This window comes from Nicotiana tabacum, chromosome 1 (assembly GCF_000715075.1).
Source record: "Nicotiana tabacum cultivar K326 chromosome 1, ASM71507v2, whole genome shotgun sequence".
In the NCBI taxonomy this organism is placed as follows: domain Eukaryota; kingdom Viridiplantae; phylum Streptophyta; class Magnoliopsida; order Solanales; family Solanaceae; genus Nicotiana; species Nicotiana tabacum.
Window position 1 is genome coordinate 193,908,651 of NC_134080.1, and position 72,089 is coordinate 193,980,739.

Below are 72,089 nucleotides of genomic sequence, written 5' to 3' on the forward strand. Positions count from 1 at the left end.
ATAAATAATGCCTCCAAATATTCAGCACGTGAACAGTGGATGCTAGCTCCAAATCATGAACTGGATAATTCTTCTCGTGAATCTTCAACTGCCATGAAGCATATGCAATAACCTTTCTATTCTGCATCAACACCGCACCAAGTCCAATATGAGATGCATCACAATATACTGTATATTGCCCTGAACCTGTGGGCAAAACCAACACCGGCGCCGTAGTTAAAGCTGTCTTGAGCTTCTGAAAACTCGCCTTACACTCGTCCGACAACCTTAACTGGGCACCCTTCTGGGTCAACCTAGTTATCGGGGCTGTAATAGACAAAAACCCCTCCACAGACCGACGGTAATAACCCACCAAACCTAAGAAACTCCAAATCTCTATAGCTGATATGGGTCTAGGCAAGTCCTTGACTGCCTTTATCTTCTTCGGATCTACCTGAATACCCTCTACTGATATAACGTGACCCAAGAATGCAACTGAACTCAACCAGAACTCACATTTCGAAAACTTAGCATATAACTGACTATCCCTCAGAGTCTGAAGAACGACTCGAAGATGTTGCTCGTGCTACTCCCAGCTGCGAGAATAGATCAAAATATCATCAATGAAGATAATCACGAAGGCATCCAAATAAGGCTTGAACACTCAGTTCATCGAATCCATGAAAGTTGCTGGGGCATTTGTCATCCCGAATGACATCACTAAGAACTCATAATGCCTGTACCGAGTGCGAAAGCCATCTTAGGGACATCGGATGCCCTAATCTTCAACTGATGGTATCCAGATCAAGTCAATCTTCGAAAATACCTTGGCACTCTGAAGCTGATCAAACAAATCATCAATCCTCGGTGATGGATACTTGTTCTTGATTGTAACCTTGTCCAACTGCCGATAATCTATGCACATCCTCATCGACCCATCCTTCTTCTTAACAAACAACATCGGCGCACCCCAAGGCGAGACACTCGGTCTAATAAAGCCTTTATCCAGCAAGTCCTGCAACTATTCTTTTAATTCTTTCAACTATGGAGGGGCCATACGATATGGCAGGATAGAAATGGGTTGAGTGCCCAGAGCCAAATCAATGCAAAATTCAATGTCCCTGTCGGGTGGCATCCCCGACATGTCTGAAGGAAATACCTCTGGAAACTCACGACAATGGGCACTGAATCCATAGAAGGAACCTCAGCACTAGAATGATGAACATACGCCAAATAGACCAAACATCCCTTATCAACCATATGCCGAGCCTTCATATATGAGATAACCCTACTAGTAGAATGACCAGGAATCCCTCTCCACTCCAAACGAGGCAACCCCAGTAGTTCTAAGGTCACAATCTTGGCATGACAATCCAATATAGCATGATAAAAGGATAACCAATCCATCCCCAGAATGACATCGAAAGCCATCATATCGAGAAGTAGGAGATCTACATGGGTCTCAAAACCCCCAATAACGACCACACAAGCACGATAAACACGATCTACCACAATAGAATCACCCACCGGTGTAGACACATATACAAGAGCACACAAAATCACAAGGCACAACTAGATAAGGGGCAAAATAAGATTATACATAAGAATATGTGGACCCTGTATCAAATAGAATGGAGGCATCTCTACTGCACACTGAAACTGTACCTGTGAGAACTTCATTAGAGGCCTCAACCTCATGTCTGCTTAGCATAGCATAACATCGGGGTTGGGCCCCACCACTCTGAACTACATCCCTAAGACGGCCTCTTATTGGCTGGCCTCCACCTCTAGCTGCCTGGCCTCAACCTTCTGCGGCCTGACCACCTCTAACACTGCTACCCCTACCTCTAGCTGGCTGAGCGGGCGGTGGAACACCCGGTGCTGGAACCATATCATGAGAACCCTTGTGCTGAGAACTGCTCGAGGGTCGAGGGCAAAACCTGGCAATATGACTCGTATCGCCGCAAGTATAGCAAGACTTTGGTTGTTGGGACTGCTAACCCTGAAACTAACCCTGATGGCCTGGATAACCAACCTGAAAACTCTGGAGTAAAGGTGCACTGATTGGAGCTGGTGGTGCATTGTAGGGCAACTGATCAGTATACTGCATATGAGAACCACGACCACCTGGAGCACCATGAGAAACCTGAAGTGCAGACTGAAATAGCCTAGGAGGATGTCCTCTACCAAAAGAATCCCTGCCTCCAGAAAAGGCACCACTGAATCTACTAGAATGACGAGGCCTCTTATCATACCCCTGACCACTCCTCTGAGCCAAAACCATCTCAACCCGCCTGGCCATATTGGCCGCATTCTGGAAAGAAATCTCGCTACCCGTCTCCTTAGCCATCTACAGTCTAATAGGCTGAGCGAGTCCCTCAATAAACCTCCTCACCCTCTTTCTCTCTCTCGGTGGGGAGTATCAGGAGAGCATGATGAGCAAAATCAATAAACCTCGTCTCGCACTGGGTGACAGTCATAGAACCCTACTAGAAACGCTCGGACCGCCTGCGATACTCCTCTCTCTGAGTGATGGGAAGAAACTTCTCGAGAATGCTGCGAGAATTGGTCCCAAGTGAGAGCTGGTAATCCAGCTGGTCTAGCCAAACAATAATCTCTCCACCATTTCTTGGTGGAACCTGACAGACGGAAAACAGCAAAGTCAACCCCATTGGTCTCCATTATCCCCATGTTCCAAAGAACCTCATGATAGCTATCTAAATAATCCCGAGGATCCTCTGAAGATGTACCTCCATAAGTAGTAGTGAACAGCTTGGTGAACCTGTCCAACATCCACAAAGCATCGGTAGGCATAGCTGCTCCATCACCGGTTTGAGCTACTACACCCAGCTAAAATGCTTCAACTAGCTAAGCTACTGGAGCCTGAAACTAGGGAGCCATCTGCTCCAGAGTGCAGGTAGCGGGAGTCTATGCACCTCCCTCAGCCTGATAGACGGCTGGTGCTACAGGAAATAAGCCTGCCTGGGTGACACTCTCCATAAGGCTTACTAGGCAGACCAGAGCATCCTAGAGTACTAGGGTAGCAATAAACCCTCTGGTGCCTGAGCTGGGCCCACCAGAACTGTCTGGGCCAGAACCTCATCATCAAACTCTACCTAAGGTTCCGCCACTGGTTTTGCTGCTCTAGGCTGAGCTCTGCCCCTACCTCGGCCCCTAGCACGGCCTCGGCCTATACCCCTCGTGGGAGCTGCTACTGGGGGCTCGGGCTGTTGGTCAGTGTATGAAGAAGCACATGTTCTCGCCATCTGCGAAAGAACAGAGTAAAAGTTAAATTAACATTGAGAAACCAAAGTGCATTACAGAGAAGAATAGAAGTGAAACTGTTCCTAACTCTGTAGCCTCTAGGGGATAAGCACAGACGTCTCCATAACGATCCCTTAGATTCTACCAAGCTTGTCGGTGAATTGTGAGACCTAAGCAACCTAGAGCTCTGATACCAACTTGTCACGACCCGAATTTCCCACCCTCGGGAGTCGTGATGGCGCCTACTAGTGAAAGCTAGGCAAGCCAACTATTCCGATTAATTTACCTTTTTATTTTTAATCTTTTAACAATTTCAAGTTAATATATGATAAACATCGGAAATAATAATAATGCGGAAGAATGAAATTTAACAATTTAGCTAATACCAATACGAATCCATAAACATAAACCACCCAGAACTGGTGTCACAATCTCACAAACTATCTAAGAATGCTACAAATAGGGTCTGAACAAAATAAATACATGTCTATCTCTAAAATAGGAAGGGGACGCCAAGGCATACGGACACCTGCAGGCAACCTCGGGTCTCCAATAGACTGAAGGCAGCAACCCCTAGCAAAGGTTCGTATGCTCCAGTACCGGGATCTGTACAAAAGAGTGCAGAGTATAGTATTAGCACAACTGACCTCATGTGTTGGTAAGTGTCGATTCTAACCTCGATGAAGTAGTGACGAGGCTAGGACACAACAATTAACATAACCTGTAATTAAACATTATCTAGCAGAATAACAGTAATAGAAGCAATTCAAAAGTAACAAGGAGGGGTAACATGCTGTGGGAAATACCAACATAAAGCATCATAGTAATAACGGAATGAAACAATTAAGACACTTGAACTGATAACAATAAGAATTCATAATAAACTGGAAATAAGTACACGACATCACTCTTCATGTTTTTACTCTCAATCCTCACCAATGCGATCAAATAATGAAAATCTGCATGGCATCACCCTTCATGCTTTATCTCTCTTCCTCACCATATAAGTATTTGAAATGTGCACGGTATCACCCTTCATGCTTTATCTTTCCTCCTCACCATATGCATCAATATCAATGTAAAGGTACACGGCATCACCCTTCGTGCTTTATCACTCTTTCCTCACCCAAACAATAGCAACAACAACATCCTGACAAGGGAATCAACAACAAGAATAAATACGTCCCGGCAAGGGAATCAACAATAAAAATTAAATACGTCCCGGCAAGGGAATCGGCTATAACCAAACATGTGCCAACAATTAACTTCACAAATGAACCTCAACTAGAGCCAATGCTCCACAATAAACAAATACCAAGAAGATAATCATAAATCTTGCTCAACATTGATAATCAACAATTTAGACAGTTGTAGTACTTATTAAGAATAACAACAAAGACTCACGGGCATGCTTGACACCAACATATAGATACTCGTCACCATATTTATACGTCATACACTACACTAGCACATAGTAAATAAGGCACAATACCTATTCCCTCAAACTAAGGTTAGACCAAACACTTACCTCGAACTCCCACGGCCAACTCAAGCCTCAAACACTGCTTTTCCCTTTGAATTCGCCTCCAATTTACTTGTATTTAACCCAAATTAATATAACAACATCAATAAATGCTAAAGAATTTATACCCAATGCTTAATTATAGGTTTTCTACCATTTTTCTTAAAAAGTCAAAAATCGACCTCAGGCCCGCTTGGTCAAAACTAGAGGTTCATACCAAAACTCGATCACCCATTCACCCACGAGCCCGAATATGTAATTAGTTTCGAAATCCGACCCCAAAATGACGCCTAAATTTCAATTATTCAAAAAGCCCTAACTCTATCCAAATTTCCAATTTCTACCATAAAAAACCCTAGACTTTTGGATGAAGATTGTTGAAATGCAAAGGGAAATCGAAAGAAAAAGGTTTAGAATCGTATACCAATACTTTGGGGAAGAACTTGCTTCTTGAAAATCACCTTAATGCTCTCTAGTTTTGAAAATATGAAAATGTGGGCTAATTCCCAATTTTGCTATTGTTTTAAGTGTTGGGCGACAGTGTTCGTCGCGTTCGCATAAGCACTGTCGCGTTCGCGAAGTGCTGCCAGTTAAGGACTTACGCGATTGCGGGAGATGCTTCGCGTTCGCGAAGGCTTAGCCCAGCCCTGCCTTCGTGATAAAGGGGTCGCGTTCGCGTAGTTCTCCCTAGGTTACCTGACCGGCCCATCCTAAAGCTAAGCGTTCGCGATTGACCAGTCGCGTTCGTGTAAAGCAAACCCCTCAATGCTCCGCGTTCGCGACATGGGTCTCGCGTTTGCATAGGGTAAAATCCTCCCCAGCCCTGTTTCCCTTTCGCAATCGCGAGAGTGACTACGCGATCATGAAGCATGGTGGATCAGACACCAGATACAACAAAACCTACAAATTTTCTAAGTGTAAAAACATTTCGTGGCCTATCCGAAACTCACTCGAGCCCTCGAGGCTCCAAACCAAACATGCACACAACCCTAAAAACATCATACGGACTTACTCGTATGATCCAATTGCCAAAATAATGCCTTGAACTACGAGTTTAGCATCAAAATCAAAGAAAAATATCAATAACTCTTAAGTTCAAATTTTCACAACCGTGGGTCCGATTCACGTCATATGAAGTTCGTTTCTTACAAAATTTTACAGGCTCAACTTAAATACCATATAAAACCTGTACCGGACTCCAAAACCAAAATATGAGCCCGATACCATCGAATTCAAATATTTTTAAATTTTCAGAAACTCTTATAATTTCAATTAAAAGAATTTCTTCAAAAATTCATTTCTCGGGCTTGGGACCTCGGAATTCAGTTCCGGGCATACGCCCAAGTCCCATATTTTCCTACGGATCTTTTAGGATAGTCAAATCACGGGTCCGAATCTATTTACCCAAACTATTGATCGAAGTCAATTTAAATTCAATTTTAAAGGCAAAATTAGCATTTTTATCAAATTTTCACATAAAAGCATTCCGGATATACGCTCTGACCATGCACGCAAATTGAGGTAAGATAAAAGGAGGGTTTTATTTCCTCGAAACATAAAATTGACTTTTAAATCAAGTGATGACCCTCCAAAGGGTCATCACAGAAGCTGATCAAATAAGTCGTCAATCCTTGGCAATGGATACTTGTTCTTGATGGTGACTTTGTTCAACTGCCGATAATCTATACACATCCTCATCGACCCATCCTTCTTCTTCACAAACAACAGGGGTGCACCCCAGGGCGAGACACTAGGTCTATTGAAGCCCTTATCAAGCAAATCTTGCAACTGCTCTTTTAATTCCCTCAACTCTGGCGGGGCCATACAGTATGGCGGAATGGAAATGGGCTGAGTGACCGAAGCCAAATCAATACAGAAGTCAGTATCTCTATCGGGTGGCATCCCCGGTAGGTCTACGGGTAACACCTCTGGAAACTCACGAACGACTGGTACTGAATCCATGTAAGGAACCTCCACACTAGAATCGCGGACATAAACCAAATAAGCTAAACATCCCTTCTCGACCATATGCCGAGCATTCACATAAGGGATAACCCTACTAGTAAATTGGCCTGGAGTCCCTTTCCACTCCAATCGAGGCAACCCCGGTAAGGCTAAAGTCACGTCTTTGCATGACAATCCAGTATAGCATGATAAGGTGACATTCAATCCATCTCCAAAATGACATCAAAATCTACCATATCGACACGTAAGAGATCTACACGAGTCTCAAGACTCCCAATGGTAACCATACACAAACAATAAACACGATTTACAACAATAGCATCTCTCATAGGGATGGACACATACACAGGGGCACTCAAAGAATCACGAGGTACAACCAAATATGAAGCAAAATAGGATGACACATAGAAATAAGTAGAACCCGGATCAAATAGAACTAAGGCATCTATACTAAAAACTGAAACCATACTTGTCATAACCGCATCAGATGACTCAGCCTCAGGCCTAGCTGGAAAATCATAGTATCAGGGCTGGGCCCCACCACTTTGAACTATATTTCAAGGACGGGCCCTGTCTAGCTGGCCTCCACCTCTAGTGGCCTGCCCTCCACCTCTAATGCCCCTACCTCCACCTCTAGCTGCCTGACACTTACATCTAGCTAGCTGAGCGGGCGGTGATGTACCTGGTGCCGGAACCATGGCAGGAGAACCCTGATGCTGAGAACTGCTTGATGCCTGAGGGCAAAACCTAGCAATGTGCCTCGGATCACCAAAAGTATAACAAGACCTCTGTTGTTGTGACTGCTGACCTTGAAACTGACCCTGTCAGCCTGAGTAACCACCCTGAAAACTCTCGAGCGGAGGTGCACTTATAGGAGCTAGTGGTGCACTGTAGGCTAGCTGATCAGAATAACACATATGAGGGCCGTAACCACCTAAAGCACCGTGAGAAACCTGGAGTGCTAAATGAAACGGCCTGGGAGGATGGCCTCTACCAAAAGTACCCCTGCCTCTAGATGAGGCACCACTGAATCCACCGAAGTAATGAGGCTTCTTGTCAGACACCTGACCACTCCCCTGAGCTAGAACCATCTCGACTCGCATGGCAACATTAGTAGTCGTTTGAAAAGAAATCTCACTCCCAATCTCCTTAGCCATCTGCAATCTGATAGGCTGAGCAAGTCCTTCAATAAACCTCCTCACCCCCCTCTCTCTCGGTAGGGAGCAGAAGAATAACATGACGGGCCAAATCCACAAATCGGGTCTCGTACTGAGTGACGGTCATAGAGCCTTGCTGAAAAAGCTCAAAATGCCTCCGATAGTCCTCTCTAAATGTTACATGAAGGAATTTTTCGAGAAATAACTGGTCTCAAGTGAGAGCCGACGAACCAGCTGGCCTGGTCAGCATATAATCCCTCCACTATTTTTGGCGGAACACGACAACTAGAATGCATCAAAATTGACCCCATGGGTCTCCACTATGCCCATGTTCCGTAACACCTCATGATAACTATCCAGATAGTCCTGGGGATCCTTCAAAGATGCACTGCTAAAGTGAACTGGGAAAAGCTTGGTAAACCTATCCAATCTCCATAAAGCCTTAGAATACATAGTTGATTCATCACCGGTCTATGCTGCAACACCTGGCTGAACTACGCCAACGGGCTGCATTGCTGGAGTCTGAAATTGGGGTGCCATCTGGTCCGGAGTGTGAGTAGCGGGAGTATGTGCTCCTCCCCCAGCCTGAGAAATGGCTGGTACTACAGGAAATGTATCGGTCTGTGCCACACTCTCCATGAGGCCCATTAAACAGATCAAAGCATCCTGAAGTACCAGGGTGGCGATGAATCCCTCTGGGACCTAAGCTGGTCCTACTGGAATGGTCTGGGCTGGAGCCTCCTCATCAAACTCCACTTGACGCTCTACCGCTAGTGCTGCTGCTCGAGCTCTGGGCTGAGCTCTGCCTCATCCTCTGCCCCTTATAGGAGCTGCCACCGGGGGCTCTTGGCTGTTGCTCAGCTAAAGATGTGGTACGTGTTCTCGCCATCTGCGAAATATCAAGAATATAAGAGTTCGATTAGCACTAAGAGAACAAAATCGCATGACAGAGAAGAATAAAAGTGATAGTGTTCCTAAACTCTGTAGCCTCCGAGAGATAAGCACATAAGTCTTCGTACCGATCTCCCAGACTCTACTAAGCCTGCTCGTAAATTGTGAGACCTAGGCAACCTAGTGCTCTGATACCAACTTGTCGCAACCTGAAGTTTCCACCGTCGGGACTGTGATGACGCCTAACATTTCACTTGCTAGGCAAGCCAACGTTAGAGATCATTAAATCAATTCTTAAATCTTTCAGTGATTAACAACAATTAAACCATAACAAATTAAAAAGAGTGCGGAAATCCATAACAATCCTAATTTATAAAGCTACCCAGAATCTGGAGTCACAATCCACAGACTTCTAAGATTTAACTACAAGTAGATGTCTGAAGGAAATACAACTGTTTTCGATACAAATGAAATAATAAAGAGAATGTATAGAAGGGGACACCAGGGCCTACGGACGCCACCAGGACTACCTTGGGTCTCCGATCAGATGAAACCAGCAGCTAAACGCGGGATCAACTTGGTCCTGTACCAAAATCTGCACAGAAAGTACAGAGTGTAGTATTAGTACAACTGACCTCATGTACTGGTAAGTGTCGCGTCTAACCTCGGCGAAGTAGTGACAGGCTAAGACAAGACACCCACAAAACCAACTTGTGCAATATAACAGTGTTTGCGTGTATGTGTGTGTGTATATATATATATATATACTAATAACAGCAATAAATGAAACAAGACAAGAAATATTGGGTGGGGGATATGCTGAGGGGATCACAAGATAAGGAATCAAAGCAGTGATACAAAACTTGATCAACCAATATGCTTTAAACAGATAGAAGAAAGTAAACACAGTAAGGGAAACTGTACGGCATCACCCTTCGTGCTTTTACTCCCATCCTCACCATATGAATCAAATAGAAATGGCACGACATCACCCTTCGTATTTTTACTCTCATTCTCACCATATGAATCAAATAAAAACGGCACAACATCACCCTTCGTGCATTTACTCTCTCATAACATGGCACGACATCACCATTCGTGCATCACTCACAATATGGCATAGCATCACCCTTCGTGCATTATCACTCATAAAACATAGTACAATATCACCCTTCGTGCATTAACACTCTCTCTCACCAAAATAAGGAACAATAATAACAGGGAGATAGAAATGACAATAACAAGTCTTACTTCAACATTTGATTCCACAATATCAACCTCAACTTTGAGTCAATACTCAATCAATACCAAGGTCCGTAAACGTGATGAGATTGCTTAACATAACAAATAGCTAGTCTAATCATGGATAATATGATCAAGGAAGCAACAATTACAAGAATATGATCCACTCGCATGTTATAACTCGACAACAATGCATAGGTACTCGTCACCTCACCTATACATTGTACTCAACATTCAAACACGTAGCAAATAGGCAAATAAGACATAATCCCTCAAGTCAAGGTTAACCATGATACTTACCTCACTCCAACGGCCAAACTCAAAGCTCAACCACAGCTTTTCCCTTCACACAAGCCTCCGGACCAATAGAATCTAGTAAATTACCAACCAAACAATTCAATTTAAGTCTTAAGAACTACCCACGATTGCAAAGAATCTAATTTAGGTCATTTTTAAAAAAGTCAAAAAAGTCAATACCTAGGCTCGATTGGTCCAAACCCGAAATTCGGACCGAAATCCAATTATCCATTCACCCCCGAGCCCGGATATACAATTATTTTTTAATCCAACCTCAATTTGAGGTCTAAATCCCCAAATTTCGAAATCTATAGTTTCTTCCCAAAAAATCCCCAATTCCGCCATGAAAACCTTAGATTTTAAGTTGAAATCTTGTAAAATGAAGTGAAAGATTGAAAGAAATGAGTTAGAATCATTTACCAATATTTTAGGAAAGAAATGGTCTTTGAAAAATTGCCTCTTGTGTTTTAGGTCTTGAAAATTTGAAGAATGGGAGAAAAATCCCGTTTAAGTTAAGTTTTGTTCAGCTGCAAATGTCGCATTTGCGACCTGAGCTTCACAAATGCGAGGGGACTATCGCAAATGTGAAGTCCTTCGCACTTCAGTTGCCTTCGCAAATGCGAAGGTTTGTTCGCAAATGCTAACATCCGACTTCGCAATTGCGACAGAAATGATCGCATTTGCGATCATGCCCTCCCCAGAATCACTTCGCAAATGCGAAGTTTTTCTCGCAATTGCGAGGACTGCCTGGCCCAACTACTCTTCGCATTTGCAATGAGTAGCTCGCAAATGCGAACTCTGATCTCGCAAATGCGATATCAGAGGCCAACACCAGAACTGGAACACCAACAACATCTCTAAGTCCAAATTTCACTCCGTAGTCTATCCGAAATTCACCGAGCCCTCGGGGCTCCAAACCAAACATGCACACAAGCCTTAAAATATCATACGAACTTGATCGCGCGAACAAATTGCCAAAATAACACTTAGAACTACAAATTTAGCACCAAATCAAATGAAATTCTCAAGAACACTTTAAAAATTTTATTTTCTCAACCGGACATCCGAATCACGTCAAACCAACTCCGTTTTTTACAAAATTTCACAGATGAGTCATAAATAAAGTATTGGATCTATACCGGATTTCAGGACCAAAATACGGACCCGGTATCCAAAAAGTCAAACCTTGGACAAACATCTTCATTTCATTAAGTCTTTAACTTTTAAATTTTGACAAAGTCCGTTATCTCAGGCTAGGGACTACTGATTTTGATTCCGAACATATGTCCAAGTCTCAAATCACGATACGGATCCGCCGGGACAATCAAAATACGAATCCAGGTCTGTTTACCCAGAATGTTGACCGAAGTCAACTCAAATGAAGTTTTTAGGCAAAATTTCTTATTTTTATCAACTTTTAACATAAAACTTTCCAAAAATACGTCTGAAGTGCGCACGCAAATCGAGAAGAATAAAATGAGATTTTTAAGGCTTAAAAATACAGAATTGAGTTTTAAAACACAAGATGGCCTTTCGGGTCATCACAAAAGGAAGAAGGTTATCTCTGCCAAATGTTGAATTGCTCTTTGTTTTGTATTATATAATGCTTCAATAACGGTTTATAACATAAATTAATATCATTATTTCATGATCAACATTTAGTTAGTACTCCTGAAAATTATTTTTTTATTTTGTATTAATATTTACATATTTCTTCAATGATAATGATGTATTTAATAATTTGTTACACTAATCGATATTAGTTTTATAGTCAAAGCTAAAAAGATAACTTCTTGTGTCCTTTAAATATTATGATGAACACTTGAAATATGGGTTATCCTATATGGAGTAGGCGTGTGCCCAGAGATTAGTAATATAGATAATAACTTAGCTTGTTCAGTAACATTTTCCTTTGAATTTCAAAAGCAGAGCCACTTTAATATATATTATTAGAATGTGTCCCAAAATGTGCGGGATATTTTCTTTCTTTAATTTTTTTATCTAAATAAAGCAAACAATTGTGAAGAAGAAAAAAATACTAGCTTAAGGGAAAAAATAGCAGAGGCGTTGAAGATGGCAAATCTGCAAAAGATCAATTCCAAATTCTACCAAGTCTGTATCAACTGGGTCATCAATGAGTGGAATCCATTTTCGACCTCCGAGTTATTCATTTTTTGAGCGAATAATATGGGTTAACCCATATTTAACTCGTTTTTAGTGGATCAAATATTCTATCCATTTTTTAGCAAATAATATGAGCAAATACTTTGAAATTTTATTCAATTTGCCACACCTCTAGCTAGTGCCATTGATCCAGTGGTCAAGCTTGAGCAACTACAATTTAGCATTAATTAACACGAGATAGATATTTTGGACTGCAGAATTTGGTTGTTCGGTCAGCCTAAAATAAATTTAATGTCATGTTTTCTAGTGCGTGTTAAAACACTTCACACATACTATTCCTTGAATAACAACACTTATAAAACTCATATTTTTTTGTGATTGTCATAAGGGATGATAAAGTTGAATGAGGCCAATAAGCATTAAAAGAACAACAAGAGCTATGATTCCTTGGGTTTAAGTGGCCTCTCATTTAGCATTGAACTTACAAATAGCTTGCATAGGCATTGCGGTGGCATTTGGTTGGCCTTGAGAGTTGGTAGCCTCTAGTTTAGCATTTAACTTGCAAATAGCCTAGCACTGCCAATTTATTGCTCATAGTTACTCGAAAATATATATGAAAAGGTTTTCCTGCGGCACTCATTTTGGCCACAATTGCCCAAATAGGGTTAGTAAGGTAAAATCACACAAAAACTAGGGTTTCTCTGCGAATTCTTGGCCAAAACTACCCTTCCCGTTAGGATTCTTCTTTATTCAAATGATAGATAAAATTTCTTTCAGCCAATCTATACTTCGTTTTCGCAATAAATGGATAATATCAAAGCATGCACACCTCTTTCACATAAACATTTAACATGCAGCAGATATTTTTTTAATCTTTTTTGTAGTATATGCGTATATAATTTCATCTATATACATATGTCTAATTATGTGTATTTAGTATACTTTCGTATATTTTATCCCTCTTCAAAACCCTAATATTAAACAAACCTAGAGATAACTTAGAAATAAGAATATTGACGGCTGCACACAATATTACATATTTTTTCTGCATCTCTTACTCTCTTATGTTCTTGTAAGTGTGATTGAATAGATTAAGGAATCTATAATGGTTCAGTCGAAGAAGAATAGTGCTTCAAAAATATATGTTCACTACAACAAATGTGATTTTTAACCACGAAATTATTAGCTACAATAAAAAATTCGTCACTAATTATTCACTTTTTGTGACGAAACACAAACTTCATAGCAAAAATTTTGTCTACTAAGGTTTCCCACCAAAAATATGGGTTGGCGCCAATTATTGAGAAACATTAGCCACAAAAATAAATTATCAGTGACAATTAATTTCGTCACTGATGCTGCAAATAATTTGTGACAAATCATCATTTGTCTTAAAAAATAGTTAAAGTTTGGATACAAAAAAGTTTCGTCACTAAAAATACATTGTTAAAATAGCAACGAAATGAAATTTGTAGTTAAATCGTACAAACTTTTGACATAAATTTTATATTCATTTGTGACTTTAGCTTTTGTCACTAATAATATACAAAGTTAGTGATAATATATGCAGGCAATTTGTGACAAAATTATTTGTCTCAACTTTAATTAAAGTTTGGTAAACGAGAAAAGTTCCGTCGCTAAAAAATTTGTTGTTAAAATAGTGACAAAATAGACTCTGTATAGTTAATAGGTACATTTTTAGCCATAAAAATTTGTATTTATTGTGACTTCAGTTTTTATCACTAATTAGTGTTAGAACCCGCACGATACGAATAATTTAACAGAATATTAATCTTATGAAATTAAGATATAATATATTATATTATTTTAAAAAACATAAGTTGTTATTTAATTATTTAATATAATAAATCGATACAAATTCAAAAGATAAACATTATATAGTAATGAAATAAATTATTTGCTCCTTATTTATTCTTTATTATTATTAAATTAGCAAGTATTTAATACTATATATTTAATAATATGACTTTTTATTGACTTGTCAAATGGCTTACTATTTCGATACTACTTTTTTTTTTTAATATAATAGAGAAATAGATTTTCTTACTCTAAAATATTTTTTTAAAACTTATGTTATACTGTTCAAAATTCTTCAATTGTTTAAATTTATCAATAATTTTCTTCAGTGCTATTTATTTATATTTTCTTATTAATTAATTCAAAATATAAATATCATAAAATTATCTTGACCCCCTCTTTTCGTACATTCTTTTCTACTGTAATATTTAATTAGTTTTCTCATTTTGTATTTTACTAAAAAATTATATAATATAATATTATTTTTTACTAAATTATAATTTTGAATTCATCAAAAGTATAAAGAGATAGGACTTTTATTTTTATTTTTTTTAAAATCTACACATATTTTTAATAATTATTAATTTGTGCTATATATATAATATATTCTTTTAATGTATAATATGCTAATAGAATTTTATATTTTTATTATAAAATTATGAGTTCAATTTATTAACTAAAATTTCCTACCCGAGAAATTTAATTAGTATACATGTTTCTACGATATCACTTGATTTTATTTTTAAAAGTATTCTTCTTTTTTGACTATTTTTTAATTATGATTTTAGGTATGTGTATATGTACGACTTTTATCATCATAATTTTAATTATAAATCTTATATTTTTATATTTTCCAACAAATTTATATTTTTTGTTCCTTTATTATCTAATCGTATTTTCAATTATTTAATATTATTAAATTCACATATAAATTTTTAATAAATTACCAGTTTCATATAATATATTTAATATAATTTTATATTACTCTTTAAATTTAGTTTGATTTTATCCTGTATGAGTTTCTCAAATTATTTCGACATATAAATTTATTAATAATATTTTTGAGCATTATTTATTTACTTAATTTTGTCAAATAAATTTAAAGTGGGGTTATAATCACATTATATCTATTCTATTCTTTATACACTAATTTTTGTTCTCAAATATTTTAATTTTATTTATTTAGTTTTTATTTATAATACGAATATTATTGTATTATTTTTCTAAATGAATGGTGTTGAATTAGTTCAAATGGACTTATATAGTTATTGAATAAATATTTTGTTCTATATGTTCTTTATTCTATTATCCAATGCTTAGTATTGTACATTGTTAATAGAAATTTTTATTAGCATATTACTTTGTTTAATATTTTTGTCTGATCTCTTTCTTTTTATAATATAAGAGAAGATATATATGTTTTATTAATCTTGAAATATTTTTTATTTTGAATTTTAGTGAATAAAATTTCTATTAAATTAAAGGGACTTATATAGTCATCGAATAACTTTTTGTTATGTATTTTTCTTTATTATATTATCCAATATTTAGTATAATTTCATTATTAATAGAAATGTTTATTTCCATATTAATTTGTTTAATATTTTTGTCTACTACTTTTTTTGGGTAATATTATAGAAGATATATATTTTATTACTCTTGAAATATTTTTTTATTTTAAATTTTATTCTAATGTTCTCAATAATATTGTCTGAATTTTAATGAATAAAATTTCTATTAAATTAAAGAGACTTGTATAGTCATTGAATAGCTTTTTGGTTCAATATTTTTCTTTATTATACTTATACAATATTTAGTATTTTCACATTGTTAATAGAAATTTATATTAGCATATTTTTTTGTTTAATATTTTTGTTTACTACTTTCTTTTTGTAATTATAGAAGATATATATTTTATTAATCTTGAAATATTTTTTTATTTTAAATTTTATCCTATTTTTCTCAATAATATTATCTGAATTTTAATTAATAAAATCTCTATTAAATTAATGAGACTTATATAGGCATGTTCAGTATTTTTATTTATTATATTATCCAATATTTAGTATTATTGCATTATTAATAGAAACTTTTATTAGCATATTACTTTGTTTAAATTTTTGTATGCTACTTTCTTTTTATAATATAATAGAAGATATAGAATTTTTATTCTATTATTCTCAATAATATTTTCTGAATAAATATTTTTTTATTTTTAAAATTAAAAACAAAATTATTTAAAAAACAAAGAAATTTTGAATTGGCAATTTTTTATATCATAAATCCTAAAAGTTATATATGAAATATGACAAATTTTTATAAAATACCATGATGTATGAATCAACTATAAAGTCATAACAACCCTTGTTTTTAAAAAATATGATCTTGAAAAGCAAATGTACTAGTAAATGAATCAAGAAACATTTTTTTTAAAATAAAAAAAATATCTCTAAAGATTACTCATTTAATTATTAAACTATTATTGTTTGAGATGCAACAAAGTTTCATATAAGTTTAAAAATGAATTTTGTTATTATAAAAATAAATCACAATTATATAATACAACTCTAATATTGTTTGCTTTCAAAAAATTAACAAAATTAAGAAGTAATTCACAGTACTATTATTTTTCTGAAGCTGAGGGACTATCAGAAACAGTCTCTCTATCTTCTCAAGGTAGGAGTAGGATTTTTGTAAATACTATCATCCCAAGACTCCACTTGTAGAATTACACTAGATTTATTGTTGTTCACGATACTATTATTCATCACCAAAAGAGATGATAAATATTGTTTGAAACATGTATCCTTTAAAACATTGTGTGCTTCATAAACACATAATCTATTCGTACTTTTTAAATTATAATATTTTATTATATAAAAATTTCTTATTTTTTATTTTATTTTGCTTATTTATTGTTCCACTCTAAATTATCATAAATTCACTTAGTTGGAAGATCATTTATCTTGATGCATGATTCTTATTATACAAGGGGTTTAAATATTTTTACAAATATATATAGGGAATAAGGGGAGTATATCTTAATTAAGTGATCATAAAATTTTAGGATATTCATAGTATATGAAGTATAAATGTTTGATATCGAAATACAAGGGGGAGTGATGTATATTTGTTACTGAGTCGTTATATTTATATAAAATTTTCATAGTATAAGGAGTGTAAGTGTTTGATTTAAAATACAAGAAACATAGTTGCAACTGAGTCATATTACAAAGGTGTTTAGTCTAATTTACCCTAAGGTTTAATAATTAAAAAATTTTAAGATTATTTTCTAAATATATTTTTAAATCTATATATATATTAAAGCAAGAAAGTTACCATATATAATTGACATTATGGTTCAGCCAAGTGGCAAGCTAATAAATATTAATAGTATATGGTAACTTTATTCTGTATTTAACTATTTTAGTTAAATACAAATAATATATATATATATTTGAAATTAAATTTTTTGAATTTATAGATAAAGTTCTAAAATTCGAATTTAAATTAAAAATAAAATTTATCTTTTTTTATCATGTTATTATACTTAATTCGGTTAATGATCATATGCAATCATGTTAGGAACTTTTGTTATTTTTTCTAATTATTTAAATACTACTTCGTCTCTAGAAAAAAACAAAGACTACTCCATAAAACTATAAAACTCTTTCACATTTAAAATCCTATAAGTATAGTTCTTTGAAACACTGTAGCTAGATTTGAATAAAATAAAATTCTTTTAAAATAAATGTAATATATAGGGTACACGTCTATGTTTATCTAAATAACAAAAAAGAGTTTACAAAACCAAATAAAAGTTTACTTACATATATAATAAAGTAAACATACATGCTAGAGAAAAAATAAAGTAAACATACATGCTGGAGAAAGAAACATCACAAAATTAGTCAATATTAAGAAAAAAAGTTGTTTCTTTTTTCTTCTTGAAGAATATTTGTTTGAAGAGTCAATTTGCATAAATGAACATAAAACAAATAACAAAACTTTGACTATACAACTGCTATCATTAATTTTAATTTAGCACATTCAAGGAATTGAAGGGTATAAGCTGAAACCCCTTCATTTAGCTGTAGTCAAGCCAATATTGTAAGGGTATAATATTTTTTTCGTTGAAAAATATTAGTTTTGAATCATTAGATTATGTGAAAGGTTTTTTTTTAAACTCAACAAGAGAGAAATTGGTTTCTAATTTATAGTTTCTATAACGACTTTTAAAAGTAACAAAGAGTATATATAAAGAAAAAATTGGTATGACTTGAAATATTTTTTTAAAAATGTAAACAAATTATTTTGAAAAATGTCTTTACTTTTTTTAATTCAAAGATAATAAAAAGATAAGATATTTCTGAACATTAGTAGAGAGTTTAAAATTATTATAATAGAAGTTATATCATGGATAAACTAAAAAAACCGAAATCTTATGGAATATTTATATAATATTCGGCCATATTTATTGTTTACTTTTTACGGCTAATATAAATAGATGATATACCGACAACACATGATTGTACACATATTATATATGGATTATATATAAATTATACATCATTCAATTTTTTTATTTAAGTGGTCGGGTGATTCGGCTGATTAGATAAAGCCAAAAGAAAAATATGAAATAATTTCAACCAAAGACTAAAAATATAATTAAAGTTCATATGTCAACAATTTTTATTAAAACTCATCCTTTTATAGTGAAATAAAATAATTTTTTGTAACAAAATAAATAATGACATAAAAAATAAGATAAAAGAAAATAAATATTGAAAAAAGGTTAAAACTAGAAATAAAAAATGACAGCAAATTTTTTCTTATGTTTCATCTTTGTTGAGTATAAAATATTTGAAAGTTAATCTCATCGATTTCAAATATTTTTGTTTCAACTCAAATACATAGATTATAAGATAAGGATATCTTAGAATATTTTTTTAATTTACATTATGTGTCGTTTTTAAAAAAATCACTATTACTAACAAACTGATATGATATTCGAATTTGAATTGAAATGCAATTTGAGTTGTTTGCATTGAGGTTAAACCAAGTATAGTGTCAAAAAATAAACTACTTGACGATTTTAAGACAATATATGCAATATTTTATAATAATAATCAACTAATTTAACATTTAATGATTCAAAGAATAAATTTTTGTATATATAGGGTATTAAAAATTCAAATTCTGGGGCTAGAAATATCGATAAACTTAAGGTGGAGTCATACTGAAATAAATCCGATCAAAGAATTATTTAAATTTTTAGATAGCCGATTAAAGTTAATTTTAAATTAAGGATAACATCTTCACTTGCATCATTATAAAGATAATCATTATTAAAATATAAAAAGTTTTAGAAATTAAAATTTCAAAATAGAAATAGTTTTTGAAAGATAAAATCATACCAAATAAGAGTTCAAGTCGTAGTATAAGAGTCACGTCGTAATTAAAGAATCATTTATATTGTGTTAACCTTTGTGCTTTGCCATAAGTATGAGTTATTATTTTACTTTGTGGCTATTTTTAGGTTTCAATTACACCTATGAGAATAGTGCAAAAATAAAATTATCACTACGAGAATGGAGAAAATATTAGTCTTTTTTCATGTAGTATTTCTTAATTATTATCTGACAATTATCCATAATTATTTAGAAAGTTTAAATGTTAAGGTTATTTACATATAATTCAAATAACTCAGATATTTAATATGCTTAATGTCAAATATCAAAATGGAGTAAAAATAATTCACTAGCTAAAGAATTTTTTATATTTTTAGATAGCCAACTAAAATGAGTTTTGAATTAAGAATAATATTTTCAATTACATTATTATAAAAATAATTACTATTAAAAAATAATATTTTAGAAACTGAAATTTAAGAAAGAAATATTTTTAAAGAGATATCAACACACCAAATAAGAGTTTAAGTAGTAGTAAAAGAGTTAAGTCTTATCCAAAGAGTCGTTCATTGTTTCAACATTTGATTGTTTTGCCATAAATATGAGTTATTATTTTACTTCCTAACTATTTTTAGGATCCAATGACATCGGCAAGAATTGTATCAAAAAAGAAAAATAGAAGAAATGGTTAATTTTTTTCATGTAGTTAATATCCAATGATTATCTATATTTACTGAGAAAGTGTAAATTTTAAAATTATTTACATACAATTCAAATAACTTAAATATTTGACATGATTAATGTCCGCGCATCCGTGCGGGTACTAATACTAGTTGAAAAAGAAAAGAGGAAAATTCTTTGAAAATAAATGATACTTTCTTCTATTTTTCATAATGTTATGTTCAAATAAACAAACTAAGGAATTTCAAAACAAAAAAAAAACTAAGGAACTTTTGATTTCTTTTTTTTGTTGTATCTTTTTTAGAAAACATAATGTTTGATTTTCTTAAATCAAAAGAATTTTAAAAGGGAATTACGTAAAAGTATTGTTTTAAGGCTTCTTGCAAAATATAGAAATTTCGGCCTTAACGTATAATTTTGAATAGAATTTGAAAATTGATCTTTTACTTTATGTAGTTCTCTTTTGATTCTTTTACCAATTTAAATTTTTTTCGTCAAATAAATAAAAATGCTATATAAGTAAGAATAACTAGCATAACAAAGTGGACTAGATAATCGGCTCATTTTCTTGTTAATATCCCTAAACTTAAGGAAATGAAACAGAATCAATCCATAAAGATACTCATCATGGATCAAATGCTCATTCCCACAAATTAAAACTGTAGACTGATTTACAGTTTCACATCTCCCGACTTCTCTCTCATAAAAAAGTGACTATGTTTCTTCAAAACTCTGCCACCATTGACGGTTTCACGAAAGATCTATAGGTTTGTCTTTCTTCTCTTTTTATTTAAACTCGTTAGTCTTCTATGTTTTTCTGTTGATGTCATGTCTTTGACTATCTTTTTTCTCTGACAAACAAGGTCATGCCTTCACCAATATGAGGCTCTTCAAGCCAAAACATGGGCGAGAGACAGAGCCAAGCAAGAAGAGATCCGTGGCAAACAGAAAAAGAAACTATGCAGTCAAAAAAGATGTTCAAGAATCTAAAGATTTTAAATTGAGAAATGGTGAATGTATTAAGTGTTAGATGCAGTTTCTTTATGTTAGTTGGGGATTTGAGACTGAAATCTTTGTAATATACAGGGTAAATGTCATGTTTTTACTCCTCTACTCATATTTTTGTGTATATATTTTTAATCCTCATCTTTGTATTCCGATAATCCCAAATATTATAACTAATCCTCTATGATAAATAAAGATTCTGCAGTTTTTAACAATTTGTCCTATAAACATTAAAATTTGCAAAAATGTATTATATTCAATTATAGAATATTCATTATTATTTATAAATTCTAAATATTAAAATAATCTATTTATCTAAAAAATGGCAAATAATACCAAAACCTATATAATTATCGCCAAATACCTTTCGGTCACAAATCGTTACAGTTTTCTAGACAAACAAATTTGTCTTTAATTTCATACATTTAGGGACGAAAACGTTTTGTGTACAAATGATAATCTTTTTCTTTAAAATTTGCATATCTTCAGTGACAAAATCACATTTTTCAACTACAAATTAGATACTACTTTAGAGACAATTAAAATTGTCACTAATCAAGATAAAAATTAGTGATAAATTTGTTTTGTCGGTATTAAGAATTTATTTAGTGACGAAAGTTATTTCTACTACAAAAAAGTTGAAGTTTTTCTGACAAACAAATTCGTCACTGATTTAATATATTTGGGGACAAAATAATAAATTTGTCACTAATGTAACGTCATTTAGCGACGAACCACTAAATCGTCTTTGTAAACTTTTAGTGACCCATTTATGGCTACGAAGAATTGACGAAAAAAATTTGGTCAGAAAAGATATTTAGTGACGAAATAAAGCCTTTTAGTGACAAAGACATTTGTTGCTATATATAAATCAAATTTGTTGTAGTGGTTATATTTTCTGGTAAAAGGCCAAGAATATACTACTCATGGAGTAAATATTCTCCTATGGTTATCGGGGTTAAGTATAGCATCTTCCAGTCTTTCAAATCTTATGATGCGGCCATATCTGCGTTCAACGAATTTGAAAAATCAATTGAAAGTAAAAATATTCTCAAATTGATGGTATTTATTCTATTTCGTGGTAGGAAGTCGGGATTATACAAATGTTGGTTTGAGTGCTAATATGATTGTTGGTGTCGAGGTGTCACGGCCCTAAAATTGACCTGGTCATGATGACGCCTATCGTGAAACTAGGCCAGCCGACACATCCCAAATCATATCATTTTCCCATAAAAGTCATTTTTTAAGCTCTTAATTAACATAATCTCATAACATAAGTCTAAATAGCCAGTGCGGAAGAAAATAATACAAGCCCGACATCGGGTGTCACAAGTCACGAGCAACTATAAGATCTTTCTAAGTACAAGAAAAACTATCATAGTCCGGAAATAAAATACTAAGAACAGTCCGAGTAAGGTAAGAAGGAGAAATACAGGGCTGCGAACGCCAAACAGCTACCTTGCCAACTCCGAAGACCTGCTGGAAGGACAATCAATGCGCACTATCGCGACCCGCAACTCATATGCAGGGAGTAATGTGAGTACGTCAACTCAGTAAGTAATAAAAGTCTATGAAAGTTGAGCAGTAAGAAAACAGATAATTCCACATCATAGCACTACAGCAAGTACAATACATTTCCAAAATAGTACAGAATTATCTCGTAAAACAAACTCAATTTCAGTAAAAAAAAATTCTTTTAAAACATCTTTCAATAGTTTCAAATAGGTGATGAAACAATGAGTCAAAATGATAGAAATGTAAACAGCCCCTCGTGCAAAACCTGTACCATAAGCTGCCCCTCGGGCAAAATATCAACAGAACCAGCCCCTCGGGCTACCTCACAATCACTAGTAATCAGCCCCTCGGGCAATAACATGAATCAATAATAGCCCCTCGGGTAAAATCACATCACTCACACTTGGTACCCGCGCTCACTGAGGGTCTTCAGACTTCGGAAAGGCTCCTACAACCCAAACGCTATCACAAGCCATCTCGTGGCGTAATAAATCAGGCCCTCGGCCTCTCATCTATCACAATCAGTACAACATGTTGCGGCGCGTAGCCCGATCCCATGATATCCTCACAACACAGGCCCTCTATCTCACTCAGTCAGAAATCTCTCAAGCCACTCGGGCTAACAGTAAAATAGAGTGTTCAGCCCAAAATATCATTTATAGAATCAAAACAGAGTAAACAAGACCGAGTTATGAAATCAGTAACATAACATGACTGAGTGTAGATATTAAACCAAAACAGTAAGGAAATAGTAGTAAAAATCCCCTAAGGGTCCAAACAGTTGGCACGAGGCCCAAATATGGCATTCACCCCATAATATAGTAATACTTTCCAAAACACAATAGCATCAAATACGCGACTTAATAGTCGTACGTGATGGACCCAGTCACAATCCCCAACGGTGCACCCCCTCCCCTCCTTACACTCGTCATCTGTGTGTGCGCCACCTCAAAGTAGTGAAACGATATGAATTCCGGGGTTTCATACCCTCAGGACAACATTTACAATCATTATTTACCTCAAATCGGACAAAAACTCTAGCTCGTGATTCCCTTTCCTCTCGAATCGACCTCCAAATGCTCTGAATCTAACCAAAATCAATATATTATCATCAATATACGCTAAAGGAACAAAGCCCAAGCGAAAATAATCAAACTAACTCAAAAAACCCGAAATTAGCTCAAACCCGGCCCCCGAGCCCACGTCTCGGAATCCGATAAAAAATATAAAATTGGAAAACACATTCGCTCATAAGTCTACCTATATCAAATTCACCAAAATCTGACATCAAATGGCCATCCAAATCCCCAAAATCAACTCTCCAAACTTTCTTCTAGTTTCCCCAATTTTCACCCCAAATTCCCAAATTTAATGATAAGAATCAAGACATAACCATAGGATTTAACCAAATTTGAGTAAAGAATACTTACCCCAATCAATCCTCTGAAAATTCTCTCCAAAATCACCTTCTCCCAAGCTCTTTAATGAATTTTGAAGTTATGAACCAAAACCCTCGTTTTGAAACTTAAACATTTTGCCCAGGTGTTTTCTTCTTCGCGAACGCGGCAGTTTCCTCGTGTTCGCGAAGCACAAGTTTCCTCAGACCAAATTCCCTTCTTTGCAAATGTGAGGGCCCACTCGCAAACGCGAAGACCACCCAGCTCGACCATACGCGAATGCGGAACACCCATCGTGAACGCGTAGGCTTAATTGCGTAAATTCCACATGACCGTAGACTCTAGGCAAACGTGAGGCCCAAGTCGCGAACGCGTAGCCTTGAACTCCCATACTTTCGCGAATGCGGAACTTACATCGCGAACGCGAAGCACAACTAGGCTTCCCCTCTCATTATCCCTTCGCGAACGCGAAGAATGATTTCTCTGCAACAAAATACCAAAAAATCTGCCAACTTCCAAAACCAAGAATTTGTCCGTTAACCGCCCGAAACTCACCCGAAGCCCTTGGGACCTCAACCAAATATGTCAACACATCTCATAACATCATTCAAACTTGTTCCAACCTTCGGAACACTCAAAACAACATCAAAACATCAAATTACCATCGGATTCAAGCCTAAGGATTTCTAAACTTCCGAATTCCGCAAACGATGTAAAAACCTATCAAACCTCGTCCAAAATACCTGAAATTTTGCACACACTTCCAATCCGACCCCGATATAAAGATTTCCACTGCCGGCCGGAAAACGCCAAAATTCTAATTTCGCCAATTCAAGCCTAAGTCTACCACGGACCTTCAACATACATTCTGAACACGCTACTAAGTCCCAAATCACCTAACGAAGCTATCCAAATCATAAAATCCAAATTCTGAGATCATTTACCCATAAGTCAACATTCGGTTGACTTTTCCAACTTAAGCTTTCTCAAAAGAGACTAAGTGTCTCATTCCTCTACAAAACTACTCCGAACCTAAACAAACCAACACGATACGGTGAAATATAGCTGAAAAACACATAAAGAAGCCGAAATGGGGGAAACGGAGCGGTAACTCATGAAACGACCGGCCTGGTCGTTACACGAGGGTAACTGCTTCCAAGCTTTTCAATGTTATGATGAAGCCTTAGAAGCCTTCAACGAATTTAAACAACAAGTGATTCATGGGAAGAGCCATCTTCAAGCTCGGCCATTGAAGAAAGAGTGGAAGTGGTAACAAATAAAAATGATACAAATGTTATTTCATCTGCTATGTTAACTGGAATATTCTTTGGGAAGTTATCAAAAAATTCTGCAAACTGATTATATCAATTTTGTTTCTTATTTTCTTCTATACTAGAAAAGTATTTGCTATAAGTTTGGTGTGCAAGAGATGGAAACTTTGTTTTGTAATTTTTATATTAAATTGTATGAAGTTGGACATGATTATTTTAAATTTAATTTGTTCATTATTTATGAAGTTTATGACTTGAGCATATCTTCTTTAGCATTCCCGTTTGAGCCAAATTCTTTTATGTAAAAATCTACATTTTGTAGCTTTTGTATTAATCTGCATTTTGCCACATGCATTGTATTTCAATTTATGCTTGACAATGTAAAAATGGTACCTCCAAATTACAGCTTCAAATATTTATTTCTTGCTTATGATTTGCTGTTATTTTTAATAGTAATAATATTGATTCAATTTACTACAAAAAATATCATTTTATTATCTTTCTCCAATTTCAGTAAAAGTAAAAGAACTCTTGGTATACATCAAGAACACGTATTGCTAAAAGCCCAAAAGTCAGTATACGCAATCTTTTTTCATCTGAAAAGAACTCTTGTTATTCATCATAAGATGTAGGGCACAATTACGAGAGGTAAGTAAATAAGAAGTCCCCAAACCTATTTGACAGAATTCCTTCTATACACTCTTTTACTTTAATCTCCAAATATGTAAGTAACTTCCTCCAATCTCCATAAGCTTCGATTAGGTAAAGCATGGGAATACATAAATTTTCATCATAATTTATAATCAAAGCAAGCAAAAATATTTGGAAGCAGTGGATAAAGGAAGCAAAAATATTTTTGAATATCTAGCAAAAAATAAATATCAAAAGTAGATGAAGCAGTGGATAAAAAATATGAAATAAGCATTATTTTCATTGATTAATTGATAATTTAACATATTTCAAATAATATTTGGAAGTTAACCACCTAACATAAGATAATTTTAGCATAACATGGCATGCACAACAAAATAACTTAAAATAACTTTACTCAATCTTTTGGTTGACAAATTTTGATGCCTTAGAAACAGTTTCAGTGTCATTGATTATAACGATGACCATCTCTTTTTTTGTGAAACAGAAAGATTTTATTCACAAACAAACAGAACACTTTACACTTTATTTCCCCTGATTTCCTCCCATCTTCCTCTATCTTTATATATCATTCCTATGCTCTCCTATACTCTTTTTTCATTGTTTCCTATACAATTGATCTATCCACTCTCTCTCCTTCCTACTGCATTTTTTGTTTGACAGTGGTATTATTTTGGCTTTACATTCTTGCTGTATCTGTACACATATTCTTCTTGGTGTAGGTACCCTTTGATTCCACAGTGCTTTATTTCTTGCCCACCATATCTTGTATATTAGTGTTGCGATTACTGCTGTTACAAACTCTCTGCAATCTTCCCATGGACTCCATGAGTTATTCTTCTCCATATCCCCTTAAATCATGTTTTGTTGTCCCTCTCTGCATCCATACCAGCAACCTTCTTAAACATTCCTCTAATAATTTGCACTCAAAGAACAGGTGTTCCACTATTTCTATTTGGTTCCCACATATCAGGTATCCACTATCGTGACTTATCTTCAGCTTTAACAGTCGATCCTTAGTCAGTAGCTTCCTATGCATGGCAAGCCATCTAGTAAAGCTGTGTTTTGGCACATTCATCCGACCCCATACCCCTCGATACCGTGGATGTTTCTCTACTTCTCCTTTACACCATTGGTATCCACTTTTTACAGTATATTTGCCCCCTGTGTTAGCCACCCATTATTCACAAATCCAGCTACAAATTTATCCCTGATAGTACGAATTTTCTTCCAATACCAACAGTTGTCATTTGGAGGTTCATATTGCCACCATGACTGATCCTTTATATATACATGGTTGACCCATTTCACCCAAAGATTGTCTTCCTTATTTGCTATGTTCCATACATATTTCACCATTGCTGCCTCATTCCAAGCTATACAATCCTTTATCCTCAATCCTCCTTGATGTTTTGGCCTACACAATATGTCCCATGCTACTAATGTCATTTTGGTTGAGTTCCCTTTTCCATCCCATAGGAAGCTTCTGCAGATGCCTATTATATTTCTTAAAACCTTTTTTGGGAGGATGAAGATTGAAGCCCAATATGAGTGTACATGCATCAATACTGAATTCACTAGCATCACCTTTCCAGCGTAGGATATGTTTCTTGTACCCCATGTTCTGACTTTGGTAGCCATCTTCTCCACCAATATTTCACAATCTGTTGTTGATAGCTTCCTAGTAGATATTGGTACCCCCAAGTACCTGAATGGTAATGCCCTTCTTTGATAACCTGTAAGCTCATATATGTCCTGAATGCATTGTTCCTCCATCTTTGCACTTTAGATGTTTGATTTAGCTGCATTAGTGTGTAATCTGATGCTCTTGAGAAAGTTTCCAGCTCCCTTAGGATCATTTCCACAGATTGCCATTCCCCTTTACCAAAGAATAACATATCATCCGCAAAATATAGATGGTTTAATTTGAGCCTTCTACATTTGGTATGAAACTGGAACCCTTTTTGATCAGTGATCCATTTCATAACTCTTGATAGGTATTCCATACAAATTACAAATAGGAGGAGGGATATTGGGTCCCCTTTCCTTAGCCCTTTTTGCCCTCAATGTTGCCATAGACTCCACCATTCACTGCTATTGTATAGTAAGTAGATGTGATGCAAGCCATCATCCACTTTATAAATTTTTAAGGGAAGTTAAGAGCATGCAGCATCTCTTCCACAGTATCATATGCCTTCCTTAGGTCTACTTTAATCAGACAGCTTCTAGTTATATTCTTCCTCTTGTACAACCTCACCAGATCTTGGCATATCAATATATTGTGCACTATATTCCTTCCTTTCACAAAAGCACTTTGATTAGGAGAGATTATCCCAGGTAGTACTTTTTTAAGCCTATTGCATAGTATCTTCGAGATCACTTTGTATAATTGCAGCAAGCAATTGGTCTATAGTCACCTACTGCCTCAATATGAGTGCTCTTGGGGATAAGAGTTATCACAGTATTATTGACAATTTTGAGCATTCTGCCTTCTCTAAAGAACTCCAGAACTCCACTTTTTACATCTGCTCCCACAACATCCCAACAGTCTTTGTAAAACTGGCCACCAAACCCATTCGGACTTGCAGCTTTATCTCCTGCAATTGCCCATAGAGCTTCCTTCACCTCAGTTTCTGTGAAGTCTACTATTAGTTCATTCCTTTGCTCTTCTTTCACTGTTGGCCCCTGTCTTATAATCTGGCTATATACATGATCTCTTCCCTCCATTTTCCTTCCCAGCATTTCTATGTAAAATTCTATAAATGCGTCTGGAATCTTGACTGGATCATCAATGTCACACCATTTCATGTCCTTGATGTGGAAAATTCTATTATTGTTCCTTCTAGCTTTAAGCAGACCATGAAAATATTTAGTGTTTTGGTCCCCTGACTGAGCCATTGTTCCATAGCCTTTTGTTGTCAGAACATATTCCTTACCTTTTCCCACTTGCTGCATTCCTCATTTAACCTTACTTCCTCATTGATTAGTGCTTCATTTCTATGGTCCTTTTGTACTTTGCTTTGACACTATTGTAGGGTATTTAGTGCTTCCTCTGTTCTTTTTTCAATGTTTCTGAATCTCTCCTTGTTGATTTTCTGTAAAGTGCTATTTATTCTGTGTAGTTTCCCCACCAACTAGTACATTTGTGTGCCCCTCTTGTTTGTTTTCCAGATCTCTTTTATTCTTTATTTGAAATCTCATGTCATGCTCCACATATTGAAGTATTTGAAGCTTTTTTTCACCTTCTGCCCACCTCCCTCCCAGCTAATTATGCCCGGGGAATGATCAAATAGCCCTGGTTGCATGTAGTGGGCCTCTGATGCAGGCAACTTTGTCATCCATTCAAAGTTGACAAGGACTCTGTCTATTCTGCTCATTACTCTGTTTGCTCCTGGTTGTTTGTTGCTCCAAGTATAGAAAGCTCCTGAGGATATCATGCCTTGCATTGAGCACTCCTCCATACATTTTTTAAACTCCTTGATTTCTGCCATAGTAACTAAACTCCCCATTCTTTCTTCAGTACTCAAGATGCAATTAAAGTCCCCCATTATTGCCCAAGGCACTTTAATTTGCTGGTGTATACTCTTGATATCTTCCCATAGTTGCCTTCTTATACTTTGATTGTTAAAACCATAGACTATTGTAACATTGATCTTTTTTCCTGTCCCTTTATGTTGGACCATACAGTGTATAAGTTGCTAAGTTACACTTATTATATTGACATCATATACTCCAGGTTTCCATACAACCCATATCCTCTCTGCCGGATGTTTTACTAAGTTTGTAATAAATGACCACCCACTGCAAAGATTAAGAGTAGTTTGTTGTGCTTTAACTCTCTTAATCTTTGTTTCCATAAGACCAAATAAGTTAACTCTTTGATTGTTCATAAACAGGTTCATTTCCTTCTGTTTATGTGGCTTATTCAATCCCCTGGTGTTCCAGAAGTCTATTCTATCCATTGGATGAGGGGTTGCCCTCATCCTGCCCTTTTCCTAGAGCCATTTCACTCTCTTTCCCTTTGCTTTTCCTGTTCTCCACCACATTCCCATTTGCAGCTTCTGTTTTCTCTTGTTGATGATCCTCTAATGTTGCAAAAGAGTTCCCAGTTCTGATAACATCATGTTGTATTCCTTCCCCTGCTCTTCCCCTTCCTGCATTCTTCCATGTTCTAGATGTAGTTGCTACTTCATTAACAGTGGAAACTACTTCATTCACAGTATTTCCCTTGCTTATTGGCCCATTCATTTGTTGCTTTTGTCCATGTTCTCCTTTATTCTGCACATTTGCAATCTTCTTTTCACTTGATTTTGCTTCTGTACTTCATTTGGCTCTTTTGGTTCCTATTTATTTACTTGTTTCTTCTTTTCTTCTTTGATAAACCTCCTGCATTCATTCATTTCATGCCCAAAGTTCTTACACTTGCCACACAAAGTAGGTTTCCATTCATAGAACACCTCCTACTCCACAATTCTACCTCTCCGATCCTCAAACATTATTGTGTCTGGATATTTCTGATGAGGTTTGACCTCAATCAAAACTCGGGCATATGTAAGTCTCTCCTTTTGTGTTGTATCTCGGTCTGCTTTTAATGGTTTCCCTACCAGTCCTGCCAATTTTGTGAGTGCAGTTTGTCCCTAGTATTTTATATCCTGTCCATTGAATCTAATCCACATTGGGATCAATTCAACTGATTCCTTTTTTATATCCATGTCTAGATTTCAAGGTTTTACCACCACTGGTTTTCTATCAAACATCTGAACTCCATCCTCAATTACTTTGGTTTTTCTTTTAAAACTATGGAATCTCACCATGAAAACTCCTCTATTAATCTGTGCTATCTTGTTTATGCCAAGCGATCCCCATATCCTTTGAGAATATCCTTCCATCACTGATTGTGGTGGATTAGATCCCAGTACAAAACACACAACTGCTGAATTCCAAAATTCTATTTCCTCGTTTATATCCTCCATAGTTATTTTCACATTCAAATTGTCCTGAACTTGGGGAGTTAAGTCCAATCCTTCAGTAATTGGGCTTGCAACAACTTTGCTCCATGATTTAGGGCTCATGTCTCTGTTTTCCTTTTTCTCCGTCAGTTTCTCCTCGTCCTCCACTCTTTCTGCCCATGATTTGAGTCCCTCATCCTGCTTTTTTCCTCCATTTCTGTTAATTGTTGTACAATTTCCTGATGCCTCACCGTCAAAAGCTGATTGGCTCAGATCCAATGGGCGTATCCCTTGCAATACATTGATATTGCGAGTTCTTTTTGCGTCTGCTGATTGTGGAATTCCTCTTGTTACATTCATGTTGCTCAGATTTGTTCCTTTCATGTGAGACCCTCCCCCTCCAGCCTTTGATTTCCTCGTCATTTTCAGCAATGGCTAAGAGGAAATTTCATTCTAGAGAGAGAAAGTTTGCTTGTACTCTTAATTGTCCGATACTGTTGATCATCGATGATCATCTCTTGTAACTGGTAATATATTGATTTGTAACTCCAACCTTTGAAGCAACTACAAAGAGCTAGAACAATCATCCATGACAAGTTAATATACCAACCATGACCATCTCTTGTAATTGGTAATTTCACTTGAATATAACAACCAAACACAAGCTATATTCACACCGAAGAGATATGTGAACGAAAAGCATTGAAAACTAGTTATTTATACTGGTTGGATAAATACTCCTTTAAGGAGTGTAAAAGGTTCCTTGTATATTGGGATTTCAATTAAATACACGGGAACACAAAAATTATAATTACCAATACAAAGTTTACACTTACCTATACAACCTAGCCCTAACCCTAACCCTAAATATAACTCTACGGTATATTATTAATCATCTAAAATCTCTAACCTATTATAAAGTCTGCGAAAAGCAATATGGAAAGAACTCCAGCAAATAAAATCATTGATGAACCTCTTCATGGTTCTCCAGTTAACCACAACATATTGTACCAAGATGTTAGAAAACAATTGAAGAAACTGAAGTATGAGGTAAACTTATTGCTGCTTAGGATGACGCATGAAATTAGTATCGGCTATGTCAAAAGGCTTTTACTTAATTCCTACCATTTTCCCGACTATTACGACATGTTGGAGGAGCTGCTCGCTAATATTGACCAAAATGAAAATAATGATAATATTAGCTAGCACTTCTTCCAACATGTCGTAACAGCCGGTAAGAGGGTAGGAATCAAGTAAAAGCCTTTTTACATAGTCGACGCCAATCTCACGCGTCATCCTAAGCAGCAATAAGTTCATCTCATACTTCAGTTTCTTTAATTGGTTTCTAAGTTGTGGTTAACTAGAGAGCCATGAAGAGGTTCATTAATGGGTTTTTTTGTTGGAGTTCTTTCCATTTTTTTTCGCAGACTTTATAATAGAGTAGAAATTTTAGATGATTAATAATGTACAATAGAGTTGTATTTATAGAGTTAAATTTAGGGTTAGGGTTAGGGCTCGGTTGTATTGGTAAGTGTAAACTTTGTATTATTAATTACAATTTTTGTGTTCTCATGTATTTATTTGGAATCCCAATTTACAATGAAATTTTTACACTCCTCAAAGGAGTATTTAGAGTTTTCAATGCATTCGATCCATTTCGGTTTCCAAAAATTCTTTTCATGGATTCTTGATCCAACCAGTGTGAATAACTGCTTTTCAATGCTTTTCGTTCGCATGTCTCTTTGGTGTGAATATAGCTTGCTTTTGGCTGTTATATTCAAGTGAATATTACCAGTTATAAGAGATGGTCATGGTTGGTATATTAATTGGTCATGGATGGTTGTTCTAGCCCTTTTAATTGCTTCAAAAGTTAAAGTTACAAATCAAAAAAAAAAAATCAGTATTTCGTTCTTGAGATTTATTCATATGAATATGAAGGGAATCATCAATAGAGTTCTTGTCGATATTTATGATGTTTGTTACATTGTATTTAATAATTTAGGTTATTAAAATTGTATTGATAACTATAATCTTTGAGTCCTCGTATAGAAATTTTTTCAATCCCTATGTACTATCATAAATATTGATATACCAACCATTTCACTTTTCAATTAAGCATTTACACTTCCTATTTCATTTTTATAATTTCTAATCTGCAGTCTGTTGCTGGTTGTAAAAGAAGTAAGCGTGGTTCATTAGGCTTACCTGTATGGAGCTAATGGTTGTATATGGTTTTGGTTGGATCCACACTTACACGTTACCTTGTGCTCGTCCGGCGTTGAAGTTATTGATTTCTGGGGCCTTTGTGCAAATGGCTTATTTTGAGGCTACTATTTAAATTCTATCCCCCATAGTCCTATAGCCTGTTTGGCCAGGCTTAAAAAATCAACTTATTTTAAGACGTGTTTTTTTTTTCAAAAGTGTTTTTTTTAAAAGTACTTTTGGTAAGAAACAGTTTGTGTTTGACCAATTAGTTTGAAAAGTACTTCTGATTATCAATTAGTGTTTGGTCAAGTTTTTAAAATACTGATAATAGTTTGAAAAATACTTTCGAGCAACAATTAGTGTTTGATCAAGCTTTTAAAATATTGATAATATGAATATCTATATTATTCCTGCTTTTTGAATGATCATTTTTTACTTGTCAAAATGCATATTGTGGTAGTACACCATTTATGCAAAAGGAGAGACATGTATTTACTTATTTTTTTTTTTAGGTGTTTCTTTTAAAGGAAGAAGGTAATCTCTGCCAAATGTTGAATTGCTCTTTGCTTTGTATTATATAACACTTTAATAACAGTTTGTAACCTAAATTAATATCATTCTTTCATGATCAACATTTAGTTAGTACATGTGCGGGATGAAGGTACCATGAGCTTATAGTTTTGCACAAAGTCAAAATGCTCCTTTTTCTTTCTGGTGTCACGCGAACAAAGCATTAGACGAAGTGAAGTTCGTTGGGACTGCATAAGTTCAACAATAAGAGTTCGTTTGGTAGGATATATTAGGAAAAATAATATATTTATTAGCTTTGGTATTATCCAATTTATTTATAATTAATACTTGTATTAGAGTTATATAGTATTATTTTTATACATAACAAATCATGTTAATAGCAATATTATGATTTTTAATACATGGATAAGCATGTATAAAGACAGAATTATCCTTTCTAAACCTTTAATACACCAAACTAAACAGTCTATAAGATATAATCCCAATATACTAATTCCAATATTACTAATACATCATATTCATGAATATTATTCCTATACATACTTTACCAAATGACCCCTAATAGTATTTCATATTTACTATGTAAAGGAGTTCGACGTTAAATTCCTCAGTCCTCCATAATCAATACTACCTACCCTAAATAAAGGATTAAAAATTACAAAAAGATACAAGAGAGAAGAAGTTCCATTTACATGAAATTCCTATTATTTTTCTCTTATTGCAGCCAGGAAGAAGAGTCCAAACTGCTAACTATTTCTCAAGGTGATGTGATAATTATCCATAGAGAATATACCATACAATATGATAAAAACAACGGTTTTTTTTTTTTAATTAAATTTCTAACGTATGCTCAGACATAAAGCAAATAATAATGGGGGAATAAATAGTACAGCACCACTTTGGCAGGAATATATTCGAAGATATCATTTTCACACATGTATTTACTAGAAAGTTCTCATTGTAATTTGTATTTATATATGTTTGACTAAGCATGATATTAAAAAATGTAAAGAAACACTTGCGAATCTATGATGTTAAATTATTGGTGCGTATAACATAGCAAAAAATTCCATGAAGGAGTATTATTATGGATAAAAATAGAAATATTGTTGGACGTAAAAAGCATACCAAATAGAAAAAGATATTTTTTTTGAACAAGACTAAAAAGAAAATAAAACTCATAAATGAAAACGGATGGAGTATTATATTCAGCCAGCATAGACAAAAATATAGACAATTATTTGTTATTATAAGTCATCTTAATTTGATACCGTAGAAATTTTGACATTGTTAAGAGCACAAAATTTGTCCTCCCTCAAATAGATGATGTTAGAGTTTTTGTGCGGGTCGGAACCTTTTCGAAAAGGAATTTCGCTATTTTAGGACGTCATAATTACAGTTGTCGTTCATCGGGGCTTTGATGGTCGGCTCCAAGTTGAGGAATAAGGGATCACGTGAATCCATATTCTTTTCCCTAATGTATAATAATGTTACATTTTTCTCAAAATTGCTTAAATATATTTGCGTGAACCTATGCTTAAAGACTCTTATGGTATAATTATTACTGGGTGCATCGCTACAAGTGAAATTGGCAGTTCAAATTAAATCTCACTCTGAACGGTCTTATTTTCGGCACGGAGTATAGATATATATGTGAAAATTACTAAAATTTCAAAAAAAAAAATATAATTTTGATGGGTTCATGGTAAGAGACTAAAGTTAAATCCGTCAAATATAAACTCTAGATCCACCTCTTCGCAATAGTGCACTCATTCTCTTAAAATTCTGAATCTGCTTCTATCATTATGGGATTAATTGTGCAACCCAACATAAAGAGTAGCTGGATAGGAAGATAGGCTAGACGGAGTAGTAGCTGGTTTTGAATATACAGAACTTAAACTTAATAAATAAGTAGGGTATGGACCATACATAGGAAAAGCAAGACATAAGAGAAATAGAAAGAGAACAAATGAAAGGAAGCTTCAAAGAAGGAGAAGTATTAGCAAAAGTGTCGTCGTGACTCGAGACAGTTAACGTCTAGCTAAGTCACAAGTCACCTCCACAATTTCCAACTATTATGAACCTTCCTAGAAACCCTCTTTTCAGAATAAATTAAAAATGATCTTCTCCAATAAATCAGTGGAGATAAGTTACTTATCAGAAACGTATATGATGCTGTTGACAACTTCAAAACAACTTCAAATACCCCATATTTTCCCATTCATTGATTCGCGGAACTAGAATTTTTATTAAAGGATATTAAAATATAAATAATTAAATATATAAAAAAAGCTAAAGGGACACATATAATATGAATATGTAAAAATTTTACCTAACTATATAGTAAAAAATTTCGACTAAGGAATATCAATTGACACCCATTGATTATATGTGGCTATGCCAGTGCATAATGAATCAAAGAATAAGTTATTAATTTTAAAATTTGTCAACCCTCCCAGGGATTTAGGTGAGATGAATAATTAAATATTTCGTTTTGAGTCTTGAAAAAAGAAAAGAATCTCGTAAGGAAATATTTTTTCCTTTAATGAAAATCTTACGCGACATGAATTTGAATTAGTCGCAAACCTAATGTGGACTGGAATGGAAAACCAAAATAAATAAATAAAATCTAAAGGTTATCATCTTAAAATAATTTGTCTGCATTTTCTTGAGTTACAATAATCTATAGAAACTCCAAGATCTCTGTTAAATTAGCTACTTATATAGGTAAATGGGTAAAAAGAATATATTTTTGCTAAAAGCATTTTTTTTTTTTTTGTGTGTGGGATCAACGTTATTCTTGCTTGGTAGACTACAAGGTGCTTTTTGCAAGTACATTTATGTATACAGGGGTAGTGTAAACCGCTCTTTGAAATATAGAAGAAAGTGTAAACAGCTAATGCCAGTATATCACCAAAGGTTATGTGAGGATGGTAAATATCTTTTCATCCTTAACTAAAGATTTAGGTTTCGAGTCTTTAAAATGAAGTCGCCTTTAATAAAAAATACTTTATCTTCAAAGTGGTACTTCTCAAAACCAAAAAACCACCTAAATAGTACTCCCCCGTTTTAATTTATGTGAATGTATTTTTTTTTTAGTCCGTGTCAAAAAGAATTATCATTTTTCATATTTAAAAACAATTTACCTTTATACAATGATAATTACACAAAATATATGTGCCTCATTTTACACCACAGTTCAAAAATCTTCTTTTTTTCCTGAAATTTCGTGCTCAATCAAATAGGTTGACATAAATTGAAGCGGGTGGAGTATTGAATAAAAATAGCCCTTAGTAGTTTACAAATTGGAGGCCCTACCCAAACCCCATTCAGAAGGTACCATTTGATTTAATATGGACCATAGGCTACATAGTCCATCCCCACTCTCTTTTCTTTTTCCTACCTTCAAAAATTAATGATCAAATCCTTACCAGTTGACAATGTAACAGTACTCATACTTCCACAATATTCACGAAATTACTTACTGTTAGATAGCACTATAAATAGAGTTTCCAACTTTCCTTGTGCCAAACAATACCTTTTATTCATACCATTGCTTTTTCTTCTTCTTCATTTTTTTTTCACAGAAAAACAATGGCAAGTAAAGTTGGTGAAGCAGCAACAGAATATCAAGACTTGTTACCTGTGATGGCAGAAAAATTGGACGTGGATACGTTTGTCGCGGAGCTATGTGGAGGATTCAGGCTACTAGCTGACCCGAAAAATGGCTTGATCACATCGGCGAGTTTACAGAAGAATTCGGGGCTTCTTGGAATGGAAGGCATGAGCAGAGAAGATGCAGAGGCTATGGTAAGAGAAGGAGACTTAGATGGAGATGGAGCATTGAATGAAACTGAATTTTGTATTCTAATGGTTAGACTTAGTCCAGAAATGATGCAAGATGCTGAGGCTTGGCTTGATAAGGCACTCCAAAAAGAGTTGGCATAATCCTCTTTTTTGAGTTTGCTATAATCTTATTCTCATTTCCTTCATTATCATATATGATGGATTGCTTCTCAATGGCTGTAATATATATCATATATGTTGATTCTGTTATGCAGTACCAAAAAAGAGATCAGATAATAGAAGGGGTGAATCACCCAAAATTAATGCAGGTTCAGATTTCGTGATTATAAGTTTCTAATATTGTAAGTTACTATATCCCACTAGCATAGGTGGATTGGGTAACTCTGCCTCCCAAGGCTTAAGCAAATACAAAGAAATCGCCTAATATTTTCTCTATTGAGATGTAGATCTTAGTGTCTCATGATCTTCATCCACTTTTCATTGACCACTAAGTGAAAGACTTTCTATTTCCGTTTCTACTTGTCCCCCCCCTCCCCCCCCCCCCCAAGTAGGAAATACAACTTAGCATGGAATAATATATTGTATTGTCGTGGGGTTTAGGAGCCTAGTATCAAGCTATACCAAATTTTCCTAAACTGCAAAGTTCTTCTCGAGACTACACGAAGAATCTTTGTTGAGGTGATATTGTCGCAAAAACAGAAGAGTCTGCATGATAGTAATAAAAGTAAATCATAGGGAAGAAAAGAAAGATGGTTAGGGAAGTTTTGGAGGAGTGAGCACAGTCAACTACTTTCTCATCTCATCTCATCTCGCAAACTGCTCCGTTTCAACTTTAGGTTCTAAGTGAACCTATTTGATTAGGCACGAAGTTTAAAAAAAGAAAAGACTTTTTAACTCGTGATATAAAATAAAACAATATTTTATGTGACTATAAATCATTATATGAAAGTAAATTGCTTTCAAATAAGGAAAATGGTCATTCTTTTTAAAACGGATTACAAAAGAAAATAGATTCATATAAATTAAAACGGAGGAAGTATAAGTTTAGGTTTTTTTTCATCCCTATAAGTTTAGGTGACAAATCAGAAATAGAAGAGAAGGTTGTCTGAGGGTTGAGAACAGGAGTAATCCAGATCTCAAGAGCCAAGAATACTTTATTTTTCAAATTTTATCAAGCTTAGACTTAAAGGGCACACAGGCAATTCAATTATCATGTGAAGCTATTAGAAATGTGCAACTATGGTAATAACTTCTTATGGCTAAATGAAGCTTTACTTGTTCATGTTACTTCACACAATTCTGCAAAACATGAGCTAATGTCAAATGGTCTCAATATGCTCAAGCAATGATTCGACTAGGCAATGGTTTCTGATAGCTAAATTCACAATCCACAAAGTTAACCCAACAAAATGCAACAGGTAATCCATTACATTTATAAAAGATTGATCTTCTACTACACAAGCAGACTGCACCAAAGCATTTACACTATGACAGCGCAAGCTCTCCCAGATTAAGATATGACTCAAGTTCTCGACCTTCGAACAGGAGACCTGCTGAAAAATACAAAAATAAAATGTGAACAATTGTTGCAAGATATGTTGACAGTTAAAAACTAAATAAAACAAAAGGAGAGTTTTTTTTTACCTGCGATACCTTCCATAATCTGGACTATTGTATCTGTCATATGATGGACCATTACGAACAGGACTATGAGGTCGGCCATAATCTGGACTAGGCCGGCCCCTGCGATACATCGGGCTTGGTGACCTTCGATAAGGGCTATCCCTTTGCCTGCCATAATCTCTTCTAGGGCTGTCGTATCTGTCCCCTCTCTCATCGTCATCCTTCAAGGCATACTCTACAGAAACCACTCTGTCCAAGATCTTACTGTAAAAGGTATTTGCAACTCACTTATTATCAGGAAACAAACAGATAAGATATTGCAACCATAAGAAATAGAATGAAATATCTTACTAACCTCATGTGTGTACACTCCAAAGCTCTTGTTGCATCCTCCTGATTTTCAAACTGCACAAACGCAAAATTGCGACGTATGCGAACATGAAGGACATTGCCGTACGGTTCAAAGTGTCTTTCTATGTCTCGGGTTCTAGTACAAGTAGGGTCAAAGTTTATGACAAACAATGTTTTGGTTGGTCTCTGGTTTCCACCAGACTTAGGGCCATCACGGTGTCTACCACGTTCACCCTGTCAATCACAGTCGCCATAGTTAAAAAGATGCCAATTATCAACAAATCGTATTTCCTTTCAGAGGAGGAAATGTCTAACGGATTGTATTTCTCAAATTTTGGGAAAGATGAAGACAGAAACATTACTTTTGCCCATTCCACTGATAGACAGCGCCTTTCATACCCAAATGGCATGTTGTCAGTCCCACGGATGGCATCTGCTGCATCTCTCTCATCCTCAAAGTAGACAAAAGCAAACCCTGTAGTTGTAAAGAGAGTTCATTATAAGGTTGAAAGAACAGTAAGATATGGTCTCTAAAGACTTTTCGGTAGAGTATACATCAGCTAAATCAAAGTTCTCATCTCCTTCAGAAATTAAATAACGTACAACACCTGCAAGTATGTGAGGGCTTGAGGAAATTAAGGAGGTAGAAGCCTTGCATGAACTAGATCATGATGATGATGATGATGATGATGATGATGGTCAAGATGAAGGCTTATTAAAGGTTTAAAGTCAAGTCTGAGTAGACATTGCTAAGCATGCATCACCAATTTCACAGCACGATTTGAAAATTGGTAGGCATGGCATGATATAATTCATTGATCCTCTTATTAGTAGTGGTAGGCATGGCATGATGAACCGACTGATCCCACCATGATCATTCTTGTGATAAGCCAACATGAGCATCGAGTAAGTGAATGACAGAAGATCGATGTAAGAAATGCAGAACAATTCCATCAGTGAGAAGGGGGAGAGCAGGCAGGCAGATAGGTTTCCTTGCATTAGAAGTTTTTTTGGCACAGGAGTGTTGAGCCATGATAGAAGCTCTTTTTCCTTAGTAGATGTGCCTGCGGCAAAATAAACACTTGAATGCGGAGATCTTCTCCAAATGAAATATTCGGTTCCACATTATGTCTTGACAAGTCACATGTATCATTCGTACATGCTACACACATACAGTCATATAGCTAGGTAATTTTGTTTAACCAAAATACTTATAGTCAACTACCCCAAGAGGGAAAAGGCTGTAACTCATAATGCACCTCAAATAAGAAAACACTTTCCAAAGCGGAATGATTAAACAAGATATGGATTAGATAAGATACCAAAAAGAGAAAAAAAACACCTAAAGTTCATATTGTTGAAAATGTAACTCACGCATTAACAATTCCATAGAATGATGTCATTAAAAAATTTCTACTATTCTTTCTGTGCCAAGAATTGCGAGGATCATGATCTCAAAAGCAGTGCTTAAAAAGGCAGAGGCATATGGCAGGGTGTTTTAACTACCATCGGATAAGCCTATCTTGAGCCCCATTAATTTCTAACTTATAAAATTTTCAAAAATAACTACTAACATATAAAAATATATAAAATATGAAAGTTAATGAAAATAAACTTGAAATTGCATATAACTTGGAAGAAGAACATGTAGAATAATTTATTTAACTATCTAATCACAATAGCATATGCGCAGGAACTCCAAGTCACCAACTACTAATCATTGAAAACATTTCACCCAAGTTGCAGCCATATACTTAAAATAAAATAAAATGAAGAAGTTATATTCTGTCTAGAATATGCAATGCAAGGCACGCTTAGAAGACCCCTACCCAACACATAACGCATGCAAGGGGAAAATACATTATCTATACAGCATTTCTCCATGAGAATTAAACCCCAACTGGTCACCTCAAGGCCAGGCGAGTCACGACTGCCTTTTAAAAAAAATGATCAAAAGAAAATCTAAGAGAGGTTCAGCAACTGCCCACTGAGTAGTCAAATGATCTTAGTCTCAATCCCAAAGATAACACAAGGACAATAAGTAAGCAAAGCCCAATTCTACTATAACTAGTACCACTATGCCTTGGTCCCAAACAAGTTGGTGTCCGTTACACTGACCACAATTTCCATTTAAACTCATCTTATACTATGTAAATAGAAAAAAGTACCAACAGAAGTTAAGTATATTTTCTAAAACGCATAAATATCTTAAAGGCTAAACATTAAAAAGGAGAGGAAATAAGCCATACCAGATTTCATGTCGACTCGCTCAATTCTTCCATACTTGGAGAAAAACCGTTCCAGTTCTGATTGTCGAGTATCATACTCAAAGTTCCCAACGAAAATAGGCCTCATCTTCACCACCGGTACAACCTAACAGACTCAACAAATAATTTTTTCAACTTGATACCAACACAACAAAACAACACATATTAATACCAGTTTGCGAATTTTTATTTTTTTTTACAGTAAACCCTTGTTCTTCATATACTTATATTCTTCGTATCTTAAACCCTAATTTCAAATGGCAACGAAATGGGCAAATAGAGCAGAAAATCGATTATTTTATCCTACGTTTTTAACAATCAAAAGACCCTACATTACGATAATCTTTTACCAGAAAATAAAAAAAATACCAAAGTTTTTCTGTAGGTAAAAGCCTTAATTACAATAATTTAACGTATAGCACAGGGTAAAGAAAGAACATTACCTTTTTTTCGAACAAGGAATGGAAAACCCTAGAAACCAAACAAACGTGTTAGAATAGGACGGCGTGAGTTTAAATACTGGATTTTGCACATTTGGGCCCCGTTTCTTAATTAGACCGCATGGGCCGGATCCTCAAAGGGAAGGGGTTGAATCGGCCCTAATCGTAGTATTAATCCATGGTGTACAAAGAAAACCGACAAAATGACAAACTATACGAAAATAAATCGACAAACTAGACTATACCAATAAATCCGGTCAAATAAAAAAGATTAATTAGTGATTTGGTTTAGTATTGAAAAAGAGAAACCCCATCATTATTGATTTGATTTGGCATTTATATGAAATTTTTATTTCGTAACCTAAACATATCGTTAAATAATATTGATATGATTCATACAAGTTTTGTACTCATTAATATACTAGTTAACTAAAAAATTAAATCCAAACCCAACACTTTGGGTGTGTTTGTTAGGAAGGAAAATATGTTCTAATTTTTTGATGTTTGGTTGGCTTAAATGTTTTGGAAAATATTTTCCTCCAATTGGAGGAAAATGTTTTCCCCATCAAGAGAAAGAAAAATATTTTTCAAAACTCACTCATTCCCGTTACGAGAATGAAATGACCCTTTTTCAACCTACCCCAATCTATTCTCCATCCCCGCCAACCCACCCTCACCCCCACCCTAAGTACCTCGCTCCCACTCTAAATAAAAATATTATTAATAGTACTTTAATTTCTTTTCATGTTATGAATAGAAACCTTTTTTTTCATTTTAACAAATGAGCATTTTCTTTGTATGATATAAAAAGTGTTTTTTCATTTTAACTAAAAAAATATTTTCTTTTCATGATGTAGAAAAAATATTTTTTTTCATTTCAACAAAATGATATAGTAAAAAAGTATTTTCTTTCATTTCAACAAAAAAATATTTTCTTTCATGATGTAGAAAAAATATTTCCTTTCGTTTCAACAAAATCTGTATTTTCTTTTAATGATGCAAAAAAGTATTTTCTTTTGTTTCAACAAAATGAGTACTTTATTTTCACGCTGTAGAAAGAGTACTTTCTTTTTCAACCAAAAAAAGAATATTTTCTTTTTAGTTATGGAGCATAAATTTCAACATCGTTTTTGCATTAAAAAGGCAAAACAACACATTAGTTCCTTTGGGTTTGTATGAATTTTTAGAAGAATAATTAAATTCTTGAAGAAAATAAAGTCATGAAAACGTTGGATATTTAGGAGGGGTGGGGGGAGCACATGAAACATAGGACTTGAGGATGAGGATGGTAGCATAAAAAATATTTTCCTAAAAAGTATTTTCTACCCTCTAACGAAACACTAGAAAATATTTTCCAAAAACGTTTTTCACTTACCAACCAAACAAGAAAAAATAAGTGATAAAACCACTCATTTCCCATGAAAATATTTTCCTTCGTACCGAACACACCCTATATGTATATAATTTTTAAAGTTATATTATACATAAAAATATTTATTATAATATAATATGTAAATATTTCTTTCACTTTATCATAGTTTTTATTTTTTAGCATTCTGATACCAAGTCTGAACGGGTGAAATTTAAAATTTGCCAGACTTACAAGTCGTCATTTAAAAATAGTCACAGTTTCAAAAGTAATCGAAATTTAGCCACTTCTATATAAAGATAAATCTGAACGGAAACACTGTTCAGAATCCAAAAAAATACTTCAGTATAATATACTGAAGTTTCAGTATAATTTACTAGTCCAGCATAATATACTGGAGATCGGTGATCCAATCTTCAGTATATTACACTGGAACTTTTCGAGTGTTGGAGTTCCAGTATAATATGCTGGAAGTTCATACACAGGTGTACCGGTCTCCAGTATATTATGCAGGAATTTTCGTGTTGCAGCAAAATAGTAACTATTTTCAATAACTTTGCAAATGCTGGCTATTTTTGAATGACCAATCCGAAAACTGACTAGTCCGTACTATTTTTACCGTCTGAACTTACAATTTTAGCCCACTATCGTAAATGTTCAGGAACTTAAAATAAAGCCCAAACCAAGATCATCATTAGTGAAATTCAAACATTAGTGAAATAGCACCAGAAATTAAATAAAATAACATAAATTGGAACGGTAAAGCAAGTGCATATTGATTTGACGTTAAAATCCAAAAAACTAATTCCGGAAAGCTCACCATTATCTTTAAAAATTTACCTAGCTATACTTTAATAGAAATGTATCTATCATTTTTATTTAGGTTTGCATTTAGTTATACTTTATCTATATTTACTATTTATGTACAAAACCATAAAAAGAAGAAAAATAGAAGATTCTTAAATTTAGAAACTTTTATTACCATATTACTTTGTTTAATTTTTTTGTCTACTACTTTCTTTTTATAATATAATAGAAGATATATTTTATTACTCTTGAAATATTTTTTTATTTTAAATTTTATTCTATTATTCTTAATAATATTATCTGAAATTTAATGAATAAAATATCTATTAAATTAATGAGACTTACATAGGCTCGAAGAACTTTTTTGTTATGTATGTTTTTTAGTTATAGTATCCAACAATAACAACAACATCCCAGTATAATCCCACAATTGAGGTCTGGGGAGGGTAGTATGTACGCAGACCTTACCCCTACCCCGAGGGGCAGAGAGGCTGTTTCCAGGAGACCCTCAGCTCAAGAAAGCACCAAGTGACGATATATTAGTACTATTGATAGACTCATAATATAATAACATAAAATACATAACATACATAAAAGAAATTAAAATAGCAAAATAACAGCCATAAGAGAATATAGGAAATACGAGAGAGATGGAAAGTAAACTAATATCCAACGTATAAAGCCCTGCATCAGTAGCTAACCAGTAGTATCCTAAGCCTAACTCCTAACGAGCTAGTCTCACTCTAGTGCGCTGTATAGATATTCACAACTTCCCCCTAACCTTCAACCTTAATGTTTGACCTCCAAAATTCCCTGTCTAGGGCCATGTCCTCAGTAATCCTAAGTCGCGCCATGTCCTGCTTGATCACCTCTCCCCAATACTTCTTAGGTCTCCTTCTACCTCTCCTCGTACCCACCACCGCCAATCGCTCACACCTCCTCACAGGTGCATCAGTGCACCTCCTCTGAATGAGCCCGAACCATCTGAGTCGTGCTTCCCGCATCTTGTCCTCTATTGGGGCCACGCCCACGTTCTCTCGAATATCTTCATTCCTAATCTTATCCATCCTTGTATGCCCGCACATCCACCTCAATATCCTCATCTATGCTACTTGCATCTTCTGGATGTGTAGGTTCTTAACCGGCCAACACTCGGTACCATACAACATGGCAGGTCTAACTACTGCTCTATAAAACTTACCTTTTAGTAACGGTGGCACTTTCTTGTCACACAGGACTCCCGTCGCTAACTTCCACTTAATCTACCCCACCCTTATACGGTGTGTAACATTCTCGTCGATCTCCCTGGTCCCTTGAATAACTAACCCAAGGTACTTGAAACTACCCCTCTTAGGTATGACTTGAGATTCAAGCCTCACTTCTACTCCCTCGTCCGTCGCCTCGTCCCCAAATTTGCACTCGAGGTATTCCGTCTTCGTCCTGCTCAATCTGAACCCTTTAGACTCAAGGGCCTGTCCGCAAACCTCTAGCCTCTCATTGACGCCGCGTCGGGTCTCGTCAATTAAGACTATGTCATTAGCAAATAGCATGCACCATGGCACCTCCCCTTGAATATTATGCGTTATGGCATCTATTACCAGGGCAAATAGGAAAGGGCTGAACGCCGACCCTTGGTGCAACCCTGTAACAACCGGAAAATGCTCGGAGTCGCCTCCTACTGTCCTAACCCGAGTCTTAGCTCCATCATACATGTCTTTAATCACCCTAATGTATGCAACCAGGACCCCTTTAGCCTCTAAGCAGCTCCATAAGACCTTCCTAGGTACCCTGTCGTACGCTTTCTCTAGATCGATAAACACCATGTGAAGATCCTTCTTCTTATCCCTGTATTGTTCTACCATCCTCCTAATAAGGTGGATAGCTTCTGTGGTAGATCGCCCCGGCATGAACCCGAACTGGTTGAATAGACACCGTCCTTCGCACTCTCATTTCAACCACTCTCTCCCAGACTTTCATGGTATGACTCAGTAATTTGATACCCCTATAGTTGTTACAGCTTTGGATATCACCTTTGTTCTTATACAACGGAACCATTGTACTCTACCTCCACTCTTCAGGCATCCTATTAGTCTTGAATATAATATTAAACAACCCAGTAAGCCATTCCAAGCCTGCTCTACCCACACCTCTCCAAAGTTCAACCGGAATTTTGTCTGGCCCGGTAGCTCTGCCCCTCCTCATCTTACACATTGCCTCCATGACCTCATCGACCTTAATGTCCGTACAATAACTTAATTCATGGGGGCTGTCCGCATTCCTCAATTCACCTAGTGTAATATCCTGATCCCCTTCTTCATTTAGAAGTCTATGAAAGTAGGACTGCCATCTCCTCTTAATCTGGTCCTCCCCCGTCAAAACTTTGCCGTCATCATCTTTTATGCACCTCACTTGGTCAAGATCCCGAGCCGCCCTCTCTCTCACCTTAGCGAGTCGGAATAACTTCTTCTCCCCGCATTTGTTCCCTAGTTCCTCATACATACAAGCAAAAACTGTTGCCTTAGCCTCCGTTACTGCCATCTTCGCCTCCTTTCTAGCAACCATATATCTCTCTCTGTTCATTGTCTTCTCCTCCTCGCCAGTGCTCCCTAATAGTCGCAGTAAGCCGCCTTCTTCGCTTCCACTTTACCTTGGACACCGGCATTCTACCACCAGTCTCCTTTGTGGCCACCGGTGCGTCCAGAAGATATACCTAACAGTTGTTTGCCGTCGTCGACCATATAGTGTTTGCGTCCCCACTACTTCTCCAAGCTCCCATTGCCGATAACCTTCCTGCCAACTCCTGAGCTTTATCCTTAGTCAAGGCGGCCTCGTACTGACCTCTTCTTCCTATTTATCGTAATACCAATGTCCATCACCAAAAGCCTATGTTACGTTGCAAGGATCTCACCTGGGATAACTTTGCAATCCTCGCACCACCTTCTGTCGCATCTCTGGAGGAGGAGATAGTCAATCTGAGTCTTTCGCTGCCGAACTTTGGTAAGTAACCAAATGCTCCTCCCGCTTCGGAAAACTTGTGTTTGTAATCACTAGATTGAATGCCTTGGCAAAGTCCAGCAGCGAAGTGCCCCCTCAGTTCCGTTCCCCAAAACCAAAGCCGCCATGCACCTCAGTATAACCACCTGCGGACGACCCAATATGACTATTGAAATCTCCTCCTATGAATAACCTCTCGGAAGGTGGAATGCTACGAACGATGTCATCCAACCCCTCCCAAAAGCGCCTTTTAATCTCCTCATCCAAGCCAACTTGCGGCGCGTACGCGCTAACGACATTTAAAGTACACTCACCCACTACCAATTTAATAGTCATTAGTCTATCATTAACCCTCCTGACCTCAACCACCGACTCTCTAAGATGGCTATCAACCAGGATACCCACTCCATCCTTACCCCTGTGGACTCCAGAGTACCACAACTTATACCCATCCCACCTAGTCTCCTGGACACACGCTATATTAATCTTCCTCTTCTAGAGGATCTTTGCCAACTTTATGGACTTACTCGTCAGCGAACCTATGTTCCATGACCCGATTCTCAACCTATAGGCTCCCTTGCCCCTTCTACATCCCCTACCTCCCGTCCCATACCCTGACCCTGGCCCCACACTCTGCCCCACACGAGGACATGCCCTTAATCTACCATCCCAGACTGCAGCCACTTACCCCTACTGCCAATCTAAAGAGGGCTCGCTAGTGCCCAACGGCCAACGAGTCAAACTAGAAGGAAACAAGTCACTACAAGTACACTTGTAGAATGATTGAACTATTGTGAACTAAAGGGACAACAATTTAGCTAAAAACCAAAAGGGAAATCGTAGAACGGGAGGTACCAACTCCCGAGAACCAAACCTGTGTTGACTGGCTTTACTTGGTGTAGTTATACGCTCACGAACCGCTTCCCACCGCCCTTTGATGACGTTCGCTCAGATTGCTCTCCTTTGCTAGTGCTTGTGCGCCCAACTTGTCTTCAACAAGTTCACGAACTTCCCTGAAAACACAGAATATACCTCGACCCAAAAAGCATAAGGGTTGTTACCGCTACCACTGGTGTAGACAATTTTTTAAGAGGAAACCCGCTGTCGAAAAGGATCAAACCCGAAAGGTCGTCGGAGCTCCGATACGGGATCTTTGCAGTTTTTTTTTGGGGGGGGGGGGATAGAAGAAGAAAAAAAAGAACAAGAAAAAGAAAAAGAAAAGGAAAGGAAGGGGAGATGAGCAGAGACGGGGAGAGCAGTGTTCGGCGCTCAGATATCCACCGACGATGATCCGGTAGTGGGGGTGAAGAACAAGTCGGGGATTGGGGGGTTGTGAGAGAGATAACAGACGGGGGTGGGGGTATAAGAGAGATTGGGGAAGAGAGATGGGATGAGGGGGGGGGGTTACCTGGGGAGTGGTCGCCGACGGATGTTGAAGTAGCCATTAAGGCTGGGGGCTTTCAGAGATAAAGAAAGGAGAGAGAGAATGTCGTCAAAGAAAGGAGCCAATAAAATAATATTTAATATAATTACATTTTGTATTGTCTTTCTATATTAGTATATTATTTTGTTTAATATTTTTGTCTACTTTCATTTTGTAATATATATATATATATATATATATATATATATATATATATATATATATATATATATATATTGGTAAGTAATTTATTTTATTATTAAAATTGTTAGTATACCTCAAAAACAAAACAAAAAAAGCAACACAACTAGGCAACCCCGGTTGTGCACTACATCAGTAACTCATGCACCACAATTCCTCATCCTGCTTAGTAACATTTGTTTAACCAAGAATGGGGATTTCGGCCAAAACTTATTTTAGAAGAACTCGAGCTACTGATAACCAAATAGAAATAGGAATAATCGATAAATAATAGTTGAATATAAAGCAAAGTAAATCAATATATTCCAATGATATTTCGTGCCCTTACAAATGATCAGTCTTCTCCTTTTATAGCTATCTCTAGGTAATACGTTTTGTTTCTACCATAATAGAGCCATTATTGACAATTAATGGCATTTAATGTAACGTTATAATTGGTAATCATATTTGATTCAATACAGATTCCCTAACGTTTTTCGTATTTAATACCTGGCAATACGTATCTATACCTTTTTTGCTATCAGATTCATTTTCTTCAATCATAAAGAGGTTCGAGCATCTATCTTTCTTGTTTTTCTTGAATATCTGCTCGTGCCTGTTGAAGCTCGTGCCTCTTTGATTATTCTTTGCCAACCATCATCCTTTGACCAGTCCACATGTCATGACGTGTCATCTTACAATCAATTCCATATATGAACTTAATTTTCCCAATAAAGATAGTCCCCCTACTTGCCATTTATTCATCAATAGAATATTTGGGAAGTAAATCTCATTAAAGCGGGAATTTTTGCCGCCATTAATTCTTCTCTGGAACTGACGCTTCATCTGTCACTTCTATTTAATGTTCGTGACATGTGGCATCTCTTGGTTGGTTCTGCAATTTTTCAGCGTCTTTTAAAGCTTTTTTACGGCTTCACCAATTACGAAACGATAGTTCTCATCATGACGTTTCCATCATTGCACCTTTTCCTTTGATAGTTGCTTCTGACTATAAATATAACTTTTCACCTTTGTCTTTTTCACAAAAGGTTTAGAATATTCAATTCTTGTTTTCTTCTTCCTCGTACTACTATGTCTTCTTCAAACCCTAATCCTTGGAGTGTCCCCACCGTTGATAACCTTCCTCTTGCTCCTGTTATAAGTAGGAGAGGAGGAAGACTTCGTAGTTTAGGATCTTCATCTTCACAAGGTCCTTCTATTCCTTCAACGAGTTCTACTCCACCTTCTAGAATCAGAGGTTCTCTTTCTCAAAGATCTTCTTCTAGAAATAAAGAACCCACTGAACCTCTTCGTGAACCTTTAGTAGATGAAATTGTTCCATCTGAACTATCTTTTTACAATGATAGAGAGTCCATCAGAAACCAAGTTTCTTCTATGTCTTCATTAGACCGTGCTGATATTTACCTGACTCAGATCACTGAAGGTTTGATTTCGGTGGTTCGTAGAGATTGCCATTGGAGTCATGATTTCCCCATTATAATCCCCAATGCAAACCAAAGAATCACTTCTTATTTGACTGGGTTTTATTTTGTATATACATACCCTTTCACGTTGAATTTCAAACATGCTATTGACCCTGTTATCATCGAATTCTGTCGCTTTTTCGATGTTTGCTTAGGACAAATTGGCCCCATCGTGTGGAGGGCTATTGCTTGTTTGACGCATTTGGCCAACATGGCTGGAATGCCTTTTACTTTCTTCCATTTAATCCATTTTTATTCTCCCAAACTCTTTCGTCAAGGAATCTTTACTTTAGTAGCGAGAAGTAAAAGAGTTCTGGTCAACCCAGAGGATGATAAGGACCGTGGCTGATATACCAAGTTTGTTACTACCCTACTGTTGGTTTAGTAGGTCAAGATAATGTTTCCTTTCGTGAGAAGTGGAATTTTGCACGTGAGTTTTTTTTATAACTTTCTCATATCTTTTTCTCAATTTTGATGGTTGTCATTTTAATTTCCTCTTCTTTTTCAGCAACCATGAGAATTGTTGATGAGATTCCCAATTTTCGTGGTTGGGTAGGAAAGTTGTTAAGTGTTGCTCCGATGGATGGTAGATCCTGGAAAAACCTTTCTCATCGGTTTGGTTGGAAAGTGAAAACTCACGGTAAGTGCTTTTCTTTTTACACCTTTTGCATTTCTGTTTACTTCTTTCCTTAGAAATTACTTTGACTCTTCTTTTTGTCAGGGTTTCCCATTCGAGGTATAAGTGTTGAGGCCGTTGTAGCTTCCAGAATTTCTTTGGAAAGAGCCCAAGAAATAATTTTGGGTTCTTCATCGAAAAGGAAAGCTTCTGCCGACCATGATTCTGAAGAAGAAAAAGAACAAGCCGGGGGTACTTTGATAAAAAGGCCACGAGCTAGAAGACGCATTATTTCAGATGATGAAGCATCTCCGCCCCCCCATTCTGTTTCTTTAACCGAGCCTGTTGAGGCTACCTTGGTGATTTCTGATGATGACACTCCCGCGGCTGCTCCTGATTCTGTTGATCAGCTATTTGCTCGTGGGTTTGATGACAAAAATTTGGGCCCAGTTCCTGAGGGAGTGCTCCTTGCCTCATTTTCCATGCCTACTCCTATGGTATCTTCTTTACCAGTTGTGACTACTGCCGTTGCTACTCCACTCCAAGCTGTTTTGACTGCTTCCCCAGTTCCTCCTACAACTGTTCATCACACTGAAGTTGGTTCCTCAAGTGGAGGTGGAGCTATGAAGCAAGTTATCATCGAGGTTCCTGTCGATGGTAACCTTTTGAGAAAATCAGGTCGGGCTGATGTGTGGTTAAAACCTCTGATTGGACCAGTTGAGAGATCCATGCTTAAGAGCCATAACTCTTTGACTTTGATGAATAACATAATGCATTCATCTTTAAAGGTATCCCTTTTATATTTTATTACACCCTTCTTCTATTAGGGTTCTTACCTCTCTTTTTCTTTTTCAGATCAATCTAATTGGCACAGAAATAATGAAGAGGGTTTCTCACACGGAGTAGTTAATGCATGATTATCAAACTGAAGCAGACAACTAGAGGGAACAGTATAAAAGCCTTCAAATTGATATGGAAGTGTTAGAAGAGAACAAGTGCACCTTAGAGCAGCAATTGAGGGTTTTGACTTCAGAATTGGCAGTTGAGAAGGCTTCCTCGAATCAAGCTGATAAGGATAAGAATCTTCTTGAAACATCTTTTTCTGAACAACTCTCCAAGGCCAGTGAAGAAACAGAGCATTGAAAGCTTTGCTAAGTGAGAAAGAAGCTTATGCTGGTGAACTCGTACAAACGCTTACTCAGACCCAAGAAGATCTCTGTAAGTCTTCTGATAAGATCAGTTTATTAGTAAGTTCATTCGCTCCTTTGCAAGCTTCTTATGATTCTGCCTTGGCTGAGAATGAAAAACTTAAAAACGAGATTGATCAATGGGAAAAATATTACGAGATTCTTGAGGACAAGACTACAATTGAAGTGAGTTGGGCATTTTTGAACACTCGCCATGATACCCTTGCGGAAGCTAGCCAAGAGGGCTTTAACTTGGAGGCTGAATTAGCTAAGATAAAAGAAACTATTGAAAAGACTCAGCAAGGCCAAGATTTTTCCTCTCCCATGGCTGATACTCCCGAGCATATTGAAGATGATATGGGTATGGTGAATGCTCCAACTCCTTCAAGCCAACCAGAACCTTCTGCTGCTGGTGACCCTGCTCTAGATCCTTTTTCATCTCCTCAGTGACAAGTTTATGATATGTGACTCCCTTTTTTTTTCTTTTGGTGGAATGTGGTTTTAACCCTCGGTCCCATTTGGGGGTTTAGTTTTTGGAAACAACAAGTCCCCAGACCTTTTTGTGGCATTTTGTATAAATGACCAATAGTTTATGACTAAGTTCATACTTAGTCTAGACTTTTCAACATTAAGAAGTTTTCCATTTTGACTTAGTTATTCTGAGCTTCTGTTTTGCTCATTCTTGCCTTTATATTCAAGGACTTGTTAAATAATTTGCACTTTTATTTCATAAAATGCTTTCTTAACTTCATGAATGTTTAAATCAAACATGAATTTTATAAAAGAGGGCCCTTTTATATTCGACACTTAATGAAGAAGACGTCTCAACTTCATAATAGTGTAAATGCACGGCAAAAGAAATAGGAACACACATGTTTCTTGAAATAACTTTGATAAAGTTTTTATTTGAACTTTGTCAATAACATCTTACATGCATTTAAATAACTTTTATAACTTTTTTGTAACTGTTTTTTGTACAACAGATTTCATAAAAGAAAATAAAACACGAGGTTTTTATTTATAACCTGTTTCTATACATTACCTTTAACCTAACTATGATAAGGTTTTCTTTGGCTTTATGTTATTGGCTCGTAACTTTTCTCTGCACTTGACTCATTCAATGAGTAGACTTTTTGGGCTTTGACTTGAACTTTGATTATATCTCAATGTTCTTTGCCTTCTTTACATATATGTCTATGTATTTATATAGTCCCCCAAGTGTTTGAGCTTTGAAGTATGAAGTCTCGAGCACTTGATTACTCCTCTCATTTGGTCCTTTTCCTGAAAAGGAAAAAACATACGGGACTCGGAGGTGCGATTATAGATGAAGACTACTTAACCCGTCTGAATTTCTATCAGAATAGTTGTAACCCTAGACCGGGAATTTATATTCTTCCACGTGCCTTGCAGGTCGTGATTCATCATTTAGTACGAGTTAGCTTTTTGCCTATAATCTAAAATCATTAGTAAAATTTAACAATTCAAAAATAAAATTTTAAAATGAGGATACCTGACCGTGGGTACTCCTTAGAAATAATATCTCTTCAGGTGAATGACATTCCAATATGAAGGTGATATCTTGACATCCATTGTTTCCAGCTCGTATGCTCCTTTTCTTGTGATACTGTGAATCTTGTAATGTCCTTCCCAAGTTGGACTTAATTTCCCTGCGTTAGCGGCTCTCGTGGATTGAAAAACTTTCTTGAGTACGAAGACCCCAATCTTGAAGTATCTTAGGCGAGCTTTTCGATTATAATATCGCTCCATGACTTGTTTTTGTGCTGCCATTCTTATTAATGCAGCTTCCCTTTTTCCTTCAAGTAGATCAAGGTTTACTCGCATTTCTTCTTCATTGGATTCCTCAGTCGCTTGCGTATACTTTGTGCTTGACTCCCCTATTTCAACTGGAATTAAGGCTTCAGCTCCGTATACCAATGAGAACGGTGTTTCACTCGTACTTGTTTTTGTTGTTGTGCGGTACGCCCATAAAACACCAGGCAGTAACTCTGGCCAATTGCCTTTGGATTCTTCCAATCGTTTCTTCAAATTGTTGACAATGATTTTATTTGTTGATTCAGCTTGTCCATTACCCACCGGATGGTAAGGCGTTGAGGTAATCCTTTTGATCTACCAACTTTGAAATTTTTTTGTGATTTGTGTACCTATAAATTGCGGGCCATTATCGCACATGATTTCCTTTGGTACACCGAATCGACATATAATATTTCGCCAAATGAAATCTCTGGCTTCCTTTTCTCGTACCTGTTTAAAAGCACCTACTTTAACCCATTTAGTAAAGTAATAAGTGAGTACTAGCAAAAATTTTACCTTGCCTTTTGCTTGTGGTAGCGGACCCACAATGTCCATCCCCCATTTCATAAAAGGCCATGGTGCAACGACCGGATGTAGCAACTCTGCAGGTCTATGCATATTGTTACTGTATCTTTGCCACTTATCACATTTAGCCACAAAATTTTCTGCTTCTTCTTCCATTTTGGGTCAATAATAGCCTACTCTAATCATGGTTTTTACTAATAATCTTCCTCCTGCGTGATTTCTACAATGCCCCTCGTGTATTTCTCTCATTACATATTCTGTTTGAGAAGGCCTGAGGCATCTTGCTAAGGTACCACCAAACATTTTTCGATAAAGATTGCTTTACTTTAAGCAGTATCGAACAACCTTTTTACGAAGCACGTGAGCCTTTTTCTTGTCTTCAGGAATGGTCCGATACTGCAAAAAAGTGACAATCTCGTTCCTCTAATCCCAAGTTAAGTTATTGAAATTTACCTCATTTTTTTCTGGATCGAGCACTGAATGAAACAAATGAATTACAGAAGCATTTTCATTACTCATCACATCCGCCGCAGATGCGAGATTGGCTAGGGCGTCTGCCTCAACATTTTCCTCTCTTGGTATCTGTGCAACTTTCCAAGTTTGGAATTGCCTAATCAAATCACGTGCCTTCTCTAAGTACTGCTGCATTCATGCTTCCCTAGCTGTATAAGTCCCTAGCATTTGATTAACTACGAGCTGCGAATCACTTTTGATTATGATCTGATTAATGACAAGTTCACGTGCCAGTTCTAAACCTGCAATCACAGCTTCATACTCTGCCTCATTGTTTGTTATAGGATGACATTTTATGGCTTGTCGAATGGTTTCACCCGTAAGTGGTACCAAAATAATTCCTAAACCAGCCCCCTTCACATTTGATGAGCCATCAGTAATTAAGGTCCAAGTTCCTGGATTAGACCCCGTTGAACACTTGTAGTTCTTTTTCAACTTCTAGTCGTATCCCTTGGCTAAAATCATCCAAAAAATTTGCTAACACCTGAGATTTTATTGCGGTTCTGGGATGATATGTGATGTCGTATTCACTCAATTCTATGGCCCACTTGGCTAACCTACCTGATAACTCATATATGTGTAATATATTACGCAATGGATAATCAGTTACTATGGAAATAGGGTGACATTAAAAATAAGGCCTTAGCTTTCTAGATGCCATGATTAATGCAAGTGCAAGTTTTTCTAGCTGAGGATACCGTGTCTCCACATCTAATAATAATTTGCCAACATAATAAATTGGAGACTGTTTACCTTGGTTTTCACGAACTAAAATAGCACTCACCGCTACTTCTGAAACAGCTAGATAGATAAGCAACATTTTCCCATCCTTTGGCTTTGCAAGCAACGATGGATTTGACAGGTATGCCTTCAGGTTTTTGAGTGCTTGTTGACACTCCTCAGACCATTCGAACTGATCTTGCTTTTTAAGAGTTGAAATGAATTTAAAACATTTTTCTGATGACTTGAAAATAAATCTTCCCAAGCCTGCAATTCTTCCCGTTAATCTTTGCACCTCTTTCTTACTTGTAAGCATGTCAAGAATTTCTTCAATGGCTTTAATCTGTGCAGGATTTGCTTCAATACCATGGTTAGAAATAAGAAAACCCAAAAACTTACCAGATGAAACGCCAAATGCACATTTTTCGGGATTTAGCTTCATATTGAATTTTTGTAAGATCTGAAATGTATCAGACAAGTGCAATATATGATCCCCTGATTGTTGAGATTTGACAAGCATATCATCTATGTAGACTTCCATAATTTTTCCTAAATGTTCCTAGAACATTTTGGTCACCAACCTTTGATACGCGGCACCAGCGTTTTTGAGGCCAAAGGGCATTACTTTATAACAGTAAGTCCCCCTGTCTGTTATAAATGAAGTTTTTTCCTCATCTATGGGATCCATTTTGATCTGATTATACCTTGAATACACATCTAAAAAGCTTAACGATTCATGTCCTACAGTAGCATCAATTAGTTGATCTATATATGGTAACGGAAAAGAATCATTAGGACAAGCTTTTTTAAGGTCGGTGTAGTTTACACAAACTCGCCATTTGTCATTCTTTTTTGGTACTACTACAGTATTGGCTAACCAATTAGGATACTTTACCTTGCGGATAGACCCATTTTTTAATAGTTTTTGAACCTCATCTTGAATCACCTGATTTTTTAAAGACCCCTGCTTTCTCTTCTTTTGTTTGATAGGTGGATACGATGGATCTCCATTTAACTTGCGAGTCATTACTTCCGGGGGTATTCCTGTCAAATCTAAATGTGACCAGGCAAAGCAATCTACGTTAGTTTTCAAAAATTCAATCAACTTACATTTCATGTCGTGGCTTAAGTTGGTCCCAATGTAGACTTTCCTTTCAGGCCATTGTGTAAATAATTATACAGCCTCCAGTTCTTCAATCGTTGTTTTGATATTTTCATTTTTTCTGGTTCTAGAATGGAATCGGGCCTTGAGTCCACATCTGTTCTTCCTTGTTCAGTTGAGGCTTGTGTCGTGGTATCCTCAACTGGATTCTGTAATTACTACTTTTCTTTGTTTTTCGTGCTTGAATCTGCTATAGAGTTGAAGCTCCTGGATGTCTGTTGATCCCCACGGATTTGACATATTCCCCATGGTGATGGAAATTTAATAACTTGATGTAAGGTAGACGGAACAACATCCATTTTGTGGATCCACGGTCTCTTGAGAATCATATTGTAAGCCATTTCCATCTCTACCACATGAAATTTCGTATCTTTGACAACCCCTTCTGCGAATGTTGTAAGTATTACCTCCCCTTTTGTCACAATGCTTGAATTGTCAAAGCCAGACAAAGTATGTGCCCTAGGTACTAGCTTATCTTTAGCTTGCATCTCGTTTAATACTCTTAGCAAAATTATGTTCACGGAACTACCTGGATCAATCAAAACTCGTTTTACATTAGTATCATGTACAAGTAGAGAGATTACCAGTGCATCGTTGTGTGGAGTTAACACGCCATCCGCATCTGCATCATCAAATGTAATACTTTCTTCCTCCAAAACATGTCGGACCCGCTTCCCGTGTGCAACTATAACTTTAGAAATTTTATTGGCCGCCGTATATGTCACGCCGTTGATTTCTTTGCCCCCGCTTATAACATTAATGGTCCTTTTCGGAGAAGGAGGTTTAGGGGGCTCCTGCCTGTTCTTCATGTATGCTTGCTTACCTTATTCACTAAATAGTTCAGTAAGATACCCTTGCTTTAATAGATGGTCAACTTCTCATTGTACAAATCTACAATCTGTTGTTTTATGACCATGATCATTGTGAAACTCGCACCAGTGATCAGGATTACGCCTATTTGGATTTGATCTCATTTTCTTTGGCCATCGCACCTTATCACCCATGCTTCTTAATACTGCCACTAACTCTGAAGTGCTGACATTAAAATTGTAATTGCCAAATCTTGCCTTCAAGCTTCTATCATCATCTCGTGTCTCTCATATGTTTCGATCGCTTCCAAACCTCGATGATGAACCCGACTCTCTCTTTATCGATCTATGATTATGCCTTGAATTGTCCTTCTTTAATCGTGAGTCTTTTCCTGTTGGGCCCATGTATGGTTCGTATCTATTTTACCGGACCATTTTTTGTTTTCTGCACGTCTCGAACTCACCTTCTCCTCTTTTTGAGATCGGGAGATGGTATCTTCTTCTATCCTTAGCTTCGTGCTGTATCTGTTATAAATATCATTCCAGGTTGCTGCTGGAAATTCACACAGACTTTCCTTGAGTCGTCTCGTTGCTTCTAAGCTTTTCTTATTCAAAATACTGGCAAAACCCATAGCTGCCCAGTTATCAGGTACGCGTGATAATGTCATCCTTTCACGCTGAAACCTATCCACTAACTCTCTAAGCAGTTCAGAATCTCCTTGCTTTATTTTGAAAATATTTTCCATTCTTTTTTTGGCTTTTTGAGCTCCCGAATGCGCTTTGATGAATGAATCTGCAAGCTCAAGAAAAGAATTTATAGAATTTTCGGGTAAGAGAGAGTACCATGTCAATGCTCCCTTGGTGAGTGTTTCACCGAATTTCTTGACTAAAATTGATGCAATTTCTTGTTTGGTTAAATCGTTGCCTTTCACACCATTTGTAAATGTAGTCACATGGTCTCGTGGATCAATTGTGCCATCGTATTTTGGAATATCGGGCATTTTAAACTTCTTCGGAATTGGTAGCAGCACTAGGCTTCCATGGTTGTTGTGAATATTTATCTATGTCTATTCCTTTGATTACAGGTGGTACTCCTGGTATTTGCTCTGTGCAATCGCTTTGCTCCTTGAGCTGCTTCTGCAAGGTTAGAACTAAGTTTTGTAAATCAGAATTAACTATGTTACCTGGTTCGCCATCACGTGACTCGCTAGGAGTTCCACCAATGCCTGAATTAATGAGCCTAGAACGTGGATTTTCCAGAGTATTATGATTCAGAGTTGGTGTTGGTGGCGCAACTAGCAACTGGCTGGAAAAAGCTCGGAGAGCATTACTGACTTGTTGAGCAATTAGATTCTTCCGAGCATCATCGAGTGCTTGTTCGTTCGCAACTCTTCCATTTTGATTTGCCTCAGATCCGTTTTGGTTCGCAACCCCGTTATTTGCTTCAGAGCCATCTGGAGTTCCCTCTCATGACTGTCATTGCGAATCACGTGGTGATAGAGGTGGGGTCCTGTCATCCGCATCATTCACTTGATGTTGAGGATCTTGGAGTGGTAAATTGTGTTGGTTATTGTCGTTGACATTCTACATGGTAAGTTTTTTGATGAAAGAATTGACTTAGAAAGCAAACGATTATTAGATTCCCGGTAACGGAACCAATTTGTTTAACCAAAAATCAGGATTTCGGCCAAAGCTTATTTTAGAAGAACTCGGGCTACTGATAACCAAATAGAAATATGAATAATCGATAAATAATAGTTGAATATAAAGCAAAGTAAATCAAATATTCCAATGATATTTCGTGCCCTTACAAATGATCAGTCTTCTCCTTTTATAGCTATCTCTAGGTAATATGTTTTGTTTCTACCATAATCGAGCCATTATTGACAATTAATGGCATTTAATGTAACGTTATAATTGGTAATCATATTTGATTCAATATAGATTCCCTAACATTTTTCGTATTTAATGCCTGGCAATACGTATCTATACCTTTTTTGCTATCAGATTCATTCTCTTCAATCATAAAGAGGTTCGAGCATTTATCTTTCTTGTTTTTCCTGAATATCTGCCTATGCCTGTTGAAGCTCGTGCCTCTTTGATTATTCTTTGCCAACCATCATCCTTTGACCAGTCCATATGTCATGACGTGTCATTTTACAATCAATTCCATATATGAACTTATTTTTTCCCAATACAACATTTTCCTATGTAGGATAGTTATTCAGTCTAATTAAATTCCCGTTCAACTTCTTGCACGTGCTTTCTTTGACGAAGATTTCTTGTATTAGCTGTTTTGCTCTTGTTCTGAAATACCACCAGGTTTCTTTCTTGCCAAACAAAGTAGACAACTACTGTCATGGTCAACATGTAGATATATAGTAGCTCCTGAATTCTTCCCCCTGTAATGCCTTTCAAACTAGTGCAATTTATTAGTCCATCTCATAGCTGTCCTTGGAACCCCCTACCATTGTAGTAAATTATCCCATATATATGCAGAAACAGTACACTTGAAAAATAAATGATCAATACTTTCCTATTCTACCCTATAGAGAGGGCAACTCTGATTAAACCACTATCCCCCACTGATGTCATTTTGAGCTCTAGCACGTTGTTTAGCGGTTTGAGGCCTTGAGTAGCTTCACTTCAAGTATTATGACTTGTGCCTGGGATTTGAGCCAATTTCGGGAAGTTCGGAGTTGATTTGGAAAGAAAATTCTAAATCAAAAGCTTTAAGTTGAAAGAGTTGATCAAGGTTTGAAATTTGAATAGACGACCTCGAAATCGGATTTGAAGGTTCCAACAGGTTCGTATGATGATTTCGGACTTGGGCATATGTTCGGATTGAGTATCGAGTCACTCAGGAGCTTTTTGGTGTCTATTATGGAAAGTTGGCATTTTGGATGAATTTCATAAGTTTGGGTTAAAGTGGATTTTGATGTTATCGATGTCCGTTGGGGATTCCGAGCTTGGGAATAGCTCCGTGTATGAATATTTTGGTCTTAGGAGCATGTCCGGACGTTGATTTGGAAGTCCTTAGGTCGTTTTGACGATAATTGGCGAAGTTGGGAAGTTGAAAGATTTTGAAAGTTTGACCGGGAGTGGACCTTTTGATATTGGGGTTGGATATCAATTCTGGAAGTTGGAATAGGTCCGTAATGTCATTTAGGACTTTTGTACAAAATTTGAAGTCATTCCGGATTGATTTGGTATGTTTCGGCACAAGATATAGAATTTGGAAATTTAGAAATTTATAAGTTGTATTTGACGCGCGATTCATGATTTTTATATTGTTTGACGTGGTTTAAGGCTTCGACTAAGTTCGTATTGTATTTTGAGATGTGTTGGTATAATTGGTTAAGGTCCCGAGGGCCTCGGGTGGATTCCTGATGGTTAATGGATCGATTTTTGAACTTAGGGAAAAGCTGGAATTTTTGGTTGCTGGTGCGATCGCTTTTGTGGAATTTTAGTGGCAGAAGCGACCTCGCAGAAGCAAGGTGAGGCTCGCAGAAGTGGTCCTGGGCGAGCTGGGCAGTGGCCGCAGGTGCGAGACTTTTTTCGCATATGTAATGGCGCAGATACGGCTTCCTGGAGCGCAGAAGCGGAGTGGAGAGCATGAGCGAGGGGGATTTGCGTACCTGCGATGTCGCACGAGCGGGACCTTGTCCGCAGGTGAGAAGGGGAGACCTCCAGTGTTTTCCATAGAAGCGGACTTTCTGCCACAGAAGCGGCCTTTGGCTTTGCAGATGCGAAGGCCGCTGGGCAATGCTGTTTTAAGAACGTGATTTGGCCCATTTTTCTCTCATTTTCACTTGGGTGGGGCGATTTTGGAGAGCTTCAAGGGGAGATTTTCATCAAGCAAAACAAGGTAAGTGATTCCCACCTATTACAATTTAAATACATGGTTTGTATACGGTTTTTTACTTGGAAATTAGTAGAAATTGTGAGATTTTGAAGAAAATCTAAAAATTGGTATTTTTGGAATTTGACCACGAAATTTGACATAGAATTGAGAATAAGTTATATATTTGAGTTCGTAATGTTATGGGTAACATTTATCTTCGAAAATTTTCGAAATCTGGGCACGTGGATCTGAGGGTTGTCTTTGTTGGCTTTTCGAGCGGAGTTGCGAATCATTATAAATTGTTAAATTGTAAGCATTGGAGTATATTTTGATTAATTTGCACGTTGTTTGACTAGTTTCGAAACGTTTGGCTTGGAGTTGAGGTGTTAGAGAGGCGCTGGAGCTGGTTATGGAACTTCGGGGTGAGGTAACTCTCTTGTCTAACTTTGTGAGAGGGAAACCACCCCATATGTGATAATTATTATTATGTGCAACTAGTTGTGCATGCTATATACATGCGAGGTGACGAGAGTCCGTACATAGCTAAAGCATGTCTATGTTCGGGTAGACTTAGGACCTTATCCTGCAATAATTGAAGTATTTGAACTTGTTCTGTTGGATTAATTAATTAATGTTATAACCGAAATTGATTTAGAAATAAAAGTATCAGGCCAAGCTTTATCACCTTGAGTTGTTGCTAAGATATTCGATAAATGTAAATGGTTGTACTTATTATTGTGCTCATGTACTGTATTGTAATCACGTATCTTGTGATTCGGAAACTTCCTTCCTTTCATGTGGAGCTGGCCGAACGCCTAGGCAGTATATAGATGCATATATGGTTCGTGTCGCTCGACCCTCGGCAATGTACACATTATTCTGGATCGGGCCGAACGACCTCGGCAGAAACATGCGTTATGTCTCTAGTAGTTCGAATATTCACAAGACAAACCTTCCATTGATGCCCGACATTTTATGGTATTTCTTATTCACATGGTACTGACACTTGGATTTTTTTGAGATATTAAGGTAGAATATAAGATCGAGAAATTTATGCTTTAAAAGGGATAATTGGAACATTATGATATTGTAGATTTACTCCACTATTATTGTGCACTTTATATCTGTTATTAATTATTATATTATTTTTATTGGACCTCTTGTAAATGCCTGTCGACCCATCATCACTACTCCTCCTGGGTTAGGCTAGATACTTAATAGGGATGTGTTGATTTACGTACTTATGCTGCACTTCTACACTAAATGTGCAGGATTTGACAAGTTATTTGGTGATCATCTTGGCGCATAGGCACATCGGTTGAGGAGACTTTATTGAGCTACACTCCAGACTACGCACTGCTTTCCACCGAGTCTCCATTATATTATTTATTCTTATTATGTGTTATTACATTCGGGACAGATGTTGTATATTCATCGTACTCCTTAGAAAAAATGCTCATGCACTTATGACACCGGGTTTTGGGAGTTTCTACTGGTTGTTGTTATCGTAGATCATGTAATTATCATCACCTACCCTATAAATTCTATTTCATACTGTTTAATTATAGGAAATTAGTAATTTCAAAGGAATAAAATGGGTAGTCTAATCGATAAATCAACGTTGGCTTGCTTGATGACAGTGTTGGGGGCATCACGGCCTATAGTGGATTTTGGGTCGTAATAGCTGGTATCAGAGCATTAGGTTCACTTGGGTCTCACGAGTCATGAGCAAGTCTAGTAGAGTCTTGCAGATTGGTACGGAGGCGTCTGTACTTATCTTCGAGAGGCTACATGGCTGTTAGGAGAACTTCCCTTCTTGATTCCTTATCGTGAGATTTGATTCCTTTGAGGCTTATTCCTTTATTTCCTTCCTACCCATTCTTATACGATGTTAAGCGTTTGTGTCAATTGGGCATCAAGGAGTTGTAGTGGTACTACAGACGTGGAGCAGGATGTTTCTCCCTGTGCATTCGATCATTTTATTATCATCTTTTGTGGAAGGATGTTCTGTCATTTCAGCTCAGTAGTTCTATTTCTAATGGTTTTGAGGCTATACACAGGGTGCTATGATGTTCATGAATTGCTGTCGCACAATATTGATGTAATGGTGGGGTGCTCGCTTATGTGTCGACGCAGTGAATGACTTGAAAAGAGGATTTCTCAGCGCATGATTTAGAGGTTCAACATTTAATTCCAGTAAAGGAAAGACAATCGAATTATAGCTGTTCAGGTTTGAGTTGATGGAGTACCGAGACTTGATATTTTGAATGTGGTGGAATTTCCATTAGTGATGTGGTGTCGTCGTCCTTATTTGAAATCATTAATATTCGCCGGTGTTATGGACTTCTTTGATTCGCCTTCGGGTCAGGGTGTTGTGAAATGGAACTAGAGAAGCGGTTGTTGGAGGTGACAATGTATGGTGGTTTAAGAATCGAATAGGTGTTTCTATTGCCGATGGCACGAGAGAGATGATCTTCGAGAAGGTTTAGAGTTGGTAGCGATTTATTAGTTCAAGTGCTATAGAGATGGATTTTGATATAAGGCAACAATTGGGCAGTGAAGGATGAGGAAGGACATATGGGAAGTGTCTTGTAGTGGTTGAATTTCTAAAAGGTCAAGTATGATAAACAGAGGTCAAGAAATTGCTTAAAGGAGATGGTTTAACCGAAGTGGGAGTGGCTTGAGAAAAGTTTAGAGTGATTTGGTAATCATGGTGGACAGTGACTAGGTCTACGGACTTAATTTGGAATGTTGGATACTATATTGAGGAAGATTGGATACGGCAGAAAGGAGTTTGCTTGAAATGAAGAGGGGTGTGAAAAACTTGATTATCATTAGGATGCAACATGACTTCGAGTTGGAATGTATTGTCGCACTTTTAGTTGATGTCAATAGGGAGTGAACGGATTTGTACAGCTGATGAATGAGTAGGGCTCATGAAGGTTTAATGATTTTATAGTAATTGTACCTAGTGCAGCGTCGTTGGAAGATGTCGGCATGGAATTTCCACATGTGGGTTATCTCCTGTGAGTAGGTTAGCGGTTGCATGATATAGCTTAAGCTTCTACGAAGACTTCTACTTGCTATCCAGTAAGAGGCCGAATATGTGATTTTGGCTAATGATTCAGGATGTTCTTGAAAAGTTTAACAGAAAGATTTCGAGAAATTTGGCGGGTTAGTTGTGTGAGATCATGGTAATTGGGAAGGAGGAATCTTGGTGGGTTCTAGGGTTATGTAATTGTAGATTCAAGCTAAGTGGGGGAGCCCCACCATCTACGATTGGATCGCGTGATTGTCTGCTTGTGCGGTTTCGGGTATTCAGTGCATTGATGAGTTATTTTGACTAAGGAAAGAAAACATCAGTGGTAATTCGAGCAAAGGATTTGAGGAATGTGTGCTATATTTGGCCTTATCGATTCATGTTTAGGTTTTGGGAAGACTCAGAGTTTATGCTTCTTGTGGGGGTTATGTACAAGGAAAAGAATTCCGTCAGGTGCTTCTTTGATAGGGTGTTCACATACTAGAAGCCACTAGAGTTTGGCTTATATTCGGGGCCAAGTTAGAGTGGGTGACTCTCAACAGTGGTCCTAATGGGTTCAATAATTTGAGTGCAGTGCCTAAGGACTTGGAAGGTTCTATGTTATCATTAGGTATGCAGTACAATATTGGAGGAAAGGAAGAAATAGCTTCGGATTTGCGGAAGGTCTTGCAGAATGGGTGCACCAGTTGGATATGCCATTGTGCGCGTAAGGAGAATATGAGATGATTCATGAGTAATGAGACAATGTGGTCTCGTGATGCGGGTCACTTGGGACGAGTGCAAATTTGGTTCGTTATGTTTATAAATGGAGCTATAATTATTTATAAGGTAAGTTGAGAATAAATAGGAAGGAGTTGGGTCGGTTAGTAGTGGTTGAATCAGCATGATTGTGGCAGTGATCAGTTCCTTCAGCGTGAAGTTATACATGTTGTTTGTGGCTGTACATGTATGCTTGAGCGCCACCACAGCTTGATTGATTTGGGAGGTATTTTATTCAAATGGCCTTGTGGTTTAAATGGATTCCGGAAGAGTCGTGGCGGTTTAGATTGCGGCTTGAGGTTAGTATGTTTTCGCGATTTGGGAATTCAGTTGCATATTGCGTTGGTTCTTCTAAAATGAGCTAAGTGAAAGGTTTCTAGCAAGTGAAGTGTTTTATTCACTAGTAGTTCAAGGGTTATGGTGAATACGTGTATTATCGCGTAGCGACATGATATGTGCAGTGAGCGACATAGGGGCTAGAAGTTGAATGTCAAGGTTGCGGTTCAGTGTTGACAGAATGTCACGAGCTCGGATGAGCAGGGGTGAGTTCAAAGGTTCAAAATAAGCTGGCGTTTTCTTTAGTGTCACATGAGAATGGTGTTATGTGGAAAAGGCTTTGTGCATTGACTTGCGGATTTTTGATTTGCTTTACAAAATTAGAACGGTTGGTGGTATGGATATGCAGACTTTGCTACCTGCGCAGAAAGTCGTGGGAGCGTGCCCCATGGGGAGATTTGTATAAGTGTGACATGTTAGTCACTTGATTGTTAAAAATTGGAACCAAGTATGGAGGTTATTTTAATATCGCAAATGCGAGAGTTTATGCCTGAGAGGCATTCTATTCCTTGGGCTGTGGACCATATGAGTTTGTTCATGTTTTGACGGTTGTTCTTATGTGTCATGGAAAATGGTTATTGTGGATTATTGAGATATTATTAGGCCAGTAAGAATCAACTTGAGGTCCGTTGATGGGTCTAAATGTGGATGTGTGCTCTACACCAGGCCGGGTGTGTTCATTCAGTATAACATTTCTTATGGAGGAGTCTTCGGGCATTGGATGTTATTTCGTTGTCAGCTATTTCATGTAATAATCTATTGTGCCATGTAGGTTGTGAGACGACTTGATTATTCACACATATATTGAGGTCCCGCGTAGCTGTGGTGTTATGTGAGCAGGATGGTTCTCGAGATACAGATCATATATCGCACCTTAGTTGTGCTTGAGTTTTGCAGCCGTTGATACCCAATTTTTTCCTATATATTTTTAATACTTTCAAAATAGCATATATGCATATATAAGCATGCATAAGCTATTTATAATTTTAAAGGCTTTAAATTGATTTATTTCTTCCCTTTTTACTTATAAAATCTCCAATAATTATCAATCAAATTATTATTGTGGCAATTTAACCATCTAAATTCTATATTTATGCCAAAATATTGCTTAAATATTTTTAGTATATTTTTTATAATTGTATTTACATTTTTAAAGCCAATTTGTATATATTTGCAATATTAGCCTTATTAATGCATAATTATGTTATTTATACATAAAAGGGTCTTATATTTTTAAAATGTTAAACAACTATTTTTAATCATTTTTAGCACACGAAATATTTTTTAGAAATTATTTTATTATTATTATAAATTGTATAGTGTTGAAAATGGCTATTTAAAACTTAGCCTATTTTATTTCAATTTAAGCCTAAATCCTAACCCAATCCAATCCCAACACCCATCCCAATTTCATAAATACCCGACCCAAACCTAATTCATTTCACCACCAACCCCGCCGCCCTAAAATCCTCTCTGCTCTCAAACTCTCTCAACCTAAACCCTAATCTCCAAACGCCGACCCCCCCATCTATGGCCATCTCCGGTGACCTCTCATCATCTCTCAGGCCTCCAATGGCTTCTCTCATGTCATTCTTGTCATCCCTAAGACCCTCAAGGGACCAGGGCCATGCCGACTTGCATCTAGGGTTCATCTCCTGCCTGTTCCTAGCCATTCCAGTGTGATTTCGGGTGAAATCATTCTATATTTGCTATGACCTATGGGTTTCAAGACAGGTTTCTTCATCTCTGTACGGATCTCTTCGAAACCCTAATTTCTTTTCTATATTGTACAGATCTAGGACGATTTGAGTTTGTTTCTTGTGTGTTTTACAATAGCCTTGAGATTCTTTACAAGAATCATGTGATTTCAAGTGCTTTTCAACTTTTCTAAAATTAGGGTTTTCGGAATTTCTTTTTAAACTTTGTTGGATGATTTTTTTGTGTTAAAACTTCTGTTTCTCACATATTTTGACTGATTCTATGAGTCTACTACAACCTTAACTCGCATGTGCTGAAAGCCCTAATTTTTTAGGGTTCTTCGTTTGGTTTCTAAGTATTAGCATATCTGACTGGTTCTCGCTTTGAGTTATTGTGACTTCTCGTAACTGTCTTGCCTTAATATGCATCTACTAAGTTTCTTAGTCTAAGTGTTCACTGATTCTATGTGACTGTGTTCATATTGACTATTCACATCAACACCTGTATCTTTCTCATGGAATCGGTATTGTTTAACTTTGTTTTGTTAAAGTTATTTGTCGATTCCTGACTATCCATGTTTTACCTTATTTATATGCTAAACACGCTGACTCTTTTCATGACTTTCTCTTTGATTGAGGCATTGAATATTCTGAATTCCTTATTTCTTGGGTTGATTTGAACACTTTCCCTTAAACTTTCGATTCTTACCTTTTTACTCGATTTGATTGATTTGCTTGCCTTAATTAATTTTCCCTTACCTTGTCTGCATTATTACTTGATTCTTACTTATTATTTCCCTAATTAAAACTTTATGTACCTAGCCCTAATTACCTGTTCTATACTTGCACTGTTTGAAGTCTTTCCTTATTTGTTATACTCCAGCTATGTAGGATTTCTTTTCTTACTTGTCACCTGCTCTTTACCGTTTAAACTAATTCCCTTAATTAAGGGAAGACTTGGACTAATTTTACTTTAATTGATTCCAATATTCTCCAATCACTGAACAATTTGATTCTTACCTTATTTACCTAGCTTTCAAACTACTATTTATATGCTTTCTTCCACTCTCATTAGACAGAACATTTGAGTTCACAAAAAAGCACACTTACACGTTAAAAGTTCTCTTTCTCTTATACTATTTGTGATACTTGCTGATCTAGCCGGCTGAAAGCCAAGGCTAGATATTGGAACTTTATTTGCTACATATTATGCACCTTTCTTCAACTGGTATGTCTCTAATTAAGTTTTGAGATTCAAACCCTATGTGTTTTCATTCTTGCACTAGTTCATCAGTTATGAGTTCAATTTCTGCCTACTTCTTTATTCAGCATGTCTAAAATCTGCCTATTCAATGTATTCTTTACATTCTGCACTTTTTCTTGCTTACTTCCTTGCCTAGCATGTCTAAATTTTTGTCCTGTTCAATGTATGCACTCTGTCCTGTTTATTTCTTTGCCTAACATGACTAGTCTGTTAAAGTCCCCAAGGTCCTAAGTGCTGTATGCAATTTGTGAGTATATGTTTCCTTTATCCCTATCCATGTACCCTAATGTGATTCTTATGTGCCACCAGTCTCATATGAGATCTGTTTGTTAAAGTATTCCTTTCCTGAGTCTGAATGTCTCTTATGACCAACCAATTGTCTACTGTTTTGGTACTCTTCTCAAACTGTCTTTTACCACTAAGTTGTTCCTGTTTCTGAAAAAACCTTTCTACTTCTGAAGCCATCCTTGTACTATTTTCAAAACAAAACTATGTCAAGCACTCTCTACTACTCCTAGAATATTTAGGTCCTGCCCCTCTGGCATGTGTATTGCCTTGGGATCCTTGAGATTTCTCTGAACTCTGGCATGTCAGAGCTGACCTTTCCACACTTCACTTGAATCAGTTCTTGTTTGAGGAAAAGTCTAGGTGTGAGCACTGTGAACACGTGATTTTTGCCCTATATGAATTAATCCCATAAATCCAAAACAAAATAATTTCTTTCAGTGTTTGCAATTTTGGGGATTTTCGTGGCATTTTCTGGTAATTGTTTGCATTTGTCTGTGCATTTTTATTTTATTTAATTAATGAAAATTACAAAAAATATGTTGCATTTGCATTTAGGATTTAATTTTACATTTTTAGGATTAATTGACAAATTATTTTATAAAATAGGAAAAAATCACAAAAATAGTTTATTTTGCACTTTTAATTTTAATTTTGAATTTTAGTAGTTTTTTCCTTTAATTTGGTTTTTAATTATTTGTAGTAACAATTATTAGGGCTAATTAATTTAATATGGTAGGATAATTTGGTTTAGAATTTAATTTAGTTTTTAATTTTAATTTTGGAAAAAAGAAAAAAAGAATTGTGAAATTGAAAAAAAAGAAAAAGAAAGAAATAAGAGAGTTTAAATCTGGGCCAAAATCAACCCAGATTTCCCCAGCCCAAACATAATCACCCATGTACACGGCCCAAACCCACGCCTTACCCGGTACAAATCCCCCAACTAAGTCAAACGACGCCATTTTTTCTTGTTGATCTGGACCGTTGATCTCAGTTGATCAAACGGTCCGCAACTCAGCCCTTGCCTGATATATATCTGTCCTAGCACCCTACCCCCCCCATTTCATCGTTCCAAACATCCCCGTCTATCAGAGAACCCTAGCTGAGCCGCCCCTAAATCCACCATCGTCCGGTGGCGTCGCCACCTCCAAACGCCACCAAAACAACACCCCATGACCCCCCACTCCCCTCTTTCTAAATCCCGGACCAATTTCCTTCGAATCTGCCCAGAACTTCTCGAATCTTGATCTGAAGAGAAGAACCTAAAATCCCAAAGTCCAAATTAACGGGTGTTTAGTTGTTCCGGAGTTTTGTTATTCATGCATGATTAGTTTGGGATCCTTTCTTAATTAGTTAATCGTCTAGCAGTTCAGTTAATTCCCTCTATTTGTGTCAGTTAATAGTAATTTAGTTTAGGGTCTTAGTTTTAAAAATTGTTCCAATACTTGGATGGTTCTGTCTCAGAAGCTCATAGAATTTAGGGTTGTTAATGTACGAATTGGGCTTTAGTCTGTTGTTGACCCATCTCGCAAATGTAGCCCGTTTAATTTGGTCTATATCCTTGGGTCAATTTGACCCGTTTGGATTTCTGAAGTAATTTTCAAAGGGTTAAGGGGTAAATTAGGTAATTGGTTCAGGGAATCTAGGGTGTAACTGTTTGGGAAGCTTCTGGGAAGCTAGGGAGGGGACTACTTTGCAAAAGCAGAATTTAAATTAGGGGTGTTTAAGCTAAAAGGAAAATTAAAAAGGGACCAAAGGGCAAAAATGAACTCTTAAGGCTGCCCTGTTTTCTTGCCTATAAAGGCATCATTTTCTTGCCTTTCAAGGCAGACCCAAGAGACTTGAAAGAGAATAAAAATTCTGAAAAATAAAAACAGCTGAAACTTCTGCAGAAAATACTGTTTCATTGGGTTTTAGCTTTGTAATCTGAAATCCTCTTCTTCCTGAATCGATTTTCCTGATTGTTTGAGCTTAGAAATGGTTTGAAACTTAGCCATTAAGGTTGGTTCTGAGGTCAGCTGGTTTAATTGTGTGTTTGAGACTGGTTTTTGGGCTGCAGTACTTCATTTCTGGGTTTTTGAACATGTTTTGTTGGTCTGTTTCTGTTACTGGAAGCTGCTGTTGATTCCCTACTGTCTACTGCTGATTCTCATTTTTTCTTATTTCGTTTAATTCCAGGTATTCCCTGATTCTATAGGAGATGAAATGCAAGTATGAGAGCTATAATTACATGAAAATCCCCATGAATGAATACTATTTTGCTTTTTTAATCATCAATATTAGCTGTTTACTTGGAATTTCTGGAGTTTAGTGGTATATTGTAATGGCATTTAGCATGATCTGTCCATTTTAATATAACTGTAGTATGTTATTCCTTAGAAAACTCATGTTGCCTTTCGTTTGTGATGAAAACACATGGTCTGATGGTTTGATTGTATGTAAGTAGTTCAGGACATTTGGATCTTGTATATAGGGACTGTGATTTAAGAAATTCACTATTTGTTATGCGGATGTTCAAGCATGCGGTTAGACTCTGTTGAGTTTTAGCTTATCATTTAATTTTGTCTGGAATCAGAATGCATTCGATTAAAACGGGTGACTGCCTGCTTTATGGGAATAAAACTTTATGAATACTGGTCTGATTGGCATAAGTCTCTGGGTACTCAAGGTAATTGGGTGCATGCATTGGGTTGAGATTGAATTTTTGACTTGTTTAGATATGTAAAAACTTTCTATAGTAGGATAAGGTCAAAATGCATTACTCATAGTGATACAAGTTTAAAACTAGATCAAACATGCTGTCCATGATGAGAATTCCATTGTCATTGCTTGCTAAGAAAAACGAGCCCAAAGGTTGTTTGCACACATATTGGTTTTTTTGTTGTTGTTGCATATCGCTG

General features: G+C 36.3%; 3 protein-coding genes across 4 annotated transcripts; 1 reads left to right on the forward strand and 2 right to left on the reverse strand.

The window, feature by feature from the left end:
• Positions 1 to 28,566: 28,566 nt before the first annotated feature.
• On the reverse strand, positions 28,567 to 29,145 carry LOC142164605 (uncharacterized). Its single transcript, XM_075222633.1, has one exon. The coding sequence runs from the start codon at positions 29,143 to 29,145 to the stop codon at positions 28,567 to 28,569; it is 579 nt and encodes a 192-aa protein (XP_075078734.1).
• Positions 29,146 to 37,469: 8,324 nt separating this feature from the next.
• LOC107778871 (calcium-binding protein KIC) lies at positions 37,470 to 37,823 on the forward strand. Its single transcript, XM_016599196.2, has one exon. It carries the CDS (start codon positions 37,470 to 37,472, stop codon positions 37,821 to 37,823), a length of 354 nt encoding a protein of 117 aa, XP_016454682.1.
• Positions 37,824 to 38,912: 1,089 nt separating this feature from the next.
• LOC107778870 (serine/arginine-rich splicing factor RS31-like) lies at positions 38,913 to 42,440 on the reverse strand. Of its 2 annotated transcripts, none has more exons than XM_016599195.2 (6): positions 42,367 to 42,440; positions 41,906 to 42,029; positions 40,019 to 40,131; positions 39,661 to 39,890; positions 39,327 to 39,569; positions 38,913 to 39,232 (listed from the first exon to the last, which is right to left on the reverse strand). In XM_016599195.2, the coding sequence occupies exons 2-6, from the start codon at positions 42,009 to 42,011 to the stop codon at positions 39,205 to 39,207; spliced, it is 720 nt and encodes a 239-aa protein (XP_016454681.1). In that variant the 5' UTR covers positions 42,012 to 42,029; positions 42,367 to 42,440; the 3' UTR covers positions 38,913 to 39,204. The 2 variants fall into 2 exon arrangements, with proteins under 2 accessions (XP_016454681.1, XP_016454680.1); XM_016599194.2 differs by having other exon boundaries at positions 38,913 to 39,235.
• Between the last annotated feature and the right edge of the window lie 29,649 nt (positions 42,441 to 72,089).

Coding starts and splice junctions, on each gene's coding strand:
- LOC142164605 (XM_075222633.1), bottom strand. CDS start 29,145: ATGCAGCAAGTGGGAAAAGGTAAGGAATATGTTCTGACAACAAAAGGC.
- LOC107778871 (XM_016599196.2), top strand. CDS start 37,470: ATGGCAAGTAAAGTTGGTGAAGCAGCAACAGAATATCAAGACTTGTTA.
- LOC107778870 (XM_016599194.2), bottom strand. CDS start 42,011: ATGAGGCCTATTTTCGTTGGGAACTTTGAGTATGATACTCGACAATCA. Junction 39,570..39,660: donor TTGGAGTGTACACACATGAG/GTTAGTAAGATA, acceptor TACCTTTTACAG/TAAGATCTTGGACAGAGTGG. Junction 39,236..39,326: donor GATTATGGAAGGTATCGCAG/GTAAAAAAAAAC, acceptor TGTATTTTTCAG/CAGGTCTCCTGTTCGAAGGT.